The 72,089-nt window shown below is 27.5% G+C and overlaps 1 protein-coding gene across 2 annotated transcripts; it reads right to left on the reverse strand.

Moving 5' to 3' along the window:
• Positions 1-14,835: 14,835 nt before the first annotated feature.
• Positions 14,836-52,999, reverse strand: LOC135927564 (uncharacterized). 2 transcript variants are annotated; one of them, XM_065463625.1, is made up of 19 exons: positions 52,904-52,999; positions 52,697-52,859; positions 52,591-52,656; positions 52,472-52,550; positions 52,270-52,427; positions 52,146-52,228; positions 50,730-50,828; positions 44,476-44,561; positions 43,944-44,099; positions 37,162-37,360; positions 36,293-36,422; positions 35,673-35,890; positions 28,849-29,081; positions 26,359-26,704; positions 20,375-20,667; positions 19,496-19,680; positions 18,948-19,244; positions 17,596-17,678; positions 14,836-15,216 (listed from the first exon to the last, which is right to left on the reverse strand). In XM_065463625.1, the coding sequence occupies exons 1-19, from the start codon at positions 52,984-52,986 to the stop codon at positions 14,910-14,912; spliced, it is 3,264 nt and encodes a 1,087-aa protein (XP_065319697.1). In that variant the 5' UTR covers positions 52,987-52,999; the 3' UTR covers positions 14,836-14,909. The 2 variants fall into 2 exon arrangements, with proteins under 2 accessions (XP_065319697.1, XP_065319698.1); XM_065463626.1 differs by lacking the exons at positions 52,270-52,427; positions 52,472-52,550; positions 52,591-52,656; positions 52,697-52,859; positions 52,904-52,999 and having other exon boundaries at positions 14,840-15,216; positions 52,193-52,228.
• Between the last annotated feature and the right edge of the window lie 19,090 nt (positions 53,000-72,089).

A 72,089-nucleotide genomic window follows, 5' to 3' on the forward strand; every position in this document is an offset into this window, starting at 1 on the left:
GGGGATTATATATCTCATGATTCAGTAGTTACTAAGTCTATAGATTATTCTAGCATTCTAGCCTTCGAGTGAGCTGGGAGCCATATTTAAATTATTAAAAACGAGAGTTTTGAAAATTATAAATATTTTTACCAACAAGCGAATTATTATTTTAAATCAAAATATCAATAATAATTTATAAACAGTCTTTTTTAATATTTACCTAACACAAGGAGAGTGAGTGTATTCGAAGGCCATGTTAGAACATTTAATATTTGGAAAATCTGAGAACTCGTCACATATAGATAAAAAAAATAATTAAAAACGAGCTTTTTGTAAATTATAAATATGTTTACCGCACCAAATATTATAAAATCACGATAATAATTATTATTCATAATTCACGAATTTCATTGTAAATTAAGATAAAGTAAGATACCTTGGGCTTAAAATTATAATCCCATCTTTGGTAAATTTATAAAAAAAATTAAAAATATAACAAATTTTTTAATGATTTATCAAGAATTAGAATAACTATTTAGAGCGTTAACCATCTTCTTTACTATAATTTCGAGATTCATTTATTAGTCTATGGAAGTAATTTTACACTAGTAATCTTGAATTGTCAAAATTATATAAACTATATGCAGCATCGCATGTTATTGTTGGGTGATTATTTATTGTCACATTTTTATGTTCATTTTTCGTATTTCCCCAGTTTTGCTTGTTTGCCAGACCTAAACCTTATCGCATGAGTTACATTGTGTAATATATACCCGGTGGTTTAAAAGATTATCCTTTTTATTTAAAAATAGGATTAAAACCATCCAGCATATGGTGATAAAATCGCTCGTAATAAAATCCAAGATATCCTATGTTATAGTACATTTAAAAAAATGATTATTCGGAATTAATAATATTACTAAGCAAAGAGTAAAATGTTTAAATGTGTAAACGCTCAAAATTATTTAAACTTTTGAAATTGCTTTCAATACTCGATTTTTGGTTTGCCATCCTCTAACATTAAGCACTCGAGTATGCATGCGCTCTGGTAGAGCCTTAGACTAATTTAAATTTTTCAATTCATCAATTAGTTAGTAGCAAAGAGGTTTCTTCTGCTTGAACTATGTTCTCAGCCTCATTGGATACTATAACTAAATAAGGGCAGATAATACAGCCAGTTAATATTTTTGTTTTTATGGTATGACAATTGAGTAAAATAAAATATAAAATAAAAATCGAAAGTTATTTATCATAAATATGAGTAGAAAAAAATATAATTTTAATTAGTGAATAGTCCCAGTATCGAATAGTGACAACGGTAAAAATTCTTAGTATCGATATCTCTGTAATTTCTAAGATTACAATTTAAATGATATGTATCGCATCATAGGGAATTAATTATGAAATTATTGTCTGTTATTTATTTTTATTGACCACAGTGTTCTCATCTCTGATCATTAAATAATTTTTAAATTGTCCCCGGATTCTCCTACATGCAGGATAATTATATCATGTTAATGTTTAAATAAACTCTCTTTATTTGATATCAGGCAGGAACTCTCTAAGATGGTCAAAATAATCACCCCCACCCCCATAAAAAATCTTAATGTATATTATGATATTTCCATGATAGAAACCAATATTTCTTTTAAAAAACCTTTAAAAAATATTTATGTAACGATGACTGCTAACTTTCATTATTACTTTATATATATTATAATAATAAATAATACAATAGATAAATAGATTTGTAAAGTTAACCTTGAAATATAATTTAAAAAAAAAAATTGTGTCATATTGAAAAAAAAAATTTTAATTCATAAAATTAATGTTTTATGGAATTAGTTTTCATACCTTCTTAATATAATAACCATTTTTCATTCTTAACCCTTGAGGTGGAAAAATGCGTGTGGTTTGAGGTGATTGACTACTCCGTTTTAAAAGTATTATATACCATTCATATTTAACCTATTGACTTGACTGTATATATAATTGTAATTTTGATGATTAATTAATATTAAATAAAGAATTTATAAAAATTATATAGTTGTAAAAGTGTGAAAAATAAATTAAACAATTAGAATAAAAATCTTATGCAATATTTTTATTATAAAATTCTATAAATTAATTGATCACATTATTTTATTACAAAGATCTAAAAATTCAATGATCAGATTTTTTTTATTTAATACTTAACTATTAATTAGTAAAAACTTGTTTCTAGATAAGATTGTATTATTAGAGCTAAAAAAGGTAATTCTGTTTCCAAACCTATACAATAAAAATACATAAAGCCTTGCCGAAATAGAAGTCAGTATAAAATGAAAGGCGAATTAAAAACCCAGGCAAAAATATCACTAGTTTTTTGTATTAACGATTTGAAAAATCTCACAAATCTTCTCGAGAGTCAACAAAGATTTCAGAAAATGGAATATCATTTTTTAAAACTATTTAATTCCTTAAGTAAGATGCTTAAGTAATTAAATAACGATAAAATTCTATATTGAATCTCAATTATTTTAATTATGTGTGATTATTTTGTTTTAAAATACTAAGGATAGTCTTAATGAAATGTTCATAATATAATCTAGGGATGCTCCTACAAAAATAAATTTATTCAATGAAATGCCTACAATACATATATAATATACACACAAAATTCTTATTCATGTGTTTCAAAATAGTAATCCAGATTCATAAGCTATATTTAATTTACTTACCTTTTAATAGTTGAATATTCTAATGTTTTAATAGAAATATAAAATTACGATTTAAAAAAATTAATATTTATATGCCCTTTGTGTGCTAAAAAAAATTGTTTGATTATATAAAATTAGAAATAGGACGAGTTATTTTAACCATTGGCGTCTTAAAATAAATATTATGAAATGATTATTACAAAAAATCTTTAAAGGAAACATAAAATTTTGTGTTCTCTGCAAATATATCCCCTTATCAATCAAGGTCAAGGACTCTTAAAATTATCTAGCTTTTCTTTAAAATAATAAAGATAAACTTAAATAATTGCAAATGCAGATTTTCCCTGAATTAACAGATAATACAGAAAAGTCCTGACATTTTAAGATCTTATCACTATACAAATTAAAACTTTAAGATAAAATTCTCATAATAGAATTTCGACAATTTGACTAACTAAAGTAATGAAATATTTAGACGTACCAGTTCGAATTTCGGGAAAGCATGAATAATAAAATTTCCTAAATCCTCAATGTGAAAAACTTCAGTATTCTTAAAATATGGATTAAAATTTGAGATAGAATACGAAGATTATCAGTTTATATTGGTTGGTAATTAAAATTTATGTTATAAAAAGTGCTTTATTTTTCTGGCTGATTTTTTTATAAAAAAGATGACTTATTTTTGTTTAATTTTTTTAGGTCACATATAATTTAAAGAAAAAATAATGAGGTAGAAAATAATCTAATATTTAAACAGCCCCCGCCCTCAATATTTGTATAAACGAGAAAGAAAAAATAAAACACTAAGAATTTTTTTGTAAAAAATATTAATGTGAAATAATTATATTGTATTTGCTTCCAAAACCTGCAGAGGTATCATTTGAATGGCTAGGCCTGGATTTTTTTTTAAAAAAATTTTCGGCCTCCGGATTTTTTTAAAATATTCATTTATTCTTTATTTTTTATAGCTAATAATGGCTATTTAAAATTTTCGGTTAACCGGGTATTTTTGGAAAAAAAATTTAGACCCGCAGAGCTTAATCTAATAAAAAAAAATTTTAACTATTAAATTTTTCGGGTTTATCCTATCTTTTTTAGAAAATTTTACATATATTAGCACTTTTTATGTCTCTCTAAGAGACTATTTTAAAAAAAAGTATTTACGGAAAAAAAGGGCGAAAAAAAATTAATTATAATTCCATTGGCGTGCGCACCAAGCCAAAAAATGCAGATGCCGGATTATATTTTCCCAAAATATTATTGTTAATATAAATTTATATTTGTTAATATTTATTCCTATCTCATATATATATATATATATTTAATTACATTTATTTATCACATTCATCTACTAAGTTATTTTATCAATTAATTTCGATTTAAAGTTTTCCTTGGCGTAATTTACCTATTATTTTCAAATTTTAGTGGCGTAATATTTATCTAAATTTTTAGTCAAATAATAATTATGTCTGAAACTCCTTGTCCAACAGGGAGAAAGAAATTGCAAGCTTGTCCAACGAGATCGAGTCTCCGCCATCAAGCAGTAACAGCTTTTATGGAGTTAGAAGAGCCGATTATTAATGCTATTACTGAAATATCACAATGGCTTGAAAGAAATATTTCCTCAGAAGTAAGAAAATTATTGGATTCAATACTTATTCCAAATTTATTTTCTCATTAAAATGTATTATTTAATTATACAACTGTTTTATGTAATACTTTTCAAAAACATAACATTGACTTGATTAAGAAGATGAGAATAGCGGAGAGCATTTTATTAGAACTCAAGCATATTTTATATGTTATTGTTGAGTCAAAAGCAGAGCTATACGTGTTTAATATTTGTCCCCCTCGACTTGCAGCAAGCAAGCTCATCGTCAAAACATTAATATAGGATCAGTAAAGGAGTATTATAAAACAAATGTCCCCTCTCCCAACCTTTTTCATATGGTGATAGAAAAAAATATAAAAATTTGTTAGATTTTTATCATGAAGATGTTAAAATATCTTATGATGCCTTATTAGCTGAATAACTATGATTAAAAGATTAACTATGAATGATACAGTCCCAAAAAATGCTATGGATGCTTTGCATTATTTCAAACACATTTTAGATTATACTCCCAATGTATTAAAATGGTTATATATATAATAGCAGCTCTTTAGTAAACTAATGAGAGAACATTCTCTTTTTAAGAAGAATAACAGAGCCTTGCAGAAATATAATTTGCAGGACACGGCCCAGATTTTTTTTAAAATTTTTTCCGGTCCGGGTTTTTTTTAAAAAAAATTTTCAGCCCCGGCCCGGCTTTTTTGAAAATAAAATTTTCAGGCCCGGCCCGAATTTTTTTAAAATAAATTATATTTATTTTTGATTTTTATAGCTAATTATGGCGATTTCAAATATTTGGTTTTAAAATATACAGCTCGGCCCGGATATTTTTTCTAAAAAAATTTTCAGGCCCAGCCCGGGTGTTTTTTTTAAAAAAAATTACGGGCCCGGACCGGGTATATTTAAAAAAATTAAAATACGGTCCGGCTCGGGGGCCGGGCCTGCAAGTCTGTGAAAAACATACCTATGAAATACAACATCTGAAAGTAGATTGAATGATTTGGATCTTTTGAATATTCATAGGCATTTAACGCCAAGCAAGGATAGATAATTGAAAAATTAGCTCAAAACATACAAAATACAATAATTCTTAAGAAACTTTTTGGTATTAATTTATATTTTCCAACATTTAAATTTTTTATACTTAATATATTTTAAAAGCACAAAAAATTCAAATTTGAATTTTGGGTCATTTAAGTGATTCATATCGTGGGTTATATTCACTTTATATTTTATAATTCCCATTTATTTTATAGTTTTTCAATGGCGGTTTATATATTTTTTAATTCACATTAGTTTAAAATTGTGTATTAGAAAAGTTATTAGTCCTAATAAATTTATGCTTAGTATTTTTAATTAACAATAATATTTCTTAAAAAATTTTATTATCCCCCCCCAGACCAAATTCCTGCGTACCTGTATAATTCTATAAATTACTTATATAAAATCATGTGCGGTGGAATTGAGATGCTGTGATGATCGACATATTTCGGTGTCTGTTTTATAAATAACTGTCATATTGTCGTTCTCACCATTTTATAGATTTTAAGTATAAATTTGCATATTTCAATAAAAATTATAATTAAATACTATGTAAATATTAACATCACAGGTACAATGTAGAGATCTGCAAAAGTAAGTTAAAAAAAACGGGTTCGGGTTGGGTCTAATATTTTTTTAAATATTCGGGCCGGATAAATCGGGCTTTGGAAATTTTTTAAATATATCTAAATTTATCAATTTTATGTTGAATATTTTATGTAAAATAAAAATATTTGATTTTATTTATAGACGCCATATGACATATATCTTTGATTTTGAGTAAAAATTTAAAAAAAAATTAATTTCTATATTTAAATAAATTCGGGTAGGGCTGGCAAAGTTTTTTTAAAAAATTTAGGGTTCGTGCCGGGTTTGAAAAATTAGGCCCAATGCAGATCACTAATACATAGTATAATCATCTAAATAAGTGAAACCCCATCCGGCCTACGGTTAGGTCAAACCTCTGGAAAATTCTAATTCAATATTTTTTATTTTCCTGTGTTTATTTTTCTTTTTAAATATATCTTTATATCAACTCCGTTAAAGTTACCTGAAAAATTAGAAACACGAATAAAAGGCCCCTATTTAATTGCTAAAAATTAAAACTGAAATGCTCAGAAAAAAAACCTTAAACTATCAGAATAGAATTATTTCTTAATGCTCAGAAAAAAAACTTAATTGCCCAGAAAATATATTAATTGCTGTATAAAACTGAATTCAGATTAAATGATGAATAACTTAGAAAAATATATGCAACTCTCAGAAATAGTCACTTGATCAGGTATATTTTACCTCAGTGCTATTATTTTAAGAATTTGTATATGATTATATTTTCAAAAAAAATATTAACTACTTCCGGTTCCCATGGACTACTCAAAATAAAAATTTAGAAAGTAAGTCTTTTGATTTGTAAATATGGTTTTGGCTAAATAAAAATTGGGTAAATTAATCATTCAGGAATTTTATACATAATACCCATGTTTGAAAGTCAGAATGCCTCTAAAGACAATGATGAGTGAAGATTACGATGTTATAAGTAGATCTTTATATTAGCTTTTACAAGATGTCAATATGAAATATTATGTTAGATGTTTTTAGTTGATCTACACCCTGAATAATAGTTATGATTATTCATATAATAGATTGATCCTTTTCGAGATATTATGCTGGAAACTTATTAACCCTATCGCACATAAATTAATAAAACTCAACAATTCATTTGAATAGCTTAATTTGAAAATGGCATACTTTATAGCAAAAATTTCTGAGCGATTTAGTATTTCTTCTAAGAAATTCAATAAAAAAAATTATGAGAGAAATTTTAAGAAAAGTATCTGAGAAATTCAGTACAAATCTTTGCTTTACGAATTTTTTAAGTATGAGCCATTAAATAAAAAAAATCTGAGCCGAATTTTTTAATTATGAGACATTAAATAAAAAAAATCTGAGCGTTAGTTTTTATTCCGTGCAGAATAATATAAGTCATTCTAAAATTTTGCCAATGTTTTATGTTGTATTAGGGCTTAGAGTTCCTTAGCCAGTATAGTAGCGAGTAGAAAGGAAAAAATTATTAGCAACAAAATTTTGACCATAGTATAAAGAAAAAAATTATTATTAGCAAAATAAGAAAAAATTGCTAAAATTATCATCATGTCAGAATAATATAGAAGAACTAAATATCTACTTGCACTAATATTTTGTGCTTGACAAATAATTATTGATTCCTCACTCAATTTTTCGAACCACAAAAAAAAAGTTATAAGAAATGTAAACTATTTATATATAACGTTTTAACCTAGATTGAGTTAAGCTTTTGGAAACACTAATTCTAAATTTTAAACCAAACTATTAAGTTGCTTAATTAGTACAGTTAATTAGGTCCGTGAAGTTGGCGGAACGATGTGAGGATCAATTAACAAAACCTATGCCAATATTTAGAGTCTTAATTGATCTTCAAACCAAACATAAGCGGAATCAATGTTTAATGAGTTATAAGCAAAATAAGGAAAGTGTGAAATTTTGAAGCTGGCGGAACGATTTGAGGATCAATTACCGAAACCTATACCATTGTGTAGCCCGTTAATTGATCCTAATTGATCTTCTATCCGGAAAGCAGCGTAATAAACCTTTCATGAGTTATGAGCAAAATAAGAAAGTGTTGGCACTTTGCCAAAACCGAAAAAAAAAGATCATGATCTGAAACTTGGCAAATAATGTAGTATTTTGTGTGTACATTAATAATCTGCAAACCGCGTATCCGTATCACTAATCGTAACCGAGTTATAACGGTTTTAAAAACGTGAAGTTAGCGTAATTTTTTTTAAAAGTGAGGATCAATTACCGAAATTTATGCCAAAGTGTAGAGCGTTAATTGATCCTCCAGAATCTTTAAGCCGCATACCAGCGGAATAAACCGTTCGTGAGTTATAAGCAAAATAGAAAGGTTTTGGCATTTTGCCAAAATTTAAAATTCGAGCAATCATTTTTTAGTTAAAGCCAATATTTAGTGTCTTAATTGATCCTCCGAATTCTTCAAACGGAATGTCAAAAAAATTAAAGGAAAGATAGATATCATCAAAATAAAGAAAGTGTAAATTTTGACTGGCGGAACGACTTGAAGATCAATTATCGAAACCTATACCGTTGTGTAGGCCGTTAATTGATCCTAATTGATCTTCTATCCGGAAAACAGCGGAATAAACCGTTCATGAGTTATGGGCAAAATAAAAAAGTGTTGGCACTCTGCCAAAACCGAAAATAAATAAGATCATAATTTGAAACTTGGCAATTATGTAGTATTCAATATGTACATTAATAATCTGCAAACCGCGTATCCGTATCATTATCGTAACCGAGTTATAACCGTTTTAAAAACGTGAAGTTGACGGAATTATTTAAGCTGGCGGAACGACTTGACGATCTATTACCGAAACCTATACCATTGTGTAGCCCGTTAATTGATCCTAATTGATCTTCTATCTGGGAAGCAACGGAATAAGCCGTTCGTGAGTTATGGGCAAAACAAAAAAGTGTTGGCACTTTTCCAAAACCGAAAATAAATAAGATCATAATCTAAAACTTGGCAATTATTGAGTATTCAATATGTACATTAAGAATCTGCAAACCACGTATCCGTATCACTAACCGTGACCGAGTTATAACGGTTTTAAAAACGTGAAGTTAGCGGAATTTTTTTTAAAAATTGAGGATCAATTACCGAAAATTATGCCAAAGTGTAGAGCGTTCATTGATCCTCCAGAATCTTTAAACCGCATACCAGCAGAATAAACCGTTCGTGAGTTATGGGCAAAATAAAAAAATGTTGGCACTTTGCCAAAACCGAAAATAAATAAGTTCATAATCTGAAACTTGGCAATTATGTAGTATTCAATATGTACATTAATAATCCAAACCGCGTATCCGTATCACTAACCGTAACCAAGTTATAACCGTTTTAAAAACGTGATTAATTGATTGAATTTGTTGTTACTTAAAAAAGAGAAATAACTATTAAAAAATGCCAAAATTGCCATCTCACAGAGTATAAATCTAAATATCAGTTTGCATTAATTAGTTTTATACTCACTAATCCCTCATTAATCAAGTACAAAAATATACTAAATTATACAAATAATAAATATGATGCCACGCTTTAAGATTGAGATATCAGCCAAACTTTTGAAGCGTAAACTCGGTAGTCAATAATTAGTGTATATTTAGTAAATTTTAGGGCCAATTCCGTTTTGTGGGCAGATTAAAGAAAAACGCATTATTGGTAAAATAAAAAAATATCAGAACAAAAATTGTAGGTCCCTAATCATGAATTTGATTCATAGTAGAGGTTTATAAAATTGTTAAAACAAATCATTTATAGCGCATCTTTTTATTTTAAAAGACCCGACTATGCCAAAATTCTAGCTTATATATAGTATTAACCCTGTGAATTTCAGACAACTAATAATAATTTATATTAATTTTAAATAGATTTATCGTTGTCAGGTAAGTGCGATATATCATGTTATATCATATAGCATAAAAAAAATTACGCTGCTTGCTTATTAAGTTAAAATTTATATGAAATATATACAATATTTCCTGAGATGCTGATGTCAAATATCGGTAAATACATACCACTTTATTTTCCAAGTTATATTCCTTAAGTACAAAACATCAATAGGTCAATACTTCCATTTTAACCGATACAAGTGGCCGATAAACAAAATAATCTTATTTTTTAAGTCAGGAATTTATAAAAAAATTGTCTAAACAGGCAAAAAGAATGCACAATATTTCACTCTTAAATAATAACCATCATAAAACTGATACTAATAATAAGGAAAACGTTGTTAATTCTCTTCTAAAATTTTGTTGCAAAATTAACTTTATGATTATGAATAACAAACCAGCAGGGAAATAAATTAGACTGCAAGCTTTATTAAATTTAAAAAATTTTTTTGAATATTTAAATCAATTTTCTTTTTGTTTGTAATTTAAATTTTATTAGTCTCTTATTTTTAACTTAAAACATTTTTAATTTCTCTATTTTAAAATATTTTATATATAAATTATAATTGCTGAATTCTATTTAAACTGATTTTATATACCAAGTTAATCATGAAATAAATTTTTTAATATAATAAATTCTTATAAAAAAATCATTTTAATTTAGTATTGTTTAAGTTTATGAAATAATCTCTATAATCACTTCAATTTAAATAAACACCATTATTGTGATAAAAAAATTAAATCATATAGACACCTAAATAATCTATTGTTCGTTCCAGTAGTTACAAACTCCTGTGGATCATTTGGACCCAGGGTTGCCCTCCCCCATCAGCGGGAGACTCCCGCAATTTTTTAGTTTACACGCAGACATCTATCTCCCAAACTATCTCAAGTAGAAATCTCCCGCAAAAATCTACCGCAACTTTTTAATTTCGCCCTTTTTTTTAGTATTTTAACGTTTTTATATAAATAAAATTTTGAAATAAATTTTAAATATTTATTCGAAAAACATGTCTAGTTTGTAAATTTCTTTCTATCCTGTTTTATTTTTATCCAATAATAAATAAACATCATTTCATTCATATACAGGGGAGTGTATCAACATCGATTGCAATACAAAAATATTCTCAAAAATAATAAATAATACAGATGCTACAGTTGCGGAAATCGTATACACCTATCATGTAGTTCAACATTCACAGAATAAGGGAAATTTTAAAACATTTCCCTTGATCCTTCGCTATTTCAACAAGAATAAGAACATTTCAATAAAACAAACTTTTTTCCTCGGATAGTGAAAAATCCAACGATGTAGCTAACCACATAATGGTAAATATAGCTGATTCAGGGTTATCAATGATTTGCATGTCAGCTTTCTGCGCTGATAATGCCTCTGTAAATTTTGGCCAAAACATGAATTAATACCAATTGGCTGTATATGCCATATACTACATTATTCTTGCAAGAAGGCAATGAATGTACTATCTGTCGGATGTCGAAATAATTGTGATAAAATGTTTTAACGAATTTAGTTCATCAACTAAAAGAGTTAATGAATTAAAAGAGTTGGTGAAGTGGTCTGACTTGGAATGGTGTGAGTTGTTGCGATATGTACCTATCAGGCGGTTATCATTAATACCTGCCATCGATAGAATTAAAATTTTACGAACCCTTAAAAAAATATTTCCTAAATAAAAATTTTAAAAGCTGTCCTAAAATTTTTAAAAAATTGATGAAATGTCAAAAGCTTATTTGGGATAAGTTTCATATGTAGGAAATCTACTTCATGCAGTTAATATTCAGTTGCAATCAGAATATTCTATATTAAAAAAGATTCACAAAATCACGCTACAGCTCTGTTCATCTCTACAATTAAAAATTGATAATAAATTTTATGGCGCTATTGCTAAAAATATTATATTAAAATGTGCAAATAATACTTTAATTAATATATTTTTAAATGAAGCAGATATTTTTATTAAGACAATTTCAGAATATTTACAATCAAAATTTGATTTTAATAACTCTATTTACAAATGTATAAATATTATGACCTTGGGACAGAAACCATCAATTGATGGTTTTTATAATTTAATAAATATGTTAAAAATACCGATAGACATTGATGTCTTATTTGAGGAGATTGTAATTCTCTTTATTTTTTATGATTCGCCAAAATACTTAAAGTTAGATGGTCTAGAAGCAAAGGAGAAATGGGTAGAATTCTCTCGTAATAACGATAAATCCCCATGCTTGGGAAAAATATGCGAGTATGCCTTCTCCTTACCTCATTCTAATGCCTCATCCAAGCGCATTTTTAGCCTGATGAGGACTGCCTGGAAAAAGGAGAGAAATCGGGTTGATTTAACAACATTAGAGGCCGAGCTAAGGTTAAACAAATATATAATATGTCATGCCAGGAATTTTATAAATATTTCAATAAAGACGGTAAATATTTAGTTCTATTATTTTAATCTCAAATAAAATATAATTAAATTTTAGCAATGGCACCATAAAATTTATTGTCAATTTTTAACTGTAAAGATGAACACATCTGCAGCATAATTTTGTGAATCTTTGTTAAGATTCATGCAATTACACATTAACAGCATGTAGTAGATTTTCTACATGTGAAATCATTACTAAATATACCTCTGCCATTCATTATTGAAAAAAATTTTCAATAGGACAGCCACAGCCTTTATAATCTTTATTTAAGAAATATTTTTTTAAAGGTTTATAAAATTTTAAAATTCTATCGATGGCGGGTATTAGTAACATATCGCAACCAACATTGTGGTGACTTAATTCTGTAAATACTTCTGTTTTTACCAAATTCACTGAGGCATTATCAGATCAGAAAGCTGACATGCAATTTATTGATAATCTCGAATCTGCTATATTTACGATTATGGTTTGCTATGTCTTTAGATTTTTAACTATTTTGAGGGGAAAAAAATTAATAGTTTTATTGAAACGACCTTAATTTTGTTGAAATAGCGGAGGACTTATTAGATACATCTGTTAGAATTGCATATGTATGCCCATCTTTCAAATCGTCAAGAATTGACCTCCTGGATTTAGGTCCTAAAATATTGATGAATAGCCTTGCTCATTTTTGTTCTACAAGTATAGTTTTCATTTATATTAGAGTCGTTAAATATTATGGGGAAAAGATTCTACCAACATTGTAATGTGATAAGTATCTCTGTGAATGTTGTACTACAAGATAAGTGATTACAATTGCCGCAACTGTAGTTGCATCTGTATTGTTTCCTATTTTTGGAGTACCTTATTATGTATTTAAATGTGATAAGTGATAATTAAGCGCTTATCCTTATAATGTTATACACACACGGTAGATTTCCCGCATAAAATATATTTTTAATTGTAAAATTAAAATCGTTTTTTTTTTATAAAATTTTATCTTGTTTATATTATATTTAAAAAAGATCTTTGGTTTTTATTTTATAAATTATTATATTAAGATCGTTGGTTTTTGGTTAATGATGCTTACTACCAAGTGAATGTATGGAAATATTCTAAATACTAACATAATTTGCTAAATACCGACCAAAATTTATTAAAATGTAATAAGACTTATTATTTAATATATTAATATGGAATCACGTGGTCGAGTCCGGCCTCCTATATATCATACTCCCAAGGATGAAACCACCAAGTTTGAATAAGAAAAAAAATATAATTATTATCGGGATTCGAACCCGTGACCATGGGATGAGTAAGCGAAGCTGTAACCGACTAGGCCATAGTGGCTTTCCAAAAATTACGATTTTTCAAATATATATTATAAATATATTTGGTAGTTCCTATCCAAATGAAAAATAACAAAATTCAAATTTGATAGATAACCTTGGTTTTTTTTATAAATTATTATATTTTAATAAATCAAGATGTTATTTTATTTTGAAAAATAGTTACTGACTTTGTATTTATATAAATTAATTAAAAAAATAATAGGCGGATAATTAAGTCAATTCAAAATCTCGGCCGAAGGCCGGCACGGCCCGCAAAAAAAGTTTTTTTAGCAATTTTTATATTTATACCGCAATTTTCATATTTCTACCGCATAATACCAAATTTCTCCCGCAATTTGAAAATTTTGACCTGGCAACTCTGTTTGGACCTCAAGCCTTTAAATTATCAAAACATTCTGGGAAACCAATGGTTATATTGGCCTTAATTAAAATGCTAAAATCAAGATCAAACTATAAAACTTTAATTTGGGTGCAATTTATTTTCAAACTTAACCTTGTAGTCTGTTAATTTTATGTTTATTATTTAGAAATCAAACAAAAAAATATTTTCGAGTAAATTATGTTTATTCTAATGGTACATACAAATTCTTTTCATTATTGCAAACATATTATTTAAAATGGAAATGAATGAACAGATAAATTTTTTAAACTATTCGAATGTCCTTAATTTCAAATTAATATTCGTGAATATTACTCGAATAAATAACATATTCGATTCGAATAGTAAAAATGGAGCATTAATTATTTGTAATTTACAAAGAAAAAATTATTTTAATTTAAAAAAGGATGTTATATTTGAGATATGAACATATTCCAAAATGGTATAAATACTTCTTTTAAAATATTATATCGGATACATAACATTCGAAAGGTATGTTTTGAAACGACTCGAAGTTTACTAATGAATAATGGTGACATCTTTAATTAGGCTAATAGCTTAAACAAACATTTTGCATAAAATAGACGTCATTTAGCTTTGGCGTGGATAATAGAAAGTGGTGTATTTCATAAAAGAAATAAAACTTGATTATATATTTTTTTAAAGGGAAAATCAGGGACTAATATTAATATTGTTTATTATATTTATTAAAATTTAATATTTTAAACTATAAAATTTATTACCAAAAATATAAATCTAAATATATATTCCTTTTTAGATTGCATATATTCATACCACATAAAATTTTCAAAATTGTTTATTCTTATGTATATATCACAATGTTTACAATTATATAAATAAATAAAAAACATCACCATACGTTGATCTAAGGAAATTCAAAAAAAAATTATCTACAAAAATAACTCGTTCAATAATTCCTTCAACCCTTGCGTTTCAATATAATTTCCCCCAATGGTCGAAGCGGTAGTCTTAAGTTTTTTCTTACTTTTCTTTTTGATATTCGTCTCTGGAACGTTCAATTTATAAGTAACGTAGGCAAGTTTCTCAATCAATAAATCTTCAAAATTCGTTCTCGAAGGTGTAAAATCATCGTAATTTTCTACTGATATATTGACTGGGACGGAGTAATAATTTTTTTCCTGCATTTCAAAGTCTTTGGGGGCGAATTTATATTGATCAGAGTGGTTTGCGTGATTACTTTATATATATATATTAATTTATTTGTTAACAAAGTCAAACTTTTGGAAGGGTGTCCTTGATATCGATCAATTAAAAAATGATTCTATCATTTAGATTTACCCCACTTGCCCGAATTTTAAATTAAACATCGATCATCTTAAAAAGCGAAACATAACAATCTAGTATAGAAATAAGAGTGCAACACAAGGAAAAAGTCAACGATATATAAAAAAATCAGCATTAATGTCAATATGTGAGATATAGGAGCATTCCGAAAACACAATTTAGAAAAATGTTGCAAGTGCAACAAAGAAAATAAATCAATAATATCAACATCGTATAAATAAATAATCTTTTCTTGTAGTATATTTATTGTTTTTACCCACCTTCCCTCCAAAGATAGTTTTTGAATCTTGAGGGGACTTGATTAACTCTTTGCAAATTCATTATTTCTTATGTTATTGCTTTGCTCTCATGATAAATATTTCTACTCTTTTCTTTGCTCACTCATAAAATACTAGAAAAAAAATTCTCGAACGCTAATTGCATTAGTGGGATGTCAATTTATAACATTGTGTATTTACTAATCATTCCCTCCTTCACTTGATCCAATTATTTATTAAGACCAAATGTTTATAACGTATGAATACGAATCTCCTCCTTTCTTATTTCTACTTCTATTTTATTCATAACTTAGTCTAATAATCAGAGTTGGGCAGTACCAGGAATACTTGTATCTTGGATATGAGATACTAGTATTTTGTACTTTGAATCCTTTTGAAATTTTTAATAAGACTATTCTTAAAAGAATCTTATCTATTTCATTTGCTTGACAAAAGAGACAGATATCTATTTTTTTATATTTGCTAAAAAATTTATATATACTTTACATTATCTTTTTGTGTATTCTTATATTAATTTTGTTTTTCATTCCTTTTCCTAACTTTATATTTTAAAATTACATTATTATTATATATTTAACATATTAACTTTATTGCGCATTTATAATATTTTTAACGTGCATTATAGTTTTATATTAAAAAAATAAAATGATAAAAATAATATTAAGGTGTATGATGATAATAATAAGCTTTTCTATTCACTAGGGATTATATCCATCTTCCCTCTTTAAATTGTTGTTATTTCTAGATATCTCAAAGCTTTTAATTAGTTTTTAAAGGAAATTCTACTTTGTCAAGGAAAATACAATTATTAAAACTAATAAGATAATATGAAAAATCTTTATATGCTTTGCAAGGGTAGGGGCTTGAATATTGTTTTAATAATTTTAGAATTTCTAATTCTTCCATTTGTCTAAATATTAATTAATTTTTTATTTAAATGAAAAAGATAAATATGTTATTGAAATGTTGGAATTAATAAATTAGTTTTTCCTTGAAGTTTTGTGTATACTTTAGGGGTAATCGACACTAAAATCATATAAAACATTATGAATTTCCACTGGAGAAATAAACCTCAGAATTTGATGCAAATTTGTCTTTCAAGTTGGTGAAACAACAACAGATTATATACGGTATCTTTCTATTTACTTCTGTTGGTTATTTATACTTCTTTCCATTCTTATTGTTACACAAAATTCCATAATAGCTGTTGGGAGGGAAAGCGATGATATTCGCAATAAGTTAAAAAATAGTTCTTGATCAACTTTTTCATAAAAAATATTTTAACTTAGATACTCTAGCAAAAATATAAGTGTTTTATATCTTTGGATATTTTAAAAAGATACCTGTATCTAAAATACATATTTATTAATAAAGGATCTTTATCTGGATCATTTTTAAAGGACCTGCCCAACTTTGCTAAAACTATAAAAAGTATTTTTTTTAAATACTTTTTTTGCACCCACTTAAATAATTAGCATACTTACATTATATTCAACGATTAAAAAACAAATATCTTTTTTTCCTTAAAAGCTTTTTCAGTCTAAAAAATGTAACCTTTATAATATAAACTCAGAGACCTGGTGAGGTCAACATTTTATGCCGGGCCGAATTAAATAAAAACATTTCCATTTGCCTGGTTTGGCATTTTTTTTGGCTTGGCAGGATTTTTTAAAATCATTTTTCAAACTAGCCCAATTGTAAAATTTTGCTTTTTTGAATAATTTTGGATGTATTTCACAATAGTTTCAACAGGAAACTGAAAATATGAACAGTAGATGAATAAATAACGCTTTATTATATCGTTTTTCAACTGATTAACATAATTATTTTTACAAATCGGTCCGGCCCAGATTTTTTATTTTTCGGCCGGAATTTTTAAACCCGTCCGATAATTAAATTATATTATTTTTTGACCAGTCCATTAGGATCTGTCCAGGATTTACAGGCCAAACCTACAGGTCTCTGATATAAATAATGTGAATAATTTTATTACGAAAATGGTGACAGAAAAGATTCCATGTAGTTTAGGCTAAATGAGTTTAACTCCGGGAAAACGTGTGCTGGGCAATTTTCGATCTTCAATAAAAATTATAAAAATTATAAAAATTAGGAAAAAAATAGGAAGATTTTAATATAATGTTTCATGATAATTATAGATACGTTTTGAAATATAGGGTTTATCATATTGTAATATATTTTGATCTCTCTTTATTTAGGCGTGATAAAGATTCAATTTGTTTAATTTTGACGTGAGCATCGCTATCGAAATCAATGTTATGTTTTAAAATATTATGATTGTATCTCTTGGTTTCCATTTTTTTTTTAAACTTGAACTAGTCACTTTAAAAAAAGAAAGATGCTTTAAACAACTTGTAAATTAGAAAATGAAATCGTTAAGCATCTTAAATGTGTGCATTAAAATTAATTAAAAAATTATAATCAAGTTAGGAGCCTGGATTAAAAAGGGTTCTGATTACAGTTAAAAAGATCCTTAAAAAGTGTGTTCTGGTTTTTAAATTTTACCGGTTTTCCTGGTTCCAAACTCTGATAACAATCAAAAATTTTGGAAAAAAATCATAAATATACTTTCTAAACTGACTCATGTAACATTTTAAACAAAATAGTATTTAAATTAATTGTACTTGTGTTAAACCCAGATCCGGAACTGGTTCATAAAAAAATATAAATGAGTTCTGGTTTTGGTTTCTGTTAAACTTTTTAAAAAGGGTTCTAGATCCTGGTTCCTAGATTAGTACCTGAGCTGGCTCCAAAGTCTAGTTATAACATGCTCAAAGTAGGGTTGAAAATCATAAATTTTTATAAAAAACAAAAAAATCGATTTTAAATTAAGTTTCATAATTTAAAAATATTATGTGTCCTGAAAAAAAAAACTTTGATTAATTGAACTAAACATCAGTTCGAAATCTATGATTAAACAATTGTCAGGATTGACTAAAAAAAATACTTTATCAAATTTAATTATAGATATTATAAAAATTTTTTTAATATCAAAATATTGATAATTATTTAAAATAAAGGAAAAAATGAAATAATTAGAGAAATTCTTTAATTTCAAATATATTAAATAAAATAATTTTTAGAGGAATTTATCATATTATAAAATTCATTTCAAGTTATAAAAATATTTTAAATACAATTTAACAATTTATTGTGCAAAACATAATAAAACAAGAAGATATAGTAATTGGGTGTTAAGAGAGTCACGCCTTATTATTTTTTTAGATAAATTATTTATTTTATTTAAATGAGCCCCCTCAATCCCAATATAAATTGAGACATTTGATCTAAAAACAAACAAATAAATATGTAAAAATGAATAAAAACCATTCCATTCATAATTTTAAGTCTTTCTTTGGCAGAATATGTCCTTCTGTCCGCATCCTCGTCGAAATCTATGCCTTTAATTTTATCGATTTCTCCATCCGTTTCCGACATTTGGTTTCGAAGTTTTAAGTTTTCGTAAAAAAAACTTCCGAATGGAGTCGTAGCGTTAAGAAGGTTCAAATCATCAATATCGTTAGTTTCTTCAAAATCGTCCGAAGCTCGAGTTTCGTTTAGGAGATCAAATTCTTTATGGTCGGGAGAGGTAGATTGTACATAGGCATCCATCGATAATAAATGCTTTTTTTAAAGTTTTTAATCAATACCTAAATGCTTGTCTTTTAAAATCAAGAAAAATGACCTTTTTGAAAAAAATATTTTGCACAAGTTGTCCAGCCCGGCCTAAAAAACTTTTGCCGGGCTTTGAGCTGCGCCATCTCTAACTCCATATTAATCCTAATGGAATGCAAATTATCAACCCACTTATGTTTTGGTACCGATATACTTCCTTATCTCCCCTTCCTATTAAATCCGGGAATCTTTATAAAAACCTGTTCCGAATTCATAAAAAACAGCTTGCGTTGGTGGAAATTGTCGGTAACAGGTAAATAGATGCTCGATATTATAAAACTGCAATTTATGATATCGGGTGTAATATTTTTTGAACAAGGACTTAAATTCAAGATTTGCATGAATTGTGGATTTAGGAGATCATTAAACATCAAGGCACTGGATCCTGTAAATTGTATTAATTCGAATTTATAGATTTATATTTTAAAATATTTAATCATGTCATATAATTATTATTAACCTCTTAAACATTATACGAAAAATAGGGCCAAAATTATTTAGAAACAAATTTTTAAAAATCCAGATCGGGCTTAATATGACTCAAATTTGAAATCCCAGGTCGAGCTTAAATATATAAAAGAGCCAGTCCGAAATCTAAAAAGTATATTAAGCTTTTTAATTATATAAATTTACCAAATTTTATCCTCTATCATTACCACTACCCTAAAGACTTTTTAAGAAGATTTATCATCTTTATTTTAAAAAATAAATTGGGAAAAATAAGCATTCAGACCGAAGTGATTTATAAGAGCTTACAACCTTAATTATTACCTTTGATAATAACTAGCTTACTCTACTCAGATACTCCGCGTTAACTACATTATTTTATCTTGCATTTATTATAAAAACATATTTACCACCCCCTCCCCCTCCCCTCCTTTTGAAATCGGAATATTTTCATAACAAAATACAATGACTAATCTTGCAGTGTAATAGGTGTTATGTTTCCCTCAATGTTGTTTAAGACATAAAAAACATTCAGAATTAAACTGGAAAAGGTCTTATGCGTTGAGTTTTTAATTACGAAATATCCTTAATCCAAATCAATGAATTGAAGCATCTTTTTTTAAAGATTTTACCATGATTGTAAGTATGAATAAAAACGGCCAATTCCCCTTTTCCGAAGTTACAACTTAAGCTTGTTATAATGCGCTCATTGCAAATTTTAGTGGTTAATTTTTCGCAATTTCCGTAATTTATCCCGCTTCCATCATTTAAAGTTGGATTGTCCGTAAAATCGACCTTCAAAATGGCCAGATCTAGGGTCCATATAAGTGAGGTTTCGTTAATGTCCCAGACAAATAGACGTTGGCATGTGGCCGATATTAAGAGAGAATGCGAATTGTAGTGACTTTGACCGAAACTCATATACCTTTGAGAAATAAATAAAACGATGTTAATATTTAAGTTATAATATATAGTTATAGGGCGGATATTCACGGTATCTGTCAGTGTCTTGACAAATGCTTTTATTTTTAGCCGATATCCGTCAAAAGGGTAGTATCGGTGTATCTCTGGTTGCAATAAATACATATTTTTTTAGTCAAGGTGTAACAAATAGATATTTAGAAAATGATAGGATATTACAGAAATAAAGTTTAGATGAGATAGGCCAATTCAATTCTATTTTTAATAATAATATAAGTAGACATGTGCGCCAACAGCATTATCGGGGACGGCATTTCTTTTTCTAAACGATCGGATTGCGGCAGCGAATCGATTTACACGCTGCCACAAAAATAGGCGGCGGCGTCAAATATTTTTTTAATTAAAATTATAAATTCATTGGAAACACTTTTAAAATAAAATTTATGCTTTATTATGTTTATAACTATAACTTAATGATTTTGTTAAGTTATAATTATTACGTATCAATATTATTTTATTATATATTTATAGGACATAATCATGATCTTTTAGAGTTCAGAGTGAACCCAGCTATGGAAATACGCTCACCGGGTGTGCTCATATATAGAAAGGATGAAGACACTATAAATGATAGTATCCCTCCTCTTAATAACACCATTTATCGGATTTCTGTCACACTTACCTTACCTATTTTAACTATAATGACAGGGATACTATATATATGTTTTCATTGAGAAATATATATCATCTAATCCACTCCGACTAAGTGTGGTTCTATCTGATAAATCTTTTGTATCTGAAATAATGTCATATTTCTTCATAATAAAAAGATTAAGCCTTAAAAATTTCAAATTGTGGGATGAGATCAGTTTTATTTAAATATTCTACTATAAAATAATTAGATATTTTAACAGTTAAAATAAGAATTAAGATTGCCCTATAAAAAATTATAATGATTTTACAAATAACCTTTAGAAAATCTTGCATTCCAGTATTATTTATAGAAAAGAATGTCATTAAATCCTTGCAACACATGAGAACATAATTCCTTACCAGAATCCATTTTTTATTGGGTCAGCTGTATCTTTTACAATGGGTTTGAAAAATAAAAATTTTGTTTAGTTTCTTCTTTACATGATAGTCATATTTTTCAAGTAAATGTTTTATTATGTTTGATGTGCTGATATTTTTTGAAAAAGATTTGATTGGATAAATAATTAAAAAATTCACAAATATCTTAAAAATAATCAAATAATTTACTCTGAAAATGAATAATTATTTTCATCCTCACCAACTTTATCAAGTGCTATTTGCAAGCATATATTACAAAAGACTTTATCTGTAGCAACACTGGTTCTTTTATTATTTATGTCAGTTTTTAATATTAAGGATCCAAAATGTTTCCAAGCAAAAGATTTTGCTTGCAAGGATATACTGTATTTTCTTACAGGGTATTACAATGCTGCATCTATTATAATTGTTTTAGTCCTACTATTTTTATATATGTTATAATGGCAATAAAATAAAATTCATTTATTAAAATTTCCTTTTATGATAAAAAATAAATTTTACATGATGAGTTGTAGATTGCATTAAGATAATATTGTATTACTCCTTATATAATAATTTATGGTCTTATCAAAAATATTTGAAGCATCAAAAATTAAAAGAATAAAATATATAATAATATTTCAATACCTTTTCTGTAAATTACTAGCCTTATCTTATCTTATCTAACATGTTGGTCACAGACCTGCCCAAAGTGAGCGAACGTGTATTATATGGATTGTTACAAATCAAATTTATAGCAAAAAATATTTATTAATTTTAAAAAAGATGGCATTATTTAATAATTGAAAAAATATTTAATATTATATTTCTTCTAATTACAATTCATAAATAATATTATTTTTAATAATAAAATATGTATCACGCCGCCACGCCGCCGAATTTTTACATGGGTAAAAGCGTGTTGAGCGCCGTCACTTTTTGGCGGCGTGTCAAAAATCACCAGCGGCGGCGTATTTGACCGGCAACGCACATGTCTAAATATAGGTAAGATGTCTGTATTGTTAGGGAATACTTAGTCCTGCTCCTGATAATCAACCTCTTAGAACTATGGTCTATCTGTTACTTAGATTACAAAAGCTTAGTCGCAAAATCTTTTCCTGATAACTACCTCCTATTGGCATAAGATTCAAAAAAACGGCCTCTCTTCAATTCCCTTTCTAATACCATCGATTTATCTGAACCCCAAGTATTTCAAGCATATATTATTGACCATAAATTAGGATTAATTACACTGTGTCACAAATTTCGACTTGATTTTTTGGGAGAAAATAAAATAAGCATGTTTTGAGACAGTTTTTTATGCATATTCTAAATCCGCTGTCAGTTTTCTAGCACATCAGGTTTTTTATTTATTTTAGGTTAATGGCCAAAAAGGTCATTTTTAGCACTTTTTGAAGGTTTATAACTTCGGTTCTAATGATCCCTTCAACTAAAAAAATATCTTAATTTTTGTAGCAAACCTTCCTTATTATTATTATACATTTTTTTTTATAAAATCCTTACTATATTTTTAAACAACATATTTTTTAAATTTACCTTTATTTATAAAATCTTTTTTAATATAGCTAACATTTAATATATTTATTTATTGTGGCTTTCGTTCTCTTCGCTACACTACGGTACGATTCCCAAACAATTTATTTTAAATTAAATAGTTATATTTCTCATATTTAAATAAATATATTATGCTAAGCTAACCTATCTCATATTTTACTTTCGTCAGGATTGAGATCATTTTGAGATCGCAGCATATCTTAAATTAGTAAATGGAATAATTTATTTTTGACAATAAATATTTCATATTTTCATATAATTCATTTAACTGGTTGGAATAGGCGATGGGAATTGATGGCTTAGAATTTCCGTTATGAAGCAAAACTGCTTTCAAGCTGTTTTTGCTTGAATCAATGAACAAGCGCCATTCATCGGGCACCAATTCAATATTTAGTTGTAAAAAAAGTTGACCTAGATTGTTGGAATAGTATAAAAAAATTTCGTAAGAGAATAAATTCTTAAACGATGCTCCACGGATTCGGTATGAAGTTCGAACTCCATTTTTTTAAATTTTAAAATCATTAAGCCTTGAGGCTAAATATTCGGACTTTCTTTTTGAAAGTTGTAAATTTCTGGTTATGTCATTTAGTTGCTCTTGTGACATAAATGGCGAATCCTCTTCGGAATTATACTCTAGATCAATATTGTCATTGTCCTGGCAACGTAATTTTTCCAGCTGCGAACTATTAAAAAAAGGAACTGTTGTATGCATATTATATTTTACCGGATAAACAACCGACGAAATTTCAGGATAACGAATTTTCTTTTTATTTTTTTTGTTAAACCCAAATGTACTAATCGAGCAAAAATAACAATCCCACGAATGATTTCTTGCTACGTGCCAAAATGCAGGTTTCGAATAAGGCAAATATGACCGTTTTCCATTTACCCATGAATTAAAAGAATTATAACATGTTTTACATATGTAATTAGGGGCAAATGGTTTATCCAAATCGCAGAGTGGAATATTGTAATAAATTTCATAAATCCTTTGAATGATTGGAGAAATTGGACATTTTTGTGCGGGCAATATATAGACCGCACAGATATAACAAAATTTAGAGACACACTTTAAACAAGGGGACCTCGTTTTTTGTAGAATATTATATAAGGAGGGAATTTGAATAATATTTAAAATCCAATTTTAAAAAAAATTGAATGAAAGAAATTAAATGTTTATGAAAAATTAAGCGCGAAAAAAAATAATTCTCCTTTCTTCCTACTCGTTATTTTGCATTATTATTTATTGCCCATACTACGGGTTCGAGGTACTCCATTGGAAAATCATATTTTGATATAAATTTATTAAAAAAACAAATATTCTTAAAAAAAAGATAAATATTAATAAAAAATATGAAAAAATTACCAATTATTGCATTTTAAATGAATTTTGCTTCAAAAATGCTCAATTCAAAAAGAGTACAAATTAAAAAAGTGGGTACAGATATCTGATTTTGGTATAAATTGATCATAAATGCATAAAATATTACTAAATACAACTAAAAAAGATAAATAATTACCATAATTTTGCTTTAAAAATGCTTTATGCAGAGAAAATTCAATAAAAGTGTACAAATTAAAAAGTTCGAAAATATCTATACCGACTTTTTTAATTTATAGATTTTGGTTGAATTTTCATGGCATAGAGTACTTTTGAAACATATTTAGAATTAATATATAATCTTGAGCATATTTGAAGCAAAATTATATAAAATATATCTTCTAAAGTTAATAATTTTGATAGTAATTTAAATTGAAGACTTAAGACCCCCAAAACGAAATTCTTTACCATTTTTCTCAAAAACCAATCGATAAAAAATTATAAAAATTAGTAAATTTATAAAGAAATACAAGTTTAACACTATCACCAATAATCAGGGATTTTTATTCAATACTTTTTAAAATATATCCGTATAAAGACCTAAATTTTACCATTTTTGAGATTTCGAAAAGTTTTCTTTATACGGTAATATTTTTAAAACTTGACGTGTAGGGAAAATTTGGAAAACGGATTCAAACTCAGCGTCAAATTCTGCGCCAAAACTTGTATTTATTTTCTTCTCCCATTTTTCTTGACACACAGTGTTATGGGCAATTAAGGCAAATGATCTCCATCAAAATTTATCGCTCAAATTGTATCTCAATCCTATTTCCTCAATCTTATTTTTTTATTATCTCTTTTTATTCATGTTTTTTTTTACCTAATAATAAAGTCTGAATTTTGCAGTAAATATGTTATTCCAATTTAAAAATAAAATATTTATCATTTTAAAATTTAAAATTTATAAGATTCAATTAGTGTTGTTAAACGGCTCGAATTTAAATCAAGATATTAGTCAAAACAATATTACGCAAAAGTCGAGATTTCGTTAGATGTTAAAACCTTTCTGAGATCTATGAGCAAAATCTCCAGGCTTGCGTAATATGTTTTAGCTAAATTATTAGGTTAATCGTAAAAATAGTGCTGTTTAACAACACTAGATCCAAAATTAACTGTAATTTTTAACTGTCATTTTCATGTGTAGAATCGGAAAGGACAATATAAAATTATTATTCGATATTTAAAAAAATAGTTGGGCTGATCTGATTTAATAACGATATTGAAATATTTATTAATAATATTTAAAACTTATACAATATCGGATCGATCCAATCACTCAAATTTTTAAGAGTATCGGTTATCGGCCGATATTGTTAAATTGCCTACTACTCTAATAATTTTAGGAATAAAAAATTACTTATTATGCAATGCAATATTAATATTAAATCATGCAAAAAAATAAGATGTGTTAATTATTTTTTTTCAATTGAAATAGATCGCCTTTATTGATTTTTTGATAAATTTTTGGTTTATCCTAATCCCACACATTTTCCCCATAATCCTATTATTAAGAATAGGACTGATTTGTATCAATGATTGCCCGATATCTACTTATCGGCAAAATCAGATAATATATAAATTTTAAAATTATTTTTAAATATAAATTCATTTAAACATAATATATATTTTCAAAAGGTAATTAATTATATCAAAGGAGAAAATATTTAATATAAAAAAGTAGTAAAATACCTAATATATTCCCATTCGTGCAGTGTGTGAACCACCAAGCTATCATCCACAAGTCTTAGCACATCATCATAAAATTCTCGAAATTCGTGATTTTCTATGCTTTCAGAAATGTCGTTATCGGTAAAAACTTTGTATATGGCTATCACATTTTTTCCGTTTTTAGTGATGATATCTTCTGTATCGGTGTTATTTACGAGACTATGGGAAAAATTACTAACTTTTTTAGAGGTGTCCTTGAAGGCTATGGCTACCATGTTCGAGATGGGGTTAAAATCAAAAGCCCCGGTAGGAGCGAACTGATAGCTGTAAGAACCCTTGTAAATGCACGCCCAGTGATACTTGAGTTCTTGAGAGAAAATATTATAACAATTTTATAGTTAAACCTGGGTTATGCAAGTTAAAGGTCAGCTGGACTGGAAAGCCATAAAAGTTCGGGTAGGATCAGATGAATTGTGAAATATTTTTCCGGACCAGTTCATAATTTTTCTAAATCTTACAATTAGGTAAATCTATTTCTTTTTCCTCCATAAAAAAATTTTTTGGGGCTAGGCGGTACAAAATTATTTTATAGGCTGGACCAAATAATCATTTCCAAAATTTCCAAAAGCCGATTCTGACCAATCCGCGCCGACCCAGATTCAATTAAAAGTAAATTATACTTGAGAAATGAGTGAATGTTATATAAATATTCTGAAAATTCCTTAATTCCTATTCTAAAGTTGATATGATAATAGTAGATTAGCTACAAGTATTTTTGGCCTATTTAAAAATAAAAATTATAGCCTGATGCTACCCCCTCACCATCAATTAAAAATTATTAATTACGGGATAAATTAAGCCTACTTATTAATCTTAGCTAAATAGTTCTCTAATAGCCATAATCCAAATACCTCGCCACAATTTCTCTACACTTGTTTGCACCCTTAAGAAACTTTGTATAAAATATAAAATAATTCAAGAATACGATATTTTTCCAACATTATAAATAAAAGACTAAAAATTGGCAATGTTTACAATAATTAGGACTGCGCCGATCCACATATTTTTCATCGATCCGATATTGGTTCAAAACCGATCCGATATTTATTTTTACCACCCTGTTTTGAACCAAATGTAATTTTTAAAATCCATATTTTTTATGCAAAAATCGAATTATGCATTTAATTTTACTTTAATATTTTTATTTCTACAATTAAGTCTATAATTTTTTAAAAAATTTATATTATAATAGATAAAAAAAATATATATATTTAATAAGGTATCCATTTTATTTTGAAATAAATATATATATGTTAATATGAATTATAAAATTGTAATATTTAATATATAAAATTATAATATATTAGATTTTTTTAAATAAATATGAGTGCCTCTAGATTTTCTGGCAATAAGCTTCTACGATGTGGACTATCTAAATTATACCCTGCCGTGCTGGAGATAGACTAAGATGGGACGCTTATTGCAGAAGGCGCCAAAAATTTACATTCAAGTTTTGACAAAGTTGGATACTTTTCAATAGTGAAGTGGATCCACAGGGTATATAATATCAATATCCATGTTATTAGAGTTATCTAAATAAACATAGAAATTAGCATTTTTAAATTAGTGGGTTTCATACAAACCCAACCTTTTATTTTGTTTGAAAAATAATCAGATACCACCCAAACAAATGGGTCAATCATAACCCAGCCAAGCAATACTGGATAAAATATGAAAAATATGTTATTTTACCGTTTAGATATAAAGATTATTTTAAATATTCCTGATTTCTTTCAAGTATGGCAGGTCATCTACATTACTATCGATTTCAATTATTTGTTACTAGTTTCTCTTTGATTTTCAATTTAAATAAATAAAATTTAGAGGGTGTTGAGCATTTCCATTGTTTTAAAAATAAATAAAAATTATTTAAAATTTTTTAAAAAATGATTTAGAATCTTTCAATTTTTATAAATATAAAATCTTTTAAAATATTATAATAATGTAAAATAAACTATAAAAATATAAATAACAATAACATAAAATAACAAAAAAAGTAAAAAGATCAGATCGAATCGTTTTTTACTGAACGATAGATCCGATATTTAATAGTGGCACAGCCTTAATAAATAAATCTTAAAATTCAATGGTATCAATGCTTCGTTAAGGTATCTTTGTTGTGTACAAAATATTAAAAATTAATTCAAAAACTTTATCTAAAGAGAAAACCAATAACTTGGCCAAAACATTTTTTTTAATTTTGTAAAATTTCAAGTTATATTTCTTAATAAAATGTTTTGGATAGGACCTATAAAATACCAAATCAAAAATAATTTAGAAATTTTTTCCATGTATTAATATGCTAATAACTGCAAAATAATAATTTCCTTATAATATATCAGCTTACCTTTTAAAAATTTATATTTAAACAGTTATTCCCCTTAACCTATTTACTTAATTCTTTAGAAAAGTGTTTTCACAACTAAAATAATTTAAAGATTTTATATAAACCTGATTGGCCGGGTATCTTTTCATAATTTATGGACCAAATCTTAAAATTTTCTTCTTTTCGACTGATCGTATAAAGGGTTGGCCGCACAGGATTTAAATCAGTCCCACAGTCGGTGCGAAGTTTGGTAAAGTCAGAATTTTGAAGGAATGCATTAGAACAGGCTGGAGAAAATTTCATGCTGTCGACCTGGAATTGAGAATGCGGGTTAAGGATACTCGTGTTAGTGATGTAACTGTGGAAGATAAAAATAATAAATGAGACAAACATGGGATTGAAAAATAACTTGATTTATGGGAAACCAGTTCCTTATTAGATGACCTTTGTTCGAGGTAATTTTTTTCTAAATTATCTATGAGTTTATTATAATTTTATGAATTTTACAATAAGGTAAATAAATTTTTCTCAAAAACGTAAAATTAGGTAAAAACTGGGGTTTAGCCCATTCGATTAATAATAGGAAATGTTATCAAGATATTTACCTAGAGCCCTATAAAAGTTACTCCGACATCTGTCTCAAGGCCATACTCGATCTTAAATATTTTTTAAAAATCGGGCAGGGATTCGAAAAATAAAATATTTTTTCTATTTTTGTTTAAGAAAAAATTGTAATTTTTCTAATATTAAAAGAAAGCAGTGATTTTTATTTAATTTAAATTTATAAAAATGTGTTTAATTTATATTTTACAATTAAAAATTTCGGGCCAAACTAGGATCTAAAATAAAATTTTCTGGCCAGGGAAGGCTCTACTCTAGAATGTAATAATCCTTTGGGGTTGGGATTAAATTTTTTATAATTATTTTTTATTTTTATGTATTTTTAAAGAATTTCAAACGTATATTTTTTTATTTGAAATATTTTCTATTATAGCAGAAATACAAATAAAATGATACATAATTAAAAATTGAATAAAAAATAGCCTCTTATTTCATAATATTTATAAATTCAGTCAAGTTTCTGATGCAAATAAATAAGAATCGTCATCCTCAAAGTTTTTTTCCTTGCAAAAAAGGCATTACACACGGAATAAAGTAATATTTTAAGATATGAGAATATTCACTGTTTATAAAAAAATCGAGCAGAAGTTTAAGGATAACCGTTATATTTAATGAAAATTTATACAGACCTAGTGGACAAATCAAACTTTGGAATTAATTTTAAACTAGTAGATAATTCACTCGAAACTGGAAATTATTTTTATACAACTATTTTGTTATTTTTTTTAATAAATGTAACAATTATTACAAATTATAATAAAATTAGCTCATTTATGTTTTAATAATCGATATCGTAATCTAAATCAATTAAATTTTTAAATAGTTTAAAAAGATTTATTATTATACAATATTTCAAATAAAAGAATATAAGTTCATTATATCGCTTAAAAATATGCATATCAGAGATGCACCAAAACGATACTTGGTATCGGTCGATACATTAATTTTTAACCGATACCATTAGCCAATACTCAAAAATAATAATTCACCATCATAAATTTCAAAAAAAAATTTAGTCAACATTATGCTAGGAATTTTTAAATAAAAATCATAAAAGTTTCTAAACCGAAAAAAAGAATAAAAGAAGATGCTATTAATATTTATTTCCTATTCTTTAATTTTATGAATATTATAAATTAGTAAAAAATGATAATATTGATGAATTATATATTTTTGCCTTTTTTCATAAATGTACAATATTATTTTGGATATTGGGTATCGGTGGCAGTGACCGATACCGTGTAAGTATCGGTTAAAAGGGTGGTATCGGTGTAACTCTTATTATTATAAACCAGGGCTGTGAGCCCTCCTTTTAAAAAAGGGTTCCGGTTTGGGTTCTGGTTCAGTAAAATATCTCTGAACCAGAACAGAAACATTAGTTTATTATAAACTTTATTTTACTATATATCATAAATATAATTTATCATTATAATTAGAATACAATATCGCCGGGGTGGCCTAATGGGTTAGATGTATGCTTAGAAACAGAAGGACGCAGGTTCAATCCTGGTAAGAAACATAAAAACTTTCAAGTTTTTCTTCGATGACTGATGTGTAAAGACATATGGTAAGATGAATTTCGGAGCTTAGAGATGACACCCCGGTTACCGACAGGCCTGGATAGCCGGGTGCTAAGGATACCTGTCCAATAAACAAAATGAAGGAAAGAAATGGAAATATGAATATGAAAGCTAGGGCGTTCCCTCCAAGCGACGCGCAGGGTGTAGACCCATCCTGTGAAAAGTAAAGTAAAGGTCAAAGCAAAGAAGACAAGATTAGCAAGTTTGAATATTGGGACGCTTAAAGGTAAGACGAGAGAATTGGCATCAATGTTGAACAAGAGAAAAGTTGATATAGCGTGTATACAAGAGACGAAATGGAAGGGACAGAAGACTTTGATGATTGGAGATGGGTATAAATGTACTATAATTGAATTGTTAGCAATGAACGGTGTCGGCATCATCCTCAGTCAAGATTTAACCTCCTCAGTAGTAGAAGTCAACAGGATCTCTGATAGACTAATGAAGATAAAACTCTGCATTGGTCAATCAATACTACACATCCTTTCAGTATATGCTCCTCAAACGGGTTGCAAGGAAGAATAGAAAGATGACTTTAGAGCTATCCTTAATGAAGCTGTAATGGAAATCCCTAAGGATGACCTAGTCATAATTGGTGGTGACTTAAATGCGCATGTGGGGAAAGCAAGAGATAGCTAGAAAAGGCATCATGGTGGTTTTGGATATGCGTACTGAAATTTGTGCAAGCCTTCGACCTTGCCTTAACCAACACCTACTATAGGAAAAAAGAGAGTCATCTAATAACATATGAAAGTGGTACAAGGAAAACACAGATAGATTACATGCTAATCTCTCACAAAAGATTAAAAGATGTAATAGACTGCAAAGTCATCCCAGGAGAAGATATCGCCACGCAACACAAGCTACTAGTCATGGATTTACGATAAATCCGCTCAAAACAAGATAAAACTGGAACCATGCATCAAATGGGGCAAATTAAAAACAATGACAGATGCCTTTGCAATCTGCAAACATTGAAACAATAGATTCCTCACAAGTCAGTGAAAAAATGTGGACAGACCTTTCATTCAGATTAATAGACACTGCCAAATCGACACTAGGCTTGACAAGGGGAGGTAACAAATCATACAAAGAACTATGGTGGTGGAATAAAGAGGTACAAACCATTATACAGGAGAAAATAGCCCTTTATAAAATATGGTACAAATCCAAAAACCCAGATGACAAGACAAGATACAAAAAATCCAAGAGATTAGCTACAAAGGCGGTGGCTAGGGTCAAATCTATGGCATACAATGACATGTATGAAGAACTACATACCAAAGAAGGGCAAAATAAAATATACAGATTAGCCAAACAGCGAGAAAAGAATTCTAGGGATATAAACGGAGCTCCGAAAGTAATCAAAAATAAAGATGGGAAATTGATAATAAAGGAAAAAGAAATAATGAATAGATGGAAAGAATATTTTCAGGAGCTTCTCAACTTTAATCCCCACATACTACATCTAGACGAACACTCCCCATGTCAAAACCTTGTACTACTTAAAACAGAACAAGAAATAATCACATGCCTCAAGCATATGAAAAACAACAAAACTAGGGGTCCCAGACGATATTCCAATAGAAAGCCTTAAAGCACTAGGAGATGATGGAATACATCTCCTCACAAATCTGTACAATAAAATACTTGGAAATGAAGAGGTTCCCCAAAAATGGAGACAGAGCTATCTAGTTCCTATCTTTAAAAATAAAGGGGATCCACACAATTGTCAAAATTACTGGGGCATAAAACTAATGTCACACTGTCTAAAACTATACGAAAAAATAATAGAAAAAAGATTAAGAGACATAATCGAAATAGGAGAGACTCTGTTTGGCTTTATGCCTGGAAGATCAACAACTGACGCTATCCACGCAATTAGGCAAATGAGTGAAAAAAACAGGGAAAAGAACAAAAAGCTACACATGGTCTTTCTCGATCTAGAAAAGGCCTTCGATAGAATCCCAAGAAAACTTATCAGGTGGGCGCTACGCCACAAAAAAGTTCCCGAAAAATATATAAGAATAATACAGGATATGTATATGGGCCATACTTCAGCAGGCTTCATAATAGCCGAAGGAGTTCGTTCATCAAGTGTCGGTTCTCAGCCCACTTCTCTTCATTACAGTGTCTATACCTCAAACAGTCCCGTGGAACATGATATTTGCAGATGATATTGTGATACTTGCCGAATCCAAGGATAAAATGAAAGAAAAATTGGTGAGTTGGATAAATATCCTAGAAAAGCACGGACTAAAAGTAAAAGAGAAAAGACGGAGTATATGGTGATAGGAGGAGATGAAACAGAGAGTATTGAATGAATGGCAGATATCGGCAATTGAAAGCTGTAAATATTTGGGTTCCACTATAAAAAAAACGGCACAATAGAAAAAGAGATAAAGAGTAAAATTAATCAAGGGTGGTTAAAGTGGAGACTATTTGACAAAAGAATCCCACACAAAATAAAGGGAAAAATTTACAGTTCCATAGCACAACCAACTATTCTATATAGTTCGGAAACATGGCCAACCAAAGAATCAGACGAGAGAAGTCTACAAACTATGGAGATGAGAATGCTGAGGATGATTGCTGGGGTAACAAGAAAGGATAAAGTGCGCAGTACAAGAATACTAAGTAGTTTAAAGGTAGTGCCCATTAAGACTAAGTTAATGGTAAACAGACTTAGGTGGTATGGGCACACAATGAGAAGGCCTATTAACTACATAGGAAATAAGGTTGAGAGTTTGGAAGTGATGGGCAAACGTAAAAGAGGAAGGCCAAAACTTTAATGGGGCCATAAAGTTAGAGCCAATATAAAGAAGTATAAATTAGATAAAAGAGATTGTATGAATAACATAAAGTGGAGAGAGATGTTGAAGGAGCTTACCACCAGAAAAGGTGAAAGCTAAAGAGAAAAAAAAATTTAGAATTAGAATATAAGCGAATATCATGATATCTTTACATTTTATTTTACCTTATGATTATGTTTTTTCTTTGGTCTTACTTTTTTAATACTCCAACAAACAAAAATAAATAATCCTAAATATATATTATTATATTATACATTATCTATTATAGGTATGCTGATATTAAATATCGTATCGAATAGGCACCGATATCTAGCGTTTTCCAAAAATATAGGATTGGGCCGATAGCAGTGAAAAATGATCCGATATTTTTACTTTTCTTTTTTTGTTATTTTATGTATATTTATTATTTTACATTAATAATATTTTATAAATAATTCTTTTATAAATAATTCTTTTATAAACAATGCAAATGCACAACACCCCTTAAATTTTATTTATTTTTTAAAATAGATTTATAGTATTTTAGTTTTTTATAAAAATAGAAAGGAACACCCAAAGTTTTATTTATTTTAAATCTTTTTAAATAATAACACCAATTTTATTATTTATACTTTAAATAAAAGAATTTTTTAAATATGGTATCTGAATTATGGAAATATTTTACAAAAGACAAAGATAATTTTACAAAATGCATTAAATACGGAATTCTAATTTCACGGGAAGTAATAATGAAAAATTCATTTAATAACAATATCCGTAAACTTTTTTTAATTATTGTAGAAATAATAAAATTAAATTAAATGCATAAATCGATTTTTTGCATAAAAAATATTGATTTCTTTATTACATTTGGTTCAAAGGGGGGTGGTGAAAAATCAATATAAATATCGGATCGGTATCGGATCCATTTTGAACCAATATCGAATCGGATCGGTTAAAAATATGTGGATCAGCATAGCCCTAATCTATTATAAGAGTTACAAATATACTGGTAAGATTTTATATAAAATGGAATACCCTAAAATATAATAAAAAGGATTCCACGCAAATTAATTTTCACCAATATTTTATATTGAAAGAATAAAAAATCATTAAAACAATATGAAAAAAATGAGACAAATCACAGGGGACCCCTAAAGAAGGATTTTATTTTCGTCAGCAGATTTTTCTCGGAATCTGCCGGCCCACTTTATTAAGCATTCACTCTTCTCAAGGGTGATATGTATTTTTTTAATGTCTTTTTATTTCTTTTTAATGTTTTACTATTAAAAAAAATTTTTTTTTATATAATTTTTAATATATTCTTATTTGTATTTAATATTTTAAATTTAAACCACTTTTTTAAAAATAAAAAATTTACTTCAAAAACAATGTTATATGTTTTTAAATAATTAGCATGTTTTTTTATATTTAATTTTAATATAGTTTTATATACGTTATTTTTAATACATTTTAAAATATATAAAAATTTGCCTTAAAAAGTTATTGAATCCTGAGCCCTACATTATAAAAAAGGGTCCGGAGATCAAAACATACTTGAGTCTATATTTTTAATTTTCAACAGTTTAAATGATATTAGACTAAGCCCTGGTAAATCGACTTATATGTTATCCTAATGCATAAATTACTATAACATAGCCGATGACATTTTGATTCTATAATTAGATTTTTGTTTTAAAATAGAATTGCATTTTTAATCAATAGTGTAATAATTTATTATATATTATCATATTATCTTTTATCTATTTTCAATTTTCAAATTATTTTAAAAATTAAGAAGCATCACAAATTAATGATATTTATTTAAAATTTGCGATATATTAATAATTTAACTTTATTGATGACTCTTTTAACGTATGAAGTCCAAACTAAGAAATTTAATGATTTCATTTTTAGTCGCCTATAAAAGTTAAAAACATATTAAAAGTGAAAAACCTATTCCGATCTTTTTTGAATTCCCAGAATTTGAGGTAAGATTCGGGCATGGTATCCTCAACACCGAGTCTATATTGAAAAGTGACCATGAAGTGCTTAGGTTCGCCCAACGTAAAAGAAGCGGGAGGCGTAGAAAAAAAGGCTATCTTAGTGACTTGCGTGTTTGAAGGGGATTCATATCTCGTTCCAGTGGACTTGTTTTGATGACAAATGTCCAGCTTGGGCGGGGGAAAAGAAAAAAGAAAGGTATAAAAACATACTATAACATATTTTTCGAAATATAAGTGCAATGACTTCGAGCGGAGAGGTTTAGATAAACGTAAATGGTTTTAATTTTTATAGGTTATTAAATGATTCAAATCGATTAGAAAAAAATGATCATCATGGTGACCAACTGCTAGATATGGTAAAAAAAGTGGCATCAACATCGATTTGAAAGATCTTATAGCAGTAGTTTTGTAATTTGACTCGTAGGTTTACGATTATAAAGTAATTTGAACCAGTGTAAGCCTGGGTTAGGTAAAATTTTGTAAAAGAAATCTTTCGATGAGTAAATCCTTATTTTTAAAAAAGAATTAGTTTGCTTGTTTTTATTTTTATTATCTTTGTATTTTAATTACTTTATAAATCAATTGGTCTTGGATAGGATCGTAAAATTGAACAAATCCCGTGGAACCATTTGTCACTAGAATTTTGGCATTCCGGGTATTCATGACCAAACCAGTTTCCCATAAGGCCGTATTATTGCATCTAAATTACACCCATCAAACAATATTTATTTTAAATAATAAGGAAATAAATAAATATATACATATATATATTTTAAAGAATTAGAACCCTGCGAGAACATATCTGAACCCGTTTGATCAGACAAACATTCTTTCAGACTCAGTTAAGATATTTTAATTAGGTTCGTACTGAACCTCGGGAATGAATATGGAGTCTGCACAGTTTTACAAACATTCTCTCGGACTCGGTTGAGAATATTTAATTAGAGCCACACCAAACCTTTAAATTATTTCGTTTTCCTAATGTTTTTATAAATATTATTTTCAAAAATGCCCAAAAAATATTTTTTCTTTGGGGATTATGGCTTATAATTTTTCTACTTTCTTTGAAATATCGTTATACTTCAACAGTCTAATAATTTTCTTTGGATTGTATCGGAATTGGAACTAGTTCTAAATTAAAATTTCAAACGAGCCCATTGATATCTCGGATTAAATTGGTCGTAAAAATTAAAATATGAAATAAATATCTATAAAATAATCCATCCATTCCTGGCTGACACTCATTTACCGCAAAGATCGTTTAATGTGAGCAACTCTCTAGTTAGAACAAACTTGATAAGTAAAACAAGAATAACTCTTCATAATCGCCCAAAAATATTTTGGTACTTTTGACGCTAATTAACAAGAAATTATCTAAATAAATTTTTCGAAGAAATTATTTATTTTTTTACGAATATGAAAAGAAAAATAAATATTACCCATTAATGACACTGGCAAAATATTCAATTTTATTGATGTTCGTTTCGCTTTGCTCAAAGTTACCCTTAATTTTTTCCAACCACATGTCATCGATGACACGGGTGTGATTAGCGTTGATTCGTTCTTCTTTGTCGAACAAAAGTCCTGATATGGTCAGGTATTTAGGGAAATCAAACTGAAACCCCATTATCTTGATTCCTGTTTATATTTATTATAAACATATTAATTGTGACATGGCCTAATCTAAAATATATTATAATATTAGATTTGTTAAGAATTTATTCTATGGGTCATTCCGTTATCATTTTTTTAACGTTCCCGAGACGCTTCCCGCCATGGTAACCCGTTAATAGTTCTAAGGATGACCCGATTGTTCGAAAAGACATTATGATTATTATAATTTGAAACAAGTATTGTTGCTAAAAACCTCGATTTAACCGATTTTTAAAAAGGGCAAAGATTTTAGTTAAACCAATATTATTTGGGCCTCGAGATTTTTAAAAAAAAATAGGATCAAACCTTCCTTGGATATTTGGGCCAAATCTCGAGTTTTATGTTATATTTGTTTGACTAAAATCTTGTTCGCCGTTTGACTAAATCGAAGTTTTTAACAACACTAATAATAAGTTTAATATTAAAAAAATATATAGTATATATTTTTAAAAAATTTCCATGGGGCCTAGCATTTTTTTAAATTTAAAGGTCATCTATTCATATTCCTTTTTTAAGAAATTAAATAATTTTATATACTCCCATTCAAAATAGGATTTGTTCATGAAAAATATTTATATTAATCAAAAAAGGAAAATTATCATTTATTCTATTATGGATATAATTTTTTTTCTTTATTTTAGATCATCCCACAACGTCATTTGTTATTTTTCATCCATTTTCTAAGTTCCTTTATAATTTTTGTAATTTTCTCTTTAATTTTTTGTTATTTTTTATCCTTTTTTAAAGTTTTTTGTTACTTCTCTTTCACCTTATGAATCTATATTGTTCTTTCTCATTTTTTTTAATCATTCTTTTTGTCTTTTTTGCCTTAACTACTTCGAAATCGAAATAATACTAGTTACAAGGATTTAATTGATTCGTTATCAAATCTTTCATGAAGTTGCATTTTTACTAAATGTGCAACATACAACACGTAATTTTAAACAATGGCGTTTTATTAAGTTTTTAAGGGGGTACATAAATTCATAACTATTGGATCAAATAATATCAAAATCCCCTCCCCCCATATACACCTCATAAGAAATGGGGGTAATTTTAAATCTATTTTATTTCCCTAGAATGACATAAATTTTATTAAATATTTTCCAAGACTAGAGAATTTATAAGAATGAGATTTGGCATTAGATTTTAAGAGTTCAAGGGTTAAAACTAGTGTTGTTAAACGACTAGATTTGAGCCGATTTTTAAAAACGGCTAACTCAATATTTTATATAGAAAAATATTACTCAAGCCTGAAGATTTTTACTCATAAATGACACAAAGGTCTATATATCTATTAGCGAAATCTGGAGCTTTAGACAATATTTCTTTGGCTAAAATATTGAGTTAGCCGTTTTTAAAAATCGGCTCAAAATGAGCCGTTTAACAACACTAGTTAAAACAATTTTAAAAGGTAATTATTTTGCCTATTTATTTATATTATTAATTATTTGATTATCCACAAATTTTTCGCCTATCCGATTTTTCCCAATATTCATAAAAAAATCCAATAACCGATACCGATATTTAGATTGATTTTTATTTACCAGCATCCTTAAACCAATCTTATTAAAGAATAACTGTAAAGTATAAGACAAAGCAAGAAACACTATTGAGGGAAAGGGGAACTTTGATATATAATAGAGATGCAAAAGTTGACCAGACCAGTACCCGGCTCGAACGGGTTCCGGGAAGGGCAGGGCCTATTTTTTTTTAAAAAATTGAGTTCAAGCTGAGGGCCTAATATTTTTTTAAAAAAAATTCTAGCCAGGTCAAGTCGGGTTTATGAAAAATTTTAAAATATATCTAAATTTGTCAAATTTATGTTGAATCACATTATGTCAATATTTTTGATGTAAATATAATTTTATTTGTAGAAGCTAGACGCCATATAATATATATCTTTTATTTTGGTTATGATAATGTTAAAAAAAAAATTTTAAGTATAATATAAAAAAAAAAAATTCTATTTTAAATAAATTAAGGCCCGACCGGTGCAAAGTGTGAAAGTGATTACCGTGTGATTTTGAAATCTCAAGGCTAATACCGTGTGAACGTAATTTTATGAGATGAGATTTTGATTTTTATCGCTTCAAATACATTGGGGGCCATTTAAATATTCAAAATCTCAAGGCTATTATAGAAAACATATGTCAAAATATATGAACTAAAGCCTCCATAACTTTGTTGGGATGTAGACTTTGGGAAACAACTTGGTAAACCCACCATCTTTGAGCAAATTGAGGGAGATGGGAATTGTTTTTATAGGTAAAATATAATATAAAATTTTATTTTATTCTACTTTATATAATTTAGGACAATTTCCATAAAATTCTCAATTCTGGCAAAATTTATGTTAATATTCGAGATGGGAAAGGTAATTGAAAATTATATTTACGACACAAACAAAAAAATAGATGTAAAAACTTATGTCTTAAATAATGTTATGACAGGGCAGATATGGGCTTTTGGCACAGAAGTCAGGGTGATGGTAACACCCCCATTTTTACATATATAAAATATTATAATTTTGTATCAGCCCGATATATTAGAGATAATATTAAAAAAATTTATATTAATTTTATTTATAAGAAAAATGGAGGAAACCATTTTGAAAATCTTTCAGATTGCAATCATTTATTTCCCATCTAATCATTATTTAATATATCTTTATTAAGATTAAATAATTTTTATTATAAAAATATAAATATTTTATTTATATTATAATTTTTATTCCTCCTAATATATTTTTTCAATAATTTATCTTCCATCTAATAATTATTTGATATATTTTTATTAAAATTTATATTTTATATAAAAATATATAAATATATTTCATTCATATTCCACCTAATATATTTTTTTAAAGAAAGTTGTAGTTTATAAATAAAATTCAATATATGATAAATAATTATATTTTTCTATGAAGTATTTATTAAATATAATTTTTAAAATTATATATAAATAATCATATCCATAAATTTATTCGTCTACCTTCTTATTCTTTTATTGAATTTTTTTATAAGATGCTAAATGAAGTTTATTTTAATATTGGTAACCAAATTCAAATATTTTTTTTTTCTTTAGCTTTCACCTTTTCTGGTGGTAAGCTCCTTCAACATCTCTCTCCACTTTATGTTATTCATACAATCTCTTTTATCTATTTTATACTTCTTTATATTGGCTCTAACTTTATGGCCCCATTGAAGTTTTGGCCTTCCTCTTTTACGTTTGCCCATCACTTCCAAACTTTCAACTTTATTTCCTATGTAGTTCATAGGCCTTCTCATTGTGTGCCCATACCACCTAAGTCTGTTTACCATTAACTTAGTTTTAATGGGCACTACCTTTAAACTATTTAGTATTCTTGTACTGCGCACCTTATCCTTTCTTGTTACCCCAGCAATCATCCTCAGCATTCTCATCTCCATAGTTTGTAGACTTCTCTCGTCTGATTCTTTGGTTGGCCATGTTTCCGAACTATATAGAATAGTTGGTTGTACTATGGAACTGTAAATTTTTCCCTTTAATTTGTGTGGGATTCTTTTGTCAAATAGCACTCCAAATAAAGATCTCCACTTTAACCACCCTTGATTAATCTTACTCTTTATCTCTTTTTCTATTGTGCCGTTTGTTTGTATAGTGGAGCCCAAATATTTTCAGCTTTCAATTGCGGATATCTGCCATTCATTTATATCAATACTCTCTGTTTCATCTCCTCCTATCACCATATACTCCGTCTTTTCTCTATTTACTTTTAATCCGTGCGTTTCTAGGATATTTATCCAACTCACTAACCTTTCTTTCATTTCATCCTTGGATTCGGCAAGTATCACAATATCATCTGCAAATATCATATTCCACGGGACTGTTTGAGGTATAGACTGTGCTAATACATCTATTACTGTAATGAAGAGAAGTGGGCTGAGAGCCGACTCAAATATAAGTACAAAATAATAGAGATGGATTATCTATAAAATATTATATTAAGTAAACAAAATAAGCATTACTTAAATATAATTATATTTTAAGATTAAGCCATTTAGGTTAAGAATTTGTCTTATTGCTTATGTGCAGTGTTTACAGAGAATGGGTACTGATTTTAGATGGTAAGATAGAAAAGGGGGATTTGCCTCTAGTAAATTTTATCATGTAGAAGTTTTTCAATAAATTAATGTTAATCGAGAAGATATACCTTGTATATGAAATCTGAAGATGAAAAGCTAAGGTGCCTCTGAGTAGCAATGGGATAAGAGTCCACGGTTTAGGATCTACTTAATTAACTTAAACTTGTTTCACAATATTATTTTATAAATTTCATATTGTACAAATTAAAATGTTAGTAAGTATCTTTTCCCTTCCTCAATATTACTAAGCTATAATTCCAATTATTACAAATGATAAATTATGTAATATTCATATATTGCCAAGATAACACTAATGATTATTGATTGGAGCCTATCAATAATCTGAACCTTATCATCCCAGGTACTTTTTGGTATGAAATACAGACTATAGATAGGTGGCAGTGGCGTAACTAGAAATTTTCCTTAGAGGGGGTCCATACATAAATTTAGTAGATTATTCTCGATGACTTTATAATAATACTATCCAGAATAATTTCAATAGTAATATAATATCCTTCCACGAACATCAAAACCAGAAAAATATAAATATTATTGGTATTTATTTGATATAAAGTCACCACTTATAAGTCTTTTGAACGTATATTCTAAAAATACATTTTTGCTCTGGGAGGGGTCCAAACCCGAAAACCACCCCCGTAGCTACGCCACTGATAGGTGGCATCGGATTTTTAGATATTATACTAATTTACATAAAAAAAGCAAAACAATCAGATTTACAATTTTAAAAAAAAATTTGGATGTATATAGATTCAAGTCAATAAGAATAGCCACTCATTCAATTTTATTTGGATATAATTATAAATAATTGACTATTTAATCATATAAATTTATATTATTAAAAAGAGAAATTTTTATATCCTTAACTCTAATGATGTACCTTGAATTTACATTTCTCATTATTCGCCTTAATAATCTTAAAAAAATTAAGATGAACTCTTGAAATAAAACAATGTATCTCTTGCAAAGCATTATTAAAATATTCTAAAATATAGATTATAATTAAACAGTTAGGGTTTATACCATTATTTTCTCTATATTATAATATTAATAATTTTAAATACATGCCATGAAAATTTTTACTTTCGATTTAACACTTCAAAAACATTAAAGGCTATTTATATCAAAATCTCACAACAAATCTGTGGGATTTTGATGGTGTGAGATTTCGTAATCTCATCTATCACTTTCAGCCAGGGATGCGAACGGTTCGGGTTCGGTTTAAGGTAAAATAAAAATAGGATGGTTTGGTTCGGGTTCGGTTCAGGGAAATATTTTTGAACCCGTGTTTGATTAAGGGTTCAGCTCTTGTTTAAGAATTTTTGAATTGATAAAAAAAAATTCTATATTTAATAAATCATAAAAAACTATACATAAATTTGGCATAAAAAATAAATTTTTTATTTTATTTATTGACAAAATATAGTTAAAAATACAAAGCAGGCATGTATCAATTTTAAAAATTTAATGACATATTTCCTTAAATTAACAATATCCAATATAATAATTTTTACTTTGACTTGTTGACTTTCATTTTCCTCTCAATAACCATTGAGAATAAGTTAAAAATTAAAAATAAATGGCGTAAATGAATTTAATTGTTTAAAATTTATTAACACACCAATAGGAATCTTTGAGAATAAATTTAAAAAATTTTTAAAATGGCGTAAATGAATTAAATTGCTTAAAATTTATTAACACTTCACTTAAATGGAAATTTGAAAATATTTTAAAATGTCAAGTAAATTATTAATATTTGTATTTGCAATTATACAAATATCTTATATGATTTTAAACAATTAGACTGAACCCGGTTGAACCCGGATTCAGATAAAATTCACGGGTTCGGTTCGGGGTTTTAAAAATTTTATAAACAGGGTTCAGGTTCGGTTAGGCTTCAGATTTTTTCCCAAAAACCCGGGTTTTCTTCTCCGAATTCGGGTTCGGTTCGAATCCCTGACTTTCACACGTTACACCAGCAAAACTTTTTTTAAAAAAATTCAGGTTCGGGCTGGGCTGGACTTGAAAAATTAGGCCCGATGCAAATCATTAGATAATTTGTTATAATTGCTACGAATGTATGTACCCTCTTTGCAATCGTGAAGCATTTATTTCGTACCTCTTCACATCACACGTTATAGGAACCATTTTTGGTCCCGTCCATATTTTTTACTCAACGAGGATATAGAAAATTTAAAAATTCAATTATCTCTGCTTTGAACCCTGCTAAAAATAAAATATATAAAAAGTAAAAAATTATTATTCAAAGAAATATTTTACATTTTATTTTCTTATCACCTAAAATCCAAAAAATATTTGTGAAGGAAGTTTATTATCTCTATAAAACTGAAAAAATAATTGACCCAATTTTTCAAAAAAATATCAATATCAAAATTTATTTAGATTCTAAAAAGGTTAATTACCATTATTTTGCAAGCATACTGCAATGTATAAATTATCTTTGGAAATGACTATTTTCTCTATGGGACATTCAAACCGGGGCAAAAATAGCCTGTCCTCGTTTTTCAAATCCCATTTAATCAAAACTCCTTCTTTGCCGCCGCTCAAAAGATAGGAACCTGGCAAAAAGTAAAAATAAGAGTGTAAAATAATTTATTGATTCCTTGTTAAAAACTTTCAAAGGAATTAAATGATTGGGCAAAAGATTGCCGCGTATGACTGGTGTTACTCAAAATGGTTTTAATTACATCAAATAATATGCTTATAAAAATTATTTTCATTTTAGATTGAGTCACTTTGTTCCGGTTGGTTTATAAAAATATTGTTTTATTATAAGTATACAATAAAAACCCGCTAATATGATTAACTCAACCTGTATAATCTGACTTTATCCTTACTTTAATATAAATATCAAAAAAATTGAGGGATTTTAAGAAAGAATATTTTTTGGCAAAATTCCTGGCCTACAGATTTTTCAAATAAGTAATATGATACCTTCAGTGGAAAAGGCTAAAGTATGAAGAGGAAAAGTGTGCCAATGATAAACGGATCTGATGGGATGTTTTTTGTGGACATCATTCCTTGTAAATTATTATGTAATTTTTTTTTTAAATGCTAGATAATCTAATATAAAATATGATTTTCTATTACTTTACATTTTTAAGAAACATTGATTAGTAACTAAATCATAAAGGAAATGAGAGAGCTGGGATGGCTCTGAAGATGACCAACATTCTGATAAAAGGTATCTTCCATTATTCCCTATCCTATCTATTTTTCTGTCAAAAAATACAACATATTGGCAATCTTATGGCCAGGTCCAACTGCGACTTAAAAATAAATTATGTTTTGCAAGCAATCATTTCTAAAATCTAATCTAGTATATTATCTCGATTTTTTAAAATATATTCTTATATAATGTCATTTCAGTTTAAGGCAGAGATGGCAAAAATCATGAATTTTTAATTTTCAAGTAAGGGAAACTCAAAAAAATGCATTTCGGTTAAAATATGTACCTAATAAAATAACCCTCATTCGTCTAAGTTTTAAGAAATGTATTTTTTATATTTCAGCAAAACTAGTTTTATTAAACGGCCCGGCCCGATTTGGGTCGATTTTTAAAAACAGCCCGATTAAGATTTTAGCCAAAATAAAATTATATGAGCCTGGAGATTTTGCTCATAGAGGCAGAAAGGTTTGGACCTCTATTTACCAAATTCGAGTGCATAATATTATTTTGACTAAAATCTTAATCGAGCCGCTTTTAAAAATCGACCCAAATCGGCTCGTTTAACAAGACTAAGTTTAAAGCCACATCTGAACATAAAGAGGACCATAATTTATAAACTGAATAGATGAAATATTCTTTTAAACCCAAGTTTAACCTAACATTTAAAATTAAAACGGGGGAATGGTATTAACATTTAACTCTGAACAATATTTATTTGAATTCTTTTTATAGGTAGACTACAATTAAATAATAAATGAATGGAAAAAAGCAATTTATGATTTATAAGTTAGATAAACAAAATAAATATATTATAGGGCAAAACATTATGAAAGAAGCTGATAAAGTATGTTCGATTAACCCCAGAGCCTTGAATCAGGTCTATTTTTTAGGTTGCATTCAAAGTGGAGACGGATCCGTTTTTTACATCCGTTCCGTCAAAAGTCAATCTCATTAAAAATGATATATATGTTCACAGTGTGTTCCGATACCTTCCGTCTTAAAAACGGATCCGGGCAAATTTTATAGAGTTATAACGTTACTTATAATTTTTTAAAAATGAAAATCAATATATATCATTTTTAATGAGATTGACTTTTGACGGAATGGATGTAAAAACGATTCCGTCTCCACTTTGAATGCAACCTCAGGCGGCCCAATACAATAAAAATTTCGTTTTGAATGATCAAAGAAAAAGTTTCTAAGTTTAATCTGAAATTTTCTGAAATATGACGAAGTCCAAACTTTTTAAAAATGTAGGGGATTGTTAAAGTATGATATTTTAACAAAAGCAGAAAAAATTATAAGCACGCTTGAATATTTAAAAAAAATTGGTATTATTCTTGAAAAAATATTTATACTACCCAAACCAAAAATAAAGCCGGTTTCACATTTTGTCTCTTTTACCAATCTTTGCAGAAATTTTGTACGTAATTATATTTTGACGAATTAATTTTATTATAATTTAAGGTTAGTTTCAAGAATCCAATTATGATTTTTAATAATTTTTTGGATAACTAATTTCGAAGTTATGGCAATTTATAGAAAAATATTTTTATTCAAAAATAGCGCCGTTTTTTAATTTCATGTTTTAGTCATTGTTTTAAATGGTTATAACTAATGTCAGAGTGAAGGTAAGATCATCTGCTTTTAAATATCTGCAAAAACTTTGCTAAGTTTTCGTTTTTCACAATTATTTTTAAATTTAATTTCAAATACCTGATGGAATTCCAATTGAATTAATTTATCCAAGAGAAAATTCTGAATCTAAGAAGGAATGAATAATTTAGCGATGCTCCATCTAAGCAGAGAAATGATCTAACAATATTAATAAATTGATTCCGTCAAGTAAAATCTGCTCGCAATGGCCTCAAATGATAATATCCAGGGATAAACGCAGTTTGTAACAAAATATTAGGGAAAATCACGGATCAAATCTTGTTCACTCGACTCAAAAATTAAGAAATACGACAATAAAAGCTTTATCTATCTCTACCTGCAACAGAATTATTCATTCTTTGGGTTATAAATTTCATTTGTACTTCTTATTTAATGATAGTTCAAACTATCAACAGTTAACCAAAAGAAGAAACGATACTATTTCATAAGGAAAAAAAATTGGACCTTTCCCGAATTGTCAAAATTTGTTCTGACGGTTTAAGTTAGTATTGGAATTTGAGAATATTTGCAATAATGTGGTATGCACGCCAAATATTCCATCCTGTAAAAATTTTAATGTTTGGGAAAATAAACAATCTAAGCACTGCCAGGCATTGCCCGAGAAAGCTTCAGTTGGTTATTAGAGTTAAAAGAGACGTTTCTAAATTTTGACCCATATTAATGTGTTATAGTGTGCACAAATTGAGCGTTGCAACGCTCCGTTTTAAAAGCTAATAATGCATTTTAAATGGTATTGTGCAAATTGGATTTTTTTACGGCAAGCGTTAAAAAAAAGCAAATTGGTTTGATTTTTTTTATGCGTTTTTAATTTTGCGCTAAAATTTGAAAATGGATACAAAATTGTAAGTATAATTTATCTCATATATTAATTGATATTATATCATTTAGAATATATTAATTGATATTTATAAAATTTTAGAATATATTAATTATATTTTAGATAATTTTAGAATATATTAATTGATATTATTATTAGAATAAATTTTAGATATCAACCATTAGTTTAAGGTAAATATATATGAACAGTGATAAATTATATTTTTATTAGCATGGAGATGGAGTTTCCACAGCATGATCCAACTGTATCATGCTTAAAGAAGAAGTTGAATATGAATATATAAAATTTATGAAGCCAATGATAAAGGACAGAAAAGCTACTGACAATTTTAGTCCTAAAGAAACTACACCAAAGACTACTGGTTCAAAAATAAATGCACTCATGGGTGAAAGACTTTTGGCTCTTTTGGAAAGGGTGCCATCTGAAAGCCAGTAAAATATATTTTTTTATCTATAAATTTAATATTATTTTAGATTGTACCTACAATCAATAGCAGAAGGCTTGGAAAGTATGAGCCATTCAATAAATACTTTTTCAATTGTGAAGTATTAAGATTGTATCATACATTGATGGAGCAATCAAAGGATCAAAATCTATTGAATTATCACCAACAAATTCAACAGAAAAAACTTTAAATCTAACATTAAATAAATTTTATAGTGTGTTTATTTTTGTAAATATGTTTATTTATATATAATAAAGTAATATTCCATATTATAGTGTCCATTTTTGAAAAATATATATTAATAAGCAAACTATTCAAAATTTATTTAGCATTTTTAATAAAATATATAGATTATTATAAATATATTAAGGTAGGATAAACAAATAAATATTATAATAATCAAATTATGAAAATGAGATTGAGTAAACAGTTATAAAAATCCAATAAATAAAAATATCAGGAGTAACATGATTGGAAGAAGTTAAAATTAAAATCTAATAGTGTATATATATTATAAATTTTGACATAATAATTAATTATTGAAATCAAAATTTGAAGCCTTTCTAGGATTTTAATTCATTGACATATAATTTAGCCAATATTATCTTTAGAAATTAAATAAAATATTATGTATATAAACAGAATAATAGTCTTTGATTTTTTAAGATATTGACTATTTATATCTTACTATGTTTTATTGAGCTAACAATATTTTATTTTGACATCATCTTATGTGATTATAATAAAAAAATTCAAAAACCAATTAAATAAAATTGGGCAAGATGGTATGATTATATTATTTTAATAAGATATTTAATATTCTTACATGTTCTAGTGTACATTTTTATTATTAAAGAATTGAAAATGTAATTAATTATTTTATTTGCATTATTTGTAAATTATAATGATCTCCTCATCCTTGTATAATTAAAATTAGCAATTAGTTGTTTATCTTGTAAACTAAAGAAATCAATATTGTTTAATAAAAATTAAATCACGTTTCAACTTTAAAACAAAAAAACGACTGCTTTCAATTTAAACAAAGATGCGTTGCGTTAAAAAACGTACTGCAAACGCTCAATTTGTGCCCACTATTATGTCCTTGAATCAAAATGATAATTTTGTTTATGCTATTCAACCAAAAATTATATGTATATTTAATATTAACAAATAAAATATTTAATCATATCTTAATAATGCGTTTAGTATTGCATTGAAAGTAAAAACCGGTTTATTTTTTATATTGGGTAGTATATTTAAAATTTTGTCAAAGTCCTACTCCAGATCAAATTTAAAAATTTTAATCAAGGTTTAATAATTAGATTAATTAAAATTTTTATATTATATAAATTAGAATATGTGTAGCAGACATGTTTGAAAAATGACTTAAGCCACAATTTTTATTGGAAAAATCAGGCATTTGCTGGTTGATAAAAAGCTTGGCCCCATAATCGTTATTTTTAAAGTTTTTTAACGTATATAGGCTAAAATAAGTGTTGTTAACTTGTTTAAATAAAACTTCAGTGAAGATGTACCTACAAGTGACAATTGTCATAATTATTATTTTTAAAGATTTTGAATTTTTTGACCCAAATGGGTAAAAATATAGATTGCAAAAGTGTCATATTAAATCATGAAGATGTACCATAAGAAAGTGACAATTGTCATAATCGTTATTTTTAAACATTTCCTAATATTTGAGAAATCATTCTAAAAAAGATATTGTGTTTAAATTTTATTGAAATAATCAGAAAAGTCCCAATTATCACAATCTTCGTTCTTTAAATTTCTTATTTTTTGAGAAATGTGTTGGTACCATTTGGCGAAACAAAAAAACAAATGGTAATTTTCATGCTCATAATCATCCTTTTCATCCTGCTTAAAATTTGATAAAAATATGCAAAGTAATTACTAAAGAGGGTTGTAACTCATGTTAAATTCTAAACTATTAAGATATGGATTCTCAATCTTTTTCCTTTAATTAATAAATTTTAAATCTACATCTATTAAAATGTATAACCCTGCATTCACAGTTAGCAAAAAATTTTGTATACTTAGGGCGAAATCGTGCTGAGTCTGAATTCAGGGTAAGATTTTTATTAAAAGAACTTAAAAACCATATGAATAGTAATTATCAATATATACAATCAACATCCTATAAATTTTGTCTTAAGATTTTGAATTTTATATATAATAAAAATAATATTATAATAGCAGCATATCATTTTTTTTTATTAAAAAACATCAAATAAATAAATCTATTTTCATAATATTTTCATTTCATAATATAATAATTTAATTAAAAAATATTAAATCATAAAATGTTTATTTGTTGATAATAATAAAATATTAACATTGAATATAAATAAAATAAATTATTTTAATAAAAATAAATAATAATAATTAATGCTATGCATATCTACAGAAAATTAGCAGATGCAGAATTTTTGCCTAATTTACTTTTAGCCGATTTTTAAGCTAATATTAAACGTAGTTTTTAGCCGATTACGCAACACCATCTGAGAATGGTGTTGCGTAATATTAAATGTTTCCAACTTAGTAATTTATTTAACTTAATTTAAATTTTTTTTAAATTTGGCCTAGCCCAGGTTTTGTAATAAAAAAATTAAGCCTAGCCCCAATTTTTAAAATCACCCATTGTTTTTATAGGCCTAGTTCAGGGCCTGCTGAACCTCTGAAAAAATCAAAAAATTTAAGTCAACCTATTTTTAATATTTTGCAATAATATAGTTGGATAATAATAGGGTATTTCTCCATTTTTGCAGTTTTAGACAGCTAATAAGTCGTTATGCCAAATTGTGTAGCCCCATCAACTTAATCTCAGGAAATACAGCCCAACTTTGGTGAAAGCTGAAATAAATTAACTTGTGCCAACTGTTTAATGAATTTTCGTTGGCATGTGCCTGTAGATTGAGGTGATTTTTGTCAAATACAAACTAAGATTGGCAAAATAAATTAGAAAAAAATATTTCCTGCTATTTAAAATTTTATAAAAATTTAAATATATAAATATCAAATCTAAGGTTAAGAAATTATACCAGAGCAAAATTTGGCCAGTATTGTCACCTGTAGCAACGCTAAGAGATATTGGATGGCTAGCTATACAAGTAAAGATTCGGTTGCTTCCTATCATATGACTGATAATTTGAATCATGATTATTAATATAATGAAGAAGAAAAAGGTAAGTAATAAAAATTTCTTAAATGAATTATCGAACAAACAATATTCTTTAGAGATTAATGGGAGGATATCTTAGAGGTCTGCATTAGGCGGGGTAAATTTTTTTAAGAACAAGTAGGTGGGTGGGTGGTTTAAAAAAATTTGAAACTATGGGCGGGTTAAGAAATTTAAACATGAAAATTTTAAATCATTAAGTAAATATTAATAAAAATTAAAATGTCCTTTTTGGTATCATAAAAAAAATTTTCTTAAAATAAATAAACATTTTTGTATATTTGAAACTACTTTGGTAGAAACGACAAGAGATTTGCCAAAGCTATCAAAATTAGCAAGAAAAATATTGGCAATTCCTGCATTAATGCTTCTTATGAACAAAGATTGCTGGAAGGTTTTTAGAACAAAGAAGAACGTGTTTAAATCCAGAATTTGATTCATTATTATTTTTGCATTATAATTACATACAATAACAATTTTATATTTTTTTATAAATATATATTTGATCAAATTAGATTATCTGATTTTTTATGCTTAATATAGTAATTTCCTAAATTATAACTTTTAGTAGAGGTGTAATGCTGAAATTTTTTTATTAGATGCTTAAAAAATTGAAAGAATGGCCATAATTAAATGTTATAATAGCAGGCTTATTAAAAAATTTTAAATAATAATGGGTAGGTGGGTAAAAAATTTTAGACTGGGTGGGCAGATAGGTAAGGAATTTTAGACTTATGGGTGGGTGGGCAGGTTAAATTTTTTTTAACATTGGGTGGGCAGGCTTATGGTCCAAAAACCTGCCCAATGCAGACCTCTAGGACATCTTATACAAAATATATTTTATAGGTCAGGCTGTGTAAAAATAATAATGAATTAAGGGTAGAAACCCCCAATATAAAATTTTCAGGCTGGTTCAGGCTGGGATGACCTCTAATATTCATATTAATAGAATTTTTATATTTAAAATTATAATATAATTAAGAGATTTATTTTAAAGTCAATTTTAGCATTAGAGATTGGCATGGCCCAAATTGAACAATTACATAGAAAAAATTATGTTTTTTGACTTGGTCCAGCTGCTTAATAATTTGTACAAGTTATCTATCCAAGAACATAATAATTGAATTAAAGAAGGGTTATAATTTATATTTATTTAATTCAAAAATTTTGTGATCCATTTGCAAAATATTTTCAAGTTGTCTGGTCCAGCCCTAAAAAAAAATTTCCCCAGATAGTGGTCCAGTCTTGGCCAACCCCTAATTAGCAAAAATTATTAAACCCTATAATTTTGGGTTTTGACATTTCTTCTAAATTGATCATGTATACTTTCATAATATTTTCCATAATAGCAGCAACAAAAAGCTATAGCAATTATATAAATATGACAATTTATTATTAATTACATTGAGGGGATGAAATGTTATATAATTAGGTTTACTGTAAATTTCATAAATAATTATATTTGTTTTATTATGCTTTGGGTATTCATCTAAACAGTTGTCATTGGGATCTTTAAATACTGGATATTTGATGTAGGCTAAATCAAATTTTAATGAGTCATCTAATATTATAAATAATAAAAAATTTATATAATCTTTAATTAACTTTTATTAGGTATAATAAGGTAAATATAGTTGGATGATATATGAAATAACTCAATTCCTTCAATATGAGATTCAAAATTCTATACAAAATTATTATTTTTATATAATATAAAAATATACTTTTATTTTTTTCCCATTTGTATAATTCCATAAGGATATATTACCAATATTACTAATTGTCATGATCTTAGGCAAATAATTAAATACATCAATAAAGGAAATTTACTTGAAGCTTATATTTAATATATAGAGCTGAACCAATAAAATATTCATCATAAACTGAATATCTTTTTTCTTTGAAATTTAAATTAGGTCGTATGGTGCCAAGACACTTTCCTGTGTTAATGCTATATATGTTTATCTTATATTTTGACGTTAAAATTAAATATCTATAAAAAATAAGTTTTTATATTTTTACAATTTTATATCAAACTTGCAATCGTAAGTAAAGAATGGATTTATGTCTATGTAGCTTACCCCGCTTACTATTTGATATTGATAAGAAATTTTCTTCATATCATGCTCACTAAATTAGTTTTAAGTATAATAAAAAATCATAATGATACCTGTCAATATCATGTCTGATAATTATAGTTAAATAATAGATAAAAATTGATTATTGTTCCAAAAAAAATCTGCTATGCATTGAGATGCTAGTAAAATTATTTATTTCAATAAAATCAACTGAAACTAAAGTGCAAGCACTTCGTTAGGCTTTTTAAAAAGTAGGCTCTACAAAATGCTTATTTTTTTATTTTTTATAAGTCGAAAAATATAAAATGTACTAATGGGTTTGTTCCTAATAGTTACTATATTGTACTTTCGGTATATATATATAATTGTCTCTATTATAATTTCTAGAGCATGATGGAAATGCACATTGAGATTCAAGTTTAATGGGCAAGCATTCAGTTCATATAAAGCTAAAATAGCTCATAAACCATAGGCGTAGCCAGAGGGAGGGACAAGGGGAAATTCCCCCCCCTCCAGAAATTAATCACTTTTTGTAAATATCATTTTTAGCTAATAAAAAATATCCCCCTTAGTCCTCCCCCCACTCCCTGACCCTCAAATATGTATGCATATATCTTAAATAATAATTTAAAAGAAAGAATGTAAAAGTTGATATTTTTTTTATAAAACTATTCATCATAATATATAGATTTTTAGGAAAATAAATTTATAAATATATAAAATGAACCAAAAATGTTTTTTAATAAATGAAATATAAGCCAAAGATAAGTCTTAAGACAGAAGTGAAATGTATTATAATTATTAATAATAGATCCATAAATTACTAAATAATATATTATATCAAATATAATTTTTTATAAAGTGAGTAATTTTAATTTATTTATCTTAATAAAAGTAAAATATAATTATAAAACTATTGATAAAATTAAATCATAACAGTGGAATATTATATGTCGTAGATTTACAGTATATATATAATTATCAAATGACAATCAAGTAATTTTTACCAATATAGCGAATTATATATTTTACAGAAAACTATAAAATATTGATAAGGACATCAGAAAATATCTTTTAAAGACATTGTGGGATGAATAATATGAAGATTAAATTTAAATATTAATTTTACTTAAAATAAATAGATGGCGTTAAATAATTGAATGCAAATTGTTGATATATTTAATATCAAGAGCATTGAATAGTAAAATTTGTTAAATTATTAACTGTAATATATTCTCTAACTGTCAAATATGTTTGTAAAAGTGGAGTTTTACCTAGTATTTTATAACTAATTCTATATAATAGAGTAAAATCAACTATATGTCTACTTACTATTTATAAATAAATTTCTTATAATTGTTTGGAATAAATGCTTTTATATTAAGGTAATATACAATACAAGTAATTTATTATATTTTTATTTTATATAAACAAATAAAAATTAATTTCATATTTGTTCCAGGCTTATTTTTTTTATTAAAATTTGTAAAAAATATTTTATGACTATATAAAAACTAAAGTAACCCGGCCGAATGCCGCGGAAAAGCGGGCCGAAGGCTCGCCCAAAGAAGGTCTGGGGGCGAAGCCCCCAGTTTTTAATTTCCCCCCCCCCCTTATGAAAATCCTGGCTACGCCTATGTCATAAACATTCCCTTTCATGCAACAATTATAACAACATTAGCAATATAGAAGAAAAATGTCATATTTTATTCGGCCAACATTGTATACCAAAAGATCATGCATTAACATTTTGGGGAAAAAGTAACTGTAACTTCCTCTTGCCAACTAGGAAGGTTTTGACAACTACTACAATAAACCTAGCGAAAATTTTCCATTGCTGGATTAATAGTAATGCAAAAAGGACTTCTTTATTCACATGAATCTTGATAAAAGACTATTTATTCATGACTATTATATATTACATCCAGGCGCGTACGCAGCGGGGGGGACAGGGGGACAAATCCCCCCCCCCCAAGCCAAAAAATGCAGATGCCGGATTATATTTTTCAAAAATATTATTGTTAATATTAATTTATATTTGTTAATATTTATTCTTATCTCATATATACACACATATATATATATATATATTATTTATCACATTCATCTACTAAGTTATTTTATCAATCAATTTCGATTTCAAGTTTTCCTTGGCGTAATTTACCTATTATTTTCAAATTTTAGTGGCGTAATATTTATCTAAATTTCTAATAAAATAATAATTATCTCTGAAACTCTTTGTCCAACAGGGAGAAAAAAATTGCAAGCTTGTCCAACGAGATCGAGTCTCTGCCACAGTAACAGCTATTTTGGAGTTAGAAGAGCTGATTATTAATGCTATTACTGAAATATCACAATGGCTTGAAAGAAATATTTCCTCAGAAGCAAGAAAAATATTGGATTTAATACTTATTCCAAATTTTTTTTCTCATTAGAATGTATTATTTAATTATACAACTATTTTATGTAATACTTTTAAAAACATAACATTGACTTGATTAAGAAGATGAGAATAGCGGAGAGCATTTTATTAGAACTCAAGGAAATAGAGCTAGTGTTGTTGAAGAATTTCATATTTTATATGTTATTGTTGAGTCAAAAGCAGAGCTATACGTGTTAAATATTTGTCCCCCTCGACTTGCAGCAAGCAAGCTCATCATCAAAACATTAATATAGCATCAGTAGAAGAGTATTATAAAACAAATGTCCCCTCTCCCAACCTTTTTCATATGGTGATAGAAAAAAAATATAAATATTTGTTATATTTTTATCATGAAGATGTTAAAATATCTTATGATGCCTTATTAGCTGAATAACTATGATTAAAAGATTAACTATGGTTGATACAGTCCCAAAAAATGCTATGGATGCTTTTTATTTCAAACACATTTTGATTATACTCCCAATTATTAAAATGGTTATATATATATTAGCAGCTCTTTAGTAAACTAATGAGAGAACATTCACTTTTTTAAGAAGAATAACAGAGCCTTGCAGAGGTACCATTTGCAGGACCAGGCCCAGATTTTATTTTAAAATTTTTTCCGGCCCGGTTTTTTTTTTAAAAAAATTTTCAGGCCCGGCCTGGCTGGCTTAGCCCGAATTTTTTAAAATAAATTATATTTATTTTTGATATTTATAGCTAATAATGGCGATTTCAAATATTTGGTTTTAAAATATACAACTCGGCTCGGATATTTTTTCTTAAAAAATTTTCAGGCCCAGCCCGGGTGTTTTAAAAAAAAATTACGAACCCGGCCCGGGTATATTTAAAAAAATTAAAACGGTCCGGCTCAGGGGCCGGGCCTGCAAGTCTGTGAAAAACATACCTATGAAATACAACATCTGAAAGTAGATTGAATGATTTGGATCTTTTGAATATTCATAGACATTTAACGCCAAGCAAGGATTGATAATTGAAAAATTAGCTCAAAACATACAAAATACAATTATTCCTAAGAAACTTTTTATGTATTAATTTATATTTACAACATTTAAATTTTTTATACTTTATATATTTTAAAAGCTCAAAAAATTCAAATTTCAATTTTGGGTCGTTTAGGTGATTCATATCGTGGGTTATATTCACTTTATATTTTATGATTCACATTTAAATGCCGGTTTATATATATAATTTTTTTAATTCACATTAGTTTAAAATTGTGTATTATAAAAGTTATTAATCCTAATAAATTTATGCTTAGTATTTTTAATTAAAAATATTATTTCTTAAAAAAATTTATTATCCCCCCCCAGACCAAATTCCTGCGTACGCGCCTGATTACATCTGATTTCTAATTTATTTCTTAGATTTTGTTTGCATTTCAAATTTATATTTTAATTTGTTATTGTTACATAATATCAGGGTTGGGCAAATTTTCAGAAAATTGTATCCGGATACAGATACAGATACTTTATAAAATTTTGTATTTAAGATACAAAATATTAGATACTTTAGAAAAATTTTAAATAGATATAAGATACAAGATACTTGTATTTTTTTTAAAAAAAAGTATCTAAGATACAAGATACTTTTTTAAAAAACTTTAAATAGTCAAAATAAAAATGTACAAAGCTTTATTTTCTTATCTATAATATAAATTTATAAAAAAATATTTAAAATAATATGTAGAAGATAACAAATTTCTATAAAAGATAATGCGATATTGCATTTAATAATTATATAATTAGTAAATAATAATAAATCAGCATCATAAATCAGCATTATTTTTTATTATTAATTTTTCGTTCAATCTTTGACGATTTGGTCTATTAACCATATTAGCAAAGCTAAATAATCTTTCAAAGGGGGCTGAGGAGGGTAATATTGTGTTATATTTAATAAATATTTCTTTTATATGTTTATAACTATTTAACATATTTATACTCCGCCTGTCATTTTTCATATAATTTAGGACTTCTATTTCAATATCATTTATTGAATTATTAGAATTGGATGTGGTACTTTTAAGGCAAAAGTTCATCATCTTCATCAATTGAAGATTTTGTTGAAGTATTAATTTCAATATTATTTTTAAAAACAATTAAAACTTCATGTAATAACAAATCCTGAAGGTATTTTTTTTCTTTTTCACCATCAATCCAACGATTTTTAAAATAGGGATGAGATATAGTTGCCAAAAATGCACTCTTAAAATTGTTATCAAATCATATATATTTTTATTCCTTTTATTTAAATAATTTTCTATGGCAACAGCTAATGGTTTGCAAAATTGTATATTGGTTTGAATTAAATTTGTAATTTTTTTTAACGACATTTAAAATTGGAGCTAATTCTCCATAATAGCAGTTGATTTCACTCTGTATTTTGTCAATCGCTATAGCCAATGGGGCCATTATATTGCAATATTCTTCTAAATATTGAATTTCCATATCTCTTTATTTAGGAAATTCTAATTTTTGACATAATTTAGGAAGTTCGCCTTTAAATTTTAATAAACTATGAAGACTATCATACTAACTATTCCATATAGTGCAACAAGGTGTAAGTAATTGTTTTCCTAAAACTGCTTTGATAAGTTCTGCAGTTTTAGGCCTATTATTTGCATTCCATAGCTTAGTACATTTAGCTATTGCAGGATGATGAATTTTAGAAATGTTAGGATAATAGCTCTCTCGACATCTGTTGTGGCAATTAGACTTATCGTATGGCACAAACAACGAATGTGTTGAGGCAATGTTATTGAGGCTTCTTTAGACCCTTAAATAAACAAATAAATAATTTTATTTGAATAAAATTTTTTACTAAATTTACAATATCATAATAAATTTTAAAGAAGTATTAAATAATACTTTTAATGTTTTCGAATTCTATACATTCATCAACATTGATGTCAAAGTCATTCTCTACAGCTTCCATAGAATATCCTAACTCCTTGAAAGCTTTCTTAAAGTTAGAGCCGTTATCTGTAACAGTTGCTATAACTTTTTCGTCAATACCAAAGTCACGATGAATTTATTTATTATGATCATCTTGAAGTACTTCAAAAAATTTGCCATTAAGTATGCTTAGTTTAAATTTATTGTTATAATTTTCGGTTGAAGAATCATCTGAAGACGAAGATAAACCTATTATTCTATTTTCTTCTTCCATAATTTTAAAATAGACAGATATAAAACGATTCAAATATAGTAGTTCAATTGTTAGCAAATTGCTATATGACGACCAACGTCATATATCATAAATTATCTTAAAATATCTAAATTTTGATTAAATATTTCATTTAAATCTTAAAACAATATCATTTTAAATTTTAATACTATTTAAATTAACCAATATAAATTTTTTTTTAAAGTATCTGCAGCGTCTACATGAGCGGGAGTGGTAGGAACAGTTTGCATCCTATTTATTTGAGGAGGAAGGGGGTAGGCTGCTTTAATGGGGGTAGGATAAATTTTTTGGGGGGTTATCTATTAAATTTTGAGAGGAAATAGGACACAATTTATTGCTGTAAAAATTAATACTTTTATTATAGAATTATTATAATACAATTATTGACCAAATCTATATATTGCAAACAATCATAAACATTGTTTTCCAAATCAGCAAGCTCATAATAATTAATTCATTGTAAATAATGGAGGTTTTAATTGAATTAATGATCTAAAAAATAAATTCTTTATATTCACAAAATATCGATAGTTGGTAGTAGAAATAGATTAATTTAAGTAATCCTTATAAATTCTCTGAAAAGAGTATCAATATAATTATTAAGGTGAAAATAATAATAAAGAGACACTGCCGCTGAAGGCTGCGGGATTTTTTAGGGGGGTAGGCAAAGGTTTTTAAGGGGGTTTGCATCCAGTGAAAATCCTGTCATGTAGACCCTGAGTATCTGTATCTTTTTGAATACAAAGTTGGTTAAGATATAAATACTTTTAAATAATATGTATCTTAGATACTGGATACGATACTTTCCAAAATTTTAAAAAAGATACAAGATACTTTGTATCTTAGATACAAATATCAGCGATACTGCCCAACCCTGCTTAATATGTACTATATTAATTTATATTTTTATTATTACTCAATATATATTACTTTTAAATTGATAATATGAGTTTGAAGCTATGTTTTATAATCGTAATTGATTTATATTTTATAAAAAAAGATATATTTTCTTTATATATAAACATGAAAAAAAATTATATATTATCAGTTAATTTTACAATATATTTAAATTTAGTTAATTTTATATAATAATAAAACTGTTGTTTGCTTGTTAAATAAAATTCTTATTCCTTACTACTAATATGCATTCTAGAAAGCAATTCCCCTCAACCGATGTCAAATACCCTACTAATTCCTATTAATACCGACGTAGCTAATTTCCTCACTTGTCATTAGTTATAATAAAAATCAATCGAATTTTACTAATGTGTGTTGTTTGACTCTGATAGAAGTTAAAATGTATTACATTGAATTATAAATTAAATTCATTAAAAAAATTATAACTAATTATCGCCTCGAGACCGCCGCCAATTAATTAGGTTGCATAAACGTGCCAACAAATGCCGAAAATTCTAAAACATCCGCCGTTAATTGAGGCTTCGGAGTACAGGACTCGTTAGGGGGTAGAAATTTAATGGGGTATGCTAGAGAGAATACAAATTTATTGGTGGGAGGGGTTGTATATTAAATTTTAAGTAAAATAGTGCAAAATATAAAAAATTGTTTAATATTTATTATAGACATTATAACAATACAATGATGTCGCTAAACATCGACCAACTATATATATTGGATACTTTTTTTTATCTAAAATTAATAATAGTCTAGGGGGCCTAGAGTCCCATTAGTAGAAATATATATTGGGATAAAATAAAAATCAGAAAATTCGTGGTATACAATTTTTAACATTTCAGTTGTAAAAATCGAATTAATGTTTGTGTTAGAGGAATTGGAAAACACAAGTGAAATCCCAAATAAGGAGTTTTATCTAAACCAAAGAATGTTTGTGAGCTCATTAAGTCCTTCATCATCAGACAGAGATAGGTGTGCGGGTTTAAGGAGGTTTGGATTATTAACTTTAATTTGTTTGAGATTATAGAGTTGGCGACTGAACCGTCCTTTAGAATACAAACATGTGTTAAACCATATCGGCGCTTGGAATCGGAGTCTTTCTCGCATCCTTTACATTTATAGGGTAGACATAAATAAAGCCAAGTATAATACATTATTTAGCTTTTATAATTCAACTATTTTATTGATGTAACAAAATTTATTTAAACTATTAAATAGGGGAGACCGGGGTAAAACGATAGGCATTTTGCATATTTACCATAAAAATTTTAAACAAGAGTCAAACACAACAAATTATAGATCAATGTGTAGCCCCATCTCTCTTCTACAAGATAAAAAAAGTGTATCCCTCTACCTATAATATTTTAGGAGCTATGATTAGTTATGTAAAACTACTCATTTTCGCCATTTTACCCTGGGTACAGGGTAAAATGGATAAGCACTAGGGTAAAGTGGTTAAAATAATATTTGACACATATTTATTGTTTTATTTAACAAATATTACAAATTTAACATTTATTTATGATTTTTATTTAAAAACTAATCGATACAATAAGGACATGTAAAATAATTATCATAATTAGCACATTTAGAATGTGCCCATTCAAGGCACATTGTACATTTTAGCCATTCATCGCCCTCGCGACTATTTTTATAGTTTTTATTACAAATAACACATAAACAATTATTTTTTGATATCTTTTTTTTCTCTGAATTAATAATTTTTTTTTATAAGGTGTAGATGTTAATATTTCTGAATTCTTTTTTTTAGATATTTTATCCGATGAAATATTGAATAATTTTGGAATAGGTATTATAGATGAAGGATTGAATACTTTATTATAATTTTTTGAGCATGATGGTAACATATCATGATAAGGTTCATCAATATCATCTGGAACATTTTCGTTCAATAATATAGATAACTCACTATCATTATTTTGAGTCACTGTAAGATTTTGAGTCACTCTAATATTTTCATCATTATTTTCAAATTCAATATTTGAGTTAGCATTTGAATTATTACAGCAGATATAATCTTGTTCTGTAAATATATTTGGGTTTAAAGGAAATATGCCACATGCTAAGAACCATTTAATATATTATTTGATGTCACTGCCCTTGGTATTTCATTTTTTAACACTCCTGGAATATCATAAATCTGAAATTGTTGCCCCACATGATTTTTAGATTGAGCATTATTAAAATTATGAAATACAATATAATTTCAATTGAGCATTTTTATTAAAGTTACCAAATTAATAATATTTAGATTGAGCATTATTAAAATTATGAAATACAATATAATTTCAATTGAGCATTTTTATTAAATTTACCAAATTAATATTGATATTTAGATTGAGAATTATTAAATTTATGAAATACAATATAATTTCAATTGAGCATTTTTATTAAAGTTACCAAATTAATATTGATATTTAAATTGAGTTATTAAAATTATGAAATACAATATAATACAAACAATATAATTTAATTACTTGTTTAGGCGTTAATCCCATAAATGACCTACTTGCTTCTAATATGTAGTCACACAATCTAGATTCTTCTTCATTTGTAAATATTTGTTTATGATGATCTGAACTTTTACTACCAATTTTACATCTCCTTCTCAACGTTGTATAAGGTATGTTAAATTTTTTAGCAGACAAATTTAATGAAGTATTATTTGTTATTTTATATTTTATGGCTTCATTTATTATATTTACATCTCTGTATATGGTTTTTCTTTTATAATTTCTCATTATTTGATTGGTACAATAAAAATTATAATAAATGAATTAATGAAAAATTAATGTGAATAATTTTATATTTTAACCGTTTTACCCATAACAGCTTTACCCTAGGTGACATATATTATAAATATCGTTATTGCGTAACTTCTAATATAGCTAAAGATGTCAGATAAATTTTATTTTATAGCTAATACATTAAGGAACATGTGTGCCAAATTTTGAATCCTGAGGAAGAAGGATTTTTATATTTTTTTGGTAAAAAACAGTTTTTTGACAAAATATATAAAACCAGGTAAGTTTTTTAAAAGATGAACATAGGTAAGAAATTAGATATAAAAATACATCTTCACACCAAATTTAAGGTCTTTATACTCAATGGTTAAAAAGTTATTCGCGTTAACATTGTTACCCCGTCAATCGCTTTACCCCGGTCTCCCCTATTGACGAATTTATAAAATCTTCTCTTACCATAATTTTTCTAAATACTATAATTTTTCTAAATACTATAATTTTTCTAAATACTATAATTTTTCTAAATGATTAATTTAAAAAAATATTTTTGAAGTGTATATTTTTTTAACATTTTTATTCATTATATAAAAGATTGATGCAATAAAAATTATTGTAATATATAAATAAGGTTGGGAGTCAAAAATAATTAACTGTTTTTTTTAGGAGGAGGGGGGTGATATTTTTTAAGGGAGTATTCTACTTTCATCGCTAAGAAAGTGTAGAGGCCATGAATTAGGATATATATATATCTTCATTTTCCCGTAATTTACAAAGATTTAATTGGATTAAATGAATATATATAGATGATATAATTTACGAGTGATAGCGAGGAGTTTAATAAACGAAATAAAATAACGCAAGATAATAATAACTCTAACCAAGTCAATGATACGTGTAATCAATGCTTAATGTGTGTGTATGAGATTCTTAGACCTACAAATGCACACTCGTTATTTAAAGAACAAATATAACAATTATGTTACCCCTGTTATCTCAAAAAACCCCTAAGGTTACATTGCCTTTTAAGCTCAAGTATAAATAGCTTTTCATTACATAAAAAATAAGAATAAATGAAAATCTAAAAATGCCACAAAGAACTTTATTGATTCATTTTTTTATAAATTTTAAAATAAAAAAGCAGTATAATTAAGTACGCTACTTTTTTAAAGTAGCGAGAACAGTATTGAATATAATATAATGTATGATTTAGATTTTATATTGATAATTGCAATTAATATCATTTTTGATGTGGAAATGGAATCTGTATTATTTTATACTCGCATGCAATTGCAATAAGTATATCCTTAGTTTGTCTAAAAATATAAGAATTGGCAAACGCCATTAAAAAGCCCTGGTCGATTGCCGGGTAAAAGCTGGTCGAAGTCTAACAAAATTGGGGCTTGGGGCAACACGCTGATAAAAACGACAGCCCTAGAAATAATTGCCCTCAATGCTGCATCATCGCCAGCCTACCCTTAATACATTTTATATTTCTCGACAAGTATCCCTTTTAAATACCCAGACAAAGGAGAATTAACATTTATAATGCTATTTTATAACCTCCAATATGTTTCCCTAATACAAAAAAATATGTCTAAATAAATATGGAATTTCTATAAATTTCTATAAATTTCCATATATGTTTTTACTTTTTTAAAACGCTGGAAAACAAAATAAAAATATATAAGTGTTCTCAAAAATAAGAATAAGAGACAAAAAAAAGAATAATATAAATTGATTATCCCTTTAGTTGATGTTTTTAGTTCGAAGTCAATGTTCTCTTTGAAATATTTTATGAAATTTAAATTTGGTCTCAATTGATTACCTTTAGTAAAGGCTCTGCTAACATAATAAGTATCCATGAATAAATATGGCTTCTTGATTGTATATTAATTAATATATTTCTCATTTGTGGTAGGATTGCCTTTATAAATATTCACCCGGGATACGATAATTATTTACCCATTTATAATTTTGTTGAGTTGATTATCATTTTAATATTCTTAACCTTCCCCAAATTATTATGACTATCACTGCTATCGTTTGATGTAGACCTATTCAAAAATGACTCTAATATTTTATTCGTATTGAATAATTCGAATTCGAATCGATAAGTAACTTATACGAATAGTAAATTATTCGTTTTGCTTGATTACGAACATCGTCTATATGATATGATATTCACTAAAAGCACCCCCTCCCCACTCTAATCTATACCTATGCATTCCACATTACGAATTACACGCTTTTAATTATAATGGTAATTCCTTCATATAATTTAAAATTAGAAATACTCTTTTACCAACTAAAAAAATTAAATGTAAAGAATTATTTAGAACATTAATAGTTACATTACAAACCCTATCAATTACAAAATTCTACTAAATTTCCAGGCATGAATATTGTTGTATTCTTATACTGCAAATAATTTCTCTTAGCAGATGTATTAACTTCGAAAGAGCTAATTTGATTATTATTATTACATTGAAAAAGAAAAAAAAATTAAAATTGGTTTTGCTGATAGAATGTATAAACCTTTTAAATTACATTTAAAAAGATAGCAAAATATTGTACAAAAAATGATAACTATGATAGTATCAGTGACATAAGTGTTACAATCGACTCAAATCGCTGTCTTCCGAGGCAATTATCTTAGTTTCTCGGATCTCAATGAGAGCCTTTTTTTAGCCCCCCACCCCACTCTTTATATAGATTTTTTTAGTTCTTATATTTGTCTTTTAAATTGTTTGCATCATTTTTTTACATGTTATTTTACTTTATTTTTTATATTATGCTATTTTTTAATATATTAAATATATTGTATATGTTAGCGTCAATGTTTTTTTTCCTGCAATGTGTTATTTATACATTTTTAAATCTTTTTTGAGTGCGTTCTTTAAAATTTAAAAATCTGATTTTACCGGAAATAAATTCTATCATGTTTGGAATACTTATCTTTTGAATTGTAGACAATTTTGCTGTTAACATTTGAGTCATTTATAATCCATATAAAAAATATATGAAAAATTTAATATGAATTATATTACATGGGGTAGGTATTCCAAACATGACGGTATATATTTCCGGTAAAATCAGATTCTTAAATTTTAAAACCCTCAAAAATGATTTAAAATTGTAAAAATAACACATTGTCGGAAAAAATACATTGACGCTAACATATATATTTATGAAATAAACATTTTTAATGGTGAAAAAAATTATTTAATAAAATAAATACAATTCTCAGAATTGACAAGTCTTTAGATTCTCTAACGGTCATATGTAATAATTATTTCCTAGACATCATATAAATATTTCTAAAAGACATTTCTTCAAAACTTGACTCGAATTCAAATGGTAAAAGTAGATATCCTCCATATCCTCTTTAACAAATATCTTTGCCGCCATACTCTTTGGTGTAAAAAAATTTCAATCTATCAATAAATTTTTCTGTTAAATATCATATTTAATAATGAAAGTATATACCTTTCCTTTTTGGATTGTAATGTTTGGAGCTTAGAACTTTCAAAATAAAAAGGTAGATTTCTCCCCCCTTCATAAACAGTCTTTTGAAAAAAAAATAAAAAATTCAGTGTCATTATCAAAGGATTAAAAAATGAAACAAGACAATAATTTAAATTATAGTTCTCAAATTAATCAAACAATCTTTTGCCAATTGAATTTATTAGTTTATTGAAAACCCTATTTGACATGATTCGCAATTTTGTACAAGCCAAGCTTGTTAACAATAATATTTTATCCAAAACACGATAAAATAAAATTCTTCTCTTCTAAAACTATAACACTAGCCATGGTAGAAGTGGCAGGATCTTCAGAATCCTAAAGCAGCCTTCAAGGGTAGTACAAAAATAATTTACAATAGCTTTATATGATGTAGTCAGCTTTTAAAAATATAAAATAAACATGTTAAATCTAAACAAATATGATACAATATTATTTGTAGATTATTTTCCTTACTCTCTATCACATTCGCATTCATTATACATAATAATCTGACATTTCTTCTCTCTTTCATATGTTTTTTCACTCAATTCATAATCTCACCCTTAGCAATATAATGGAACCCTGTCCCGCATTCCAAAAACATAATTTCACCAAGCAAAAACCAAAGGCATCGTTTGTCCTGTCCGGAAAGTGTCCTTCTCCCCCCTTCCAAAATCTATCCATTTATTCTACTCACAGTCATATTTCCACCATCCAATATAACGCCTAGATACCAACCACATGAGACTCATTTATTCCCCTCCCATCTATCACTCATGTCGACATCATTAACTTCCTAAAATTCGACAAACCTCCCATAATCTCTAGAATTCCCAAAGGTTCAGTACAAGTAGCCAAAGCTCTCTCCACCTATCTTAAATCATTATTACATAACTTCTCCTCTCTTGATCATTGGCTCAAGCTCTTCTCATTTTCCTTCACGACTCTCCAACCTCCAAATCCAGAGATTCAGAAATCTTTAACCCAACAAATCAAAGATGCAACTATATATCCCCTTACCCTTACAACGACCGTATTTCCTCATAATCCTAAAAACTTTCGAGCCTCCAATTAGAGGTCAAGATAATCAACAAAATAAATAACCTAAATATTTGTAACCAGTAACGAAGCGAGTTACAACAAACTTAAATTAAGGCACCTTCTGAACCTCCTCATCCGCCCAACATATTTCCTACTGATTTCACCCCTCCGAGGTGCGAAAATGCATTCTATCTTTTCATCACGACTTTTCATCCGGTTACGATGAGCTTCGTCCCATCTTCCTCCAGGACTTTACATCCCACCTCAAAGTCAGCCAGATTTCAATCGTACAAAATTTAAAGGCATTCTATAAAAAAATAGCACATGGACCTGTTTCCAATCTATCAGACCACTCTTATTCGGTGCTAAATTAATTGCACTACCAACAAGGACATCCGACCAATAGTAATCGGGACCATATTCCGCCGTCTTGTCGCTAAACTGGCATCCAGGATGGTTGCGAAATAGCCACACACCAAAATGACGAAATCCTCATTAAAATATTTTTCTAATGCCTTCAACTCTATTCGCCACTCCCACTTTTACTCACAAATATAGCACTCATTTCCCACTTTTTCTCAATTTTTCCACTCCCGCTATTCCAAGCCATCTCATTGCCAATTCCAACTACTTTCATCATCAGAAGGGATCCAACAAGGCGATCATATGGGCTCGATACTTTTCTTAGGAATAACAAAATGGTCAAAAACATTTCTGCCAACTGTAATCTTCCACTGCACACTTGGTACATCGACGACGGAATATTCTGCGGCCCCCCTAATGAGGTCGCAACTGCACCCGCCATCAATAAAACACATTCCCATGCAATTGGACTCTCACTTAATGAACAAAAAACCTAGATCTGTCCACTTCATTGTTCCATCCCATTCACCCATAACTTCCACATAACCGAGCTATCATCCCTTCCTCATCTCGGCTCTCCTGTTGGTGGTCTGTAATCCATCAATCACTTCTTCACCATCCAGCTTACTTCATTTCAAAAACCAAAACATCTCTAAGTTTCCCCCTCCTCATCAAGCTTTTTTCTCCTAAAAAACTATTAATACATTCCTAAAATTTTTACGCTCTCCGATCCACCTCAATCTTCAAATTTCCCGACTTACTAATATTATTTGAGACTTTCGTCAAATCTCTTATTTCCGTTTCAACCATAATTCATGGTTACAAGAATCACTTCCATGCAAGCTCGGGGGTAACGGCTTACGCTCACCTCTAACTCTTTCCATTAATGGATTCAACGCTTCCTGTCTTTCATATGACTCACACATTAGCCACCTTTCTCACTTCTGACCGCTTATTAGCTGAAACCCAGACTATTTGGGACAATTCCGTTGTCTCAAACACTCCATGACCCTTCTCTTGTTCACAGAGACTGGAATACTCTACTCAAAGAAGGCTCCGTCGCTTATATAAGAGCCTTCACAATGACGATCTCACAGTTTTTCACCAATTGAACCAAGGATCTTGTTACTAGTTTCTGGAACATACTCTCAACAACCTTGATTTGTTACTTTCCGCTGACCAGCTAAGATTTGCTATTGGACTACGGCTAAATTGCGAAATTGTTCTACCGTACCAATGTAAACATTGCGAAACCAACTTTGATCGCAAGGGCATATATTGTCTTAATTGCCATTATTGTCGAGACAGTTTTCCACGGCACACCAAATGCAATGATATAATATTACGTGCCCTCAAATCCTTAGGCATTCCCTCTAGACTTGAACCAACCGGCATTTCATGAACCGATGGAAACATCCTAATGGAATGTCATTAATTCCTTGGTAAAGGGGTCAGCTCCTGGTTTGGGACTTTACTTCTATTGATCCAGATGCACCATCTAACCACAACGTCGATGCCCTCACTCACACAGAATTCCGTAAAATTATCAAATACTGTTCCTTCTTTCTTATTCATACTCATCGCCTACTCCATTCTCACCACCTTCGGTAGCAAAGCTAAATGTTTTTTTTAAAATAATTAGGCAAACGGATTCGTGAAAAGACCGATCAGTCTAAGCAATCCCTTTTTTATGATAAAGAACCGCCATTATTAACTCTATATAAGTTTAATCTTCCATGTCTATGCTTTCCTTCTTCCCTTCTCTTTCCTAGTTTTCATTCTTTTATCCCTTATCCTTTTTAGTAAATTATATAATTATACTTTTCACCTTTATTAATTTCATCTTAGAAATAATTAATTATATGCTATTACCTTTTGATAACATATTATATCAGCTACTATTCAAATAAAGCAACTAATTTCCGGGGAAAAAAGATATTACCGAGTTGTATTCTTGATGCGTAAGAATCATTGCGATTTTGCTAGTACATTACTCTGACATGTTTTGAGTACAGCATATTTCAACATCATTGCAATACATGTGAATCTCGTCTGATATTCCTAAAACATTTCTTAGTTTTTTTTATCGATTGGCTTAATTGAACAATGATTAAATTTAATCGATTACAATAGCATCAAATAAAAGTTGCCTTTGAGGTCTCAGCTCTTATCAAAATCTGTATCCATATCTTCTCACTCATATTTGAAACACCATCATAGCTTTGCCAAACTAAGAATTTGAGAAATAGATTCATGAAACTTTTGCACAGGTATTTTTTTTAATATCAATCACATTCGTGTTACCGTAGGATATATATCTCAACCGGCTTAGGAGGTACTCAATATATATCTAATTAACAAAGCGATTGCTTCTGATTTCTACTATAACGATAAAAGGTTGGAATATAGTTTGGATTTTAATCCATTTTTTTATGTCCCTTCTTTTTTCTTCATTTTTTTTTGTATATGTAATTTGAGAACATTTGTAAAAAATTTTAAAAAAATTTAAAATAGTACTCCTTTTCAAATTTTAAGAAACAGTTGCTTCTTACCCCTCGTTACAGATAGTGTTGTTAAATGATTCGTTTTGAGCCGATTTTTAAAAACGGCTAACTCAATATTTCATCCATAAAAATATTACGCAAGCCTGAAGATTTTGCTCATATAAGGAACAAAGGTCTAAACATATATTATCGAGATCTCGAAGCTTAGGCAATATTTTTCTGGCTAAAATATTGAGCTAGCCGTCGGTTCAAAACGAGCCGTTTAACAACACTAGTTACTGAGACCACTGCTATAATTGTCACTAAATACATTTCCAGATTGTGAAACTTTCTTCAATCAGAAATCCATTTGATATTTATTATCAAAATGCTTCGGATACAAATATTTTATAGTTAAAAACCAAAAACACTTCGATCAAATTATTTCCAATTATAGGGCGAGTTGATTCAACATTTAAAACCCAATCGGATCTTTCGGGCGTTTATTTTTATATTCATCACTGTAATTTTCCCAGTTAGATTTGTTCTATTTTTTATAATTTCATCTTGTACCTAGATTTTATCTGATAGCCTTAAATCAGAACTTTTAATTAGATTTGTAATCATTTTATAGCTTTTAATTGAATGGATGTGAATTTTATAAATATAGAACTTGTATACTTTTCAAAATTTACAAGTCTTTCATTGATTTGATCCTTTGTAGGAGTTTTGTTTACTTAAATCCTTTATTATCTCAAATATTTGTTTTATTACATGGATATTATTGTGAATCTGTTAATTCTTTATTAAAACTAATTGATTTTTTTAATATTAAAGATTTATTTGGTTTATTATCTCAATATAAGATCAAATTAAAATACTATAAAACATTATAAAAAAAGTTTATAATTAAAAATACAATTTTATAATTGAGAAAAGGTAACCATAATCATGTCTAAAAATTTCTATTTAAATTTTTTGGCGCATATATAAGAATTATCTGGCATCGTTTGTAAAAAGCCGTATTTTATTGCCTAGATTTTTTAAAAACTTATATGTTAATGGCGAAAAATGGCAATTTCTGGAAGTTACTGGAGTGAACAGAAGTTGTTAAAATTTTGTATTTATTAATCTTTTTAGTTTCTGCCTGTATTGGTGGATTGATATTGAAGTTTGAGGGGAATAAAGAGACGCATGTGTAATCCCATATTAGTGATTTTCCGAGGGCCCAAGGTATGGTTGTCATACAACCAACTACTTAAGATAAATTTGTAGGTTCGAGATGGTTCGGAATGTGGGCGGCTGTTAAACCTCGATTCTCGATTTATTACATGGCTTATTACTGTGTGGTGTTGGTTTACCCTTGAAATCTTTAATACTAATTGAATTATATAATAAAATGTATAAAAATGTAAATTAATCAAAATTGGCTTTTTGTAAACGCAAAAGCAATTTATTTTGAAAAAATAGAAAAACCGATAAAAGAGAAATATCTAGTGCTGTAAACATTTTTAAAAAAATCGAACGCGTTCGCGTTCAACGTTCAAATTCAAAAAAAAGAACGCGTTCAAGTTCAAGAACGCGTTCATACGTTCAAAATTTTATGATAAATTTTTTTTTAAATTTAATTTAATATAAATAAATGCCTTATATTTTTCAACACAATATATTAGCCATGATAAAAAATAATAGTTTTATTTTGATAATATAATTGTAAATACAATATAAGAGAGCGATAAAAAAATAAATTTATAAAAAAATTTTCTTATTAATTTTTTAATAATAATTGCTTTTCAAAATTTTCATCTGATAGGCATGAACGCTTGTCAGTTAATACAGCGTTAGCTATACTAAAAACTCGCTCAACAGGGGCAGATGAAGGGATTGCGGTGTTATACTTGATAAACAATTCTTTTAAAAGGGGGAATTTATTAAAAACATTCAAAAAATTGAGCTATGTTATCATCCTCCAATCTGCCCTCTTCTTCCTCGTCAAAAAAAAAGGATATCTCGAAATTGATTTTAAAACAGTGAAATATTTTTGATATTTGGGCCATGGTAATTCTAATTCATCTAATATTGAATTTTGATTTTCAGAATCTGATGATGAAATATTTATATCCATGCAAATGCTAATCTATTAAATTAAAATATATAATATTCAAATTAATAAACTTTAATCTTATCTTCTCTAGCAGTAGCACTATGGTACGTTAATTGCTATATGAAAGAGGAAAAAGTAAAAACAGCTGATTAAAAAATATAAGACTTTTTTGTTAAAAAATTGGATTAAATAATTTTTCAAATAAATAAAAATATAAGACTTTTTTGTTAAAAAATGCGGATTAATATTAATTTTTCAAATGAATAAAAATAAAAAGTGTTTTTAAAATTGAACGAATGTAAAATTGAACGCCTTCATCAAAGAAAAGGAACGCGTTCACG

This window comes from Gordionus sp. m RMFG-2023, chromosome 3 (genome assembly GCF_954871325.1).
Source record: "Gordionus sp. m RMFG-2023 chromosome 3, tfGorSpeb1-WG-v2, whole genome shotgun sequence".
NCBI lineage: Eukaryota > Metazoa > Nematomorpha > Gordioida > Chordodea > Parachordodidae > Gordionus > Gordionus sp. m RMFG-2023.

Bases quoted from the DNA above. Each gene is read 5' to 3' on its own strand.
- LOC135927564 (XM_065463625.1), bottom strand. From the start codon at position 52,986: ATGAAGAAAATTTCTTATCAATATCAAATAGTAAGCGGGGTAAGCTAC. The intron at 52,657-52,696 runs GTAAATTTCCTT...TATTTGCCTAAG, and splicing joins ATATTAAATATAAGCTTCAA to ATCATGACAATTAGTAATAT. The intron at 35,891-36,292 runs GTAATTAAAATA...CCCCCGCCCAAG, and splicing joins AAGACCAATTGATTTATAAA to CTGGACATTTGTCATCAAAA.